Raw genomic sequence first — 72089 nt, 5'->3', positions numbered from 1 at the left:
TCAGAGACCAAGTTATTATCTTAATGGCGAGAAACTGGAAAGTACTGCAGTGCAAAGGGATCTGGGGGTCCTAGTGCAAGAAAATCAAAAAGTTAGTATGCAGTGCAGCAGGTGATCAAGAAGGCCAACGGAATGTTGGCTTTTATTGCTAGGGGGATAGAATATAAAAACAGGGAGGTATTGCTGCAGTTATATAAGGCATTGCTGAGACCGCACCTGGAATACTGCGTACAGTTTTCGTGTCCATACTGAAGAAAAGACATACTTGCTCTCGAGTTAGTACAAAGAAGGTTCACTCGGTTAATCCCGGGGATGAGGGGGTGGACATAGGAGGAGAGATTGAGTAGATTGGGACTCCACTCATTGGAGTTCAGAAGAATGAGAGGCAATCTTATTGAAACATTTAAGATTGTGAAGGGGCTTGATCGGGTGGATGCGGTAAGGATGTTCCCAAGGATGGGTGAAACGAGAACTAGGGGGCATAATCTTAGAATAAGGGGCTGCTCTTTCAATACTGATATGAGGAGAAACTTCTTCACTCAGAGGGTAGTAGGTCTGTGGAATTTGCTGCCCCAGGAAGCTGTGGAAGCTACATCATTAAATAAATTTAAAACAGAAATAGACAGTTTCCAAGAAGTAAAGGGAATTAGGGGTTACGGGGATCGGGCAGGAAATTGGACATGAATTTAGATTTGAGGTTAGGATCAGATCAGCCATGACCTTATTGAATGGCGGAGCAGGCTCGAGGGGCCGATTGGCCTACTCCTGCTCCTATTTCTTATGTTCTTATGTTCTTATCTGCATGGAGACTGACCAAAGCAAATTGGCAATAATACTGTGGCGGATAAATTCCCAGAGTGTGTCAGGGATGGTTTCTTTGACCAGTACGTTGTGGAGCCAAACAGGGAACAGGCTATCCTAGATTGGGTATTGTACAATGAGGAGGGGTTAATTAATTATCTTGCTGTGCGGGGTCCTTTCGGGAAGAGTGACCATAACATGATAAAACTCTTCATTAAGATTGCAAGTGTAGTCGTCAAATCCGAAACTCGGGTTCTAAATCTAAACAAAAGAAAATACGAAGGTATGAGGAGTGAGTTGGCTATAATAGATTGTGAAGCTTCATTAATAGGCATGAAGGTGGATAGGCAATGGCTAACATTTAATGAACGAATGCATGAATTGCAACAATTATACGTTCCGTTCTGGTGCAAAAACATAAATGGCAAAGCGACACAACCATGCCCAAGAAATAAATTCAGGATGGTATTTGATCCAAAGAGGAGTCATATGAAGTTACCCGTAAAAATACCAAGCCTGAGGATTGGCAGCTGTTCAGAATTCAGCAAAAAAACGACTAAGAGATTAATGAAGAGGAGAAAAATAAAATATTAAAATAAACTTGAAAGGAACATATAAGTGGACTTTAAAAGCTTCTACAAGTAGGTAAAAAGAAAATGCTTAGTGAAGACACATATCTGTCCCTTACTGTCAGAAACGGTAGAATTTATAATGGGAAACAAGGAAATGGCAGTGCAATTAACCAAATACTTTGCTTCTGTATTCACGGAAGAGGACACAAATAACTTCCCAGAAATGCTTGGTCACCAAGGGACGAGTGAGAAGGAGTTAAAGGAAATTAGTATTCGTAAAAAAATAGTGCTGGAGAAATTAATGGGACTGAAAATCGATAAATCCCGAGGGCCTGAAAATCTGCATCCTAGAGTACTGAAAGAGGTAACCATGGAAATAGTGGATGCATTAGTTGTCATCTTCCAAAATTCAATAGATTATGGAACGGTTCCTACAGATTGGAGGTGGCAAATGTAACCCCACTATTGAAAAAAAGGAGGGAGAGAGATAACAGGGAACTACAGACCAGTTAACCTAACATGAGTTGTAGGGAAAATGCTCAAATCTATTGTAACGAATATGATAACAGGACATTTAGAAAATATCAACGGGGTTTGACAAAGTTAACGTGGATTTATGAAAGGGATATCTTGTATGCAAACCTACTGGAGTTTTTTGAAGATGTAACTGGTAGAATATATAAGGGAGAACCAGTGGATGTGGTTTCCTTGGATTTTCAGAATGCCTTTGATAAATTCCCACATAAGACGTTAGTATGCAAAATTAGAGCACATGGGATTGGTGGTAATATACTGGCACGGATTGAAAATTGGTTAACAGACTGGAAACAGACAGTAGGAATTAATGGGTCTTTTTCGGGGTGGCAGGCAGTGACCAGTGTGGTACCGCAGGGATCAGTTTTTGGGCCCCATCTATTCACAATATTTATCAATAATTTGGATGAGGGAACCAAATGTATTAATTCCAAGTTTGCTGACGACACAAAGCTAGGTGGGATCGTGAATTGGGAGAAGGATGCGAAGATGCTTCAAGGCGAATTAGACAAGTTCAGTGAGTGGGCAAGTACATGGCAGATGCATTATATTGTGGATAAATGTGAAGTTATTCGTGTGGAAGGAAAAACAGAAAGGGAGAACACTATTTAAAGGGCGATAGTTTGGGGAATGTCGATGTACAAAAGGGCTTTGATATCCTTGTACACCAGTCACTGAAAGCAATCATGCAGGAGCAGCAAACAGTTAGGAAGGCAAATGGCGTGTTGGCCTTCTTTGCAAGAGGGTTTGAGTACAGGAGTAAGGATGTCTTACTGCAGTTACACAGGGCCTCGGTGTATTGAGTGCAGTTTTGTTCTCCTTACAGAGGAAAGGATATACTTGCCATAGAGGGAATTCAGCGAAGGTTCACCAGACTCATTCTTGGGATGGCAGGAATGTCGTTTGAGGAAAGATTGGGTCGACTCGGCCTTATTAACTCATGATTAAAAGACTGAGAGTGGATGTCACTGAAACATATTAAGTTCTGACAGGGCTAGAACGACTTGAGGCAGGGAGGATGTTTCCCCTGGCTGTGGGTGGGCATTCAGAACGATGGGTCACAGTCTCAGGATACGGGGTAAATCATTTAGGACTGAGATAAGGAGAAATTTCTTCACTCTCAGAGTGGTGAACCTATGGAATTCTCTGCCTTAGAAGGCTGAGGGGGCCAAGTCACTGAATATGTTTAAGAAGGAGCGAGGTAGATTTCTGGATACAGAAGGCATCAAGGGGTATGGGGAGAGATCTGGAGTATGGTATTGAGATAGAGAATCAGTCATGATCACATTGAATGGCGGAACAGGTTCGAAGGGCCGAATGGCCTACTCCTGCTCCTATTTTCTATGTTTCTATGTTTCTCCTCCAAGAGGAGAGATGAAAGCAGGAGGCAAGGAAGTCCGTTTATTACCTTGAAGTGGGGACACCTGGTGTGAGAATATTGATGTGGACAGAGAGCGAGTAACAGACACGCTGAGGTAGAAGGGGAGGCAGAGTTTTGAAAGAGACCTCAGAGCTACCGATTTCCCAGCGAGAGATGGCGGACCAGCGACACTCGAGTATGAGCTGGACGATATGGTTTTACAATAAGGAGAAGGGGTTAGGCTGTCGGAAGAGAAAAATCTCATTTGACACTTCATGTGAATCAAAGATTGTGGGAATCGGAAGGGATAGAGGTGTTGAGAAATGATGACAGTCACATACCCATCAGGGCAGTGATCATAGAATCATAGAATCTTACAGCTGTCTAATTCAATCCCACGCCCCAGCTTTTTCCCATAACGCTGCAAATTAGTCCGCTTCAAGTACATGTCCAATTCCCTCTTGAAAGTTCCTGTGGAATCTGCTTCCACCACTCCTTCAGGGAGTGCGTTCCAGATCTCAACAACCCTCCGTCTGAAAAAAATGTCTACCCACATACTCTAGAGTTCTGTGGCCAATTATTTTAAATCTTTGACCTTTGGTTACCAACCCATTTGTCAGAGGAAAGTTTCTTCCCATTTTCTCTACCAAAACCCCTCACAATTTTGAATATCTCAACTAGGACTCCACTCAACCTTCTCAGCTCTAAAGAGAACAATAATAGTTTCTCCAATCTATCCACATAACTGCAGTCCCTCATCCCTGCTATCATCCTGGTAAACCCCCTCTGTACCCTCTCCAAGGCGTTGACATCCTTCCTAAAGTTTAGTGCCCAGAAATGAACACAATACTCCAGCTGAGGCCTAACCTGTGCTTTTTAAAGGTTTAGCATGACTTCCTTGTTTTGTTATTCAATGCCTCTATTAACAAAGCCACCTTCAAAGATTTGTGAATAGGCATTCCCAGGTCCCTCTGCTCTTCCACTCACTCAATTATTGCCATTTAGATTATACTGTCATTCCATGTTGTTACTGTCAACGTTTATCACTTCACACTTATCCGTGTTGAATTGCATCTACTATGTGTCTGCCCATTTCAGCAATCTGTCCATGTCCTCCTGATGTCTGCGACTATCCTATTCTCTATTCACTACGTTGCCAAGTTTTGTATCATCCGCAAACGTCCAAATTGCACTCCCTGCAACCAAGATCACGCCGTTTATATGTAACAAGAAAGAAAATGATCATCATAACGACCCATGGGGGAACCCAACTGCATATTTCACTCCAGTCAAAAAAGCATCCGTTCACCATTACTCTCTGCCTCCTCTCCATTAGTCAATTGCTTACCCAATTTGTCGTCATCCCGTTAATCCAATGTGCTTCTATTTTCCGAATTAATTTGTAATGGGTTATTTTATCAAATATCTTTTGAAAATCCATATATACAATATCTACTGCACGAAATTCATCAACCACTTCTGATACTTTATCAAAGGACTCCGTCAGGTTAGTCACACAAGATTGGCCTTTAACAAATCCCTGCTGGCTGTCCCTTTTTAACCCACGCTTCTCCAAGTGAGAATTAGTTGTGTCCTTGTCAATGGTCCCTGGTAGTTTTCCAAACACGGACTGTTGGACTGTTTGGCCTGTAGTTAAAAGATTTATCCCTATCCCCCTTTTCGATTGGTGGTGTGACATTTTAATTCTTCAAGTCCTCTGGCACCACTCGCATAGCCAAGTGGATTGAAAGAATGTGGTCAAAGCTTCTCCTATCTCCAGCCTTGTTTCCCTCAGCAGCCGAGGAGGCATCCCATCTGGACTGGGGGACTTTTAACTTTGAGTGATGCCAACCTATTTAGCACCTCCTTTCTATCTATTGTTATCTCTACTCCCTCCTCCTCTACTGCGACATTAACCTCATCGTCTTCTTTTGGGAAGACAGATGAAAATTCCTCATTCAGTACATCAGTCACGCCATCTTCCTCCACAAGAACATTTCCTTCTTTGTCCTTAATCACAGGATCTAATTATCATAGTGTGATGCTGCACAGAAGGAGCCGATTGGGCCCATCGCGCCTGGATGAGCTCTTTGAAAGTGCTATCCAATTGGTCCTACTCACTTGTTCTTTCCTTATTGCCCTGCCATTTTTTTTACCTTTAAGTTTTTATCCAAATCACTTTTGAAAGTTCTAATTGAATCTACTTCCACCACCCTTTCAGGCAGTGCATTCCAGTTCATAACAACTCGCTGCGCTACAATAATATTTTGTCATGTCACCTGCGGCTCTTTTCCCAATCATCTAAAATCTGAGTCCTTCTGTTACCGACCCTTCTGTCATTGGAAAGAGTTTCTCCTCATTTACTCTATCAAACCCGTTCATGATATTGAACACCTCTATCAATCGACTCTTCACCTTCTCTGTTCTAAGGAGAACAATCCAAGCTGCTGCATTTTCTCCGCAAAACTGAAGTACCTCATTCCTGGTGCCATTCTCATAAACCTCTTCTGTACCCTTTCTAAATCCTTGGCATCCTTCCTAAAGTGTGGTGCCCAGAATTGGACACAATACTCCAAGCTGCGGCCGAACCAGTGTTCTTAAGGTTCAGCACAACTTCCTTGCTTCTGTACTCAATGCCTCTATTAATAAAACGCAAGATCCTATATGCTTCCTTAACAGCCTTCCCAATTTGTCCTGCCACCTTCAAAGATTTGACTACGTTCAACCCCAATTCGCTCTGTACCCACATTGCCTTTGAAATTGTAACGTTTGGCTTATATTGCCTCTTCTCCTTCTTCCTACAAAGATGCATCACTTCACACTTCTCTGCGTTAAATTTCATCTGCCATGTGTCGGCCCATTTCACCAGTCTGCCCATGTCCTCCTGAAGTCTCACACTATCCTCCACATTATTTACTGCATTTCCGAGATTCGTCTCATCTAAAACTTTGAAATTATTACCCTCCGTACCCATATCCAGGTCATTAATGTATATCAGAAAGCGCAGTGGTCCTAATACTGAGCCCTGGGAAACACCTCTGTAAACTTCCCTCCAATCTGAAAATCAACCATTCACCACTACTCTTTGCTTGCTGCCTCGTAGCCAATTTTGCATCCACGCTACCACTGACCCTTAAATCCCTTGGACTTAAATTGTGCTAACATGCCTACTGTCTGGCACTTTATCAAATGCCTTTTGCAAGTCCATATTCACAACATCAACCGCACTCCCCTCATCAACCCTCTTCACGCAGAAACCAAGACAAGAGAGTTATAGATTTCCACTATCCTTTGTTTGAAAACGAGCTTCCTGATTTAAATCCAAAATGTTCTAAAATAATTGGTCAGATTGCGGAGAAGTTTTCGGATTGGGGAGGAGAAGTGAGGTTGATGAGAAGGGAGCAGATTGATGAGAAGGGGTCACCTTGAGGAGAAGGGGTCAGTTAGGGAGGCCAGGTCAGATTGAAAATGGGTCAGATTGAGGATAAGATATCGGGTTGGGGAGAAGAGTTCGGATTGAGGAGAAGGCACAGATTGAGAAGAAGGCTCAGATTGAGGAGAAGGGATCAGGTTGAGGAGAAGCGGTATGATTGAGGAGAAGGGAAAGACTGAGGATAATGAATCAGACTAAGGGGAAGGCATTAGACTGAGGAGAAGGCATCAGGTTGGGAAGAAGGGATCAGGTTGAGGAGAAGTCACAGATTGAGGACAAGTCACAGATTGAGGAGAAGGCATCATTTGGGAGAAGGGGTCTGATTGTGGAGAAGACGCCCGATTGAGGCGGAGGGTGCAGTTGAGGAGAATGGTTCAGAATGGCGAGAAGGGATCAGATTCAGGAGAATGGGGTTAGAGTTTGGAGGAGTCAGATTGAGGAGAAGATGGCAGATTGAGAAAGGGTCTGATTGATGAGAAGGGGCCAGATTCAGGATAAGGTTCAGATTGGGATGAAGGGATCAGATTGAGTTTGGAGGAGACTCAGAGAGTTAGATGGCGGTTGGTGTGCGGTATGTTTGCGATGAAATGGCCTGTGAAGAAGTGTTGGATCTGAAGCAATTTTGTGACGTCACCTGTGTTGACAGGGCAGCTGTGAACGTGAAGTGAAGGGACTGTGAACCCTGGACAGCTCCGTCGGGACAGGAGCAGCCTTTTAAGCTGATGTTTCAAGTTCATGTTCGGGTGTTGCTTTTATCAATTACAATCACACAAAATTTGCATCTTAAATCACCGCAATTAAGCGCCATTCATTTCAAGACTGCCGCCCAAATATACAAAAGTGACTGAGCTGTATTAGTATTCAGTGCTAAACTGCTGCCCAGCGGAGTCAGGGAGAAGGGAACTGAACGTCATTCACTCAAAAATAACTTTTTACCAGTTTCAAAATGCTGGAAGTCTCTGCCGATGTCCGCTTCCCTCCCCTATTCTTCATCTTTCATTCTCTGCATTTCTCATTGCATCGGCGATTATTCATTATTTCTCAACAGAGCATGTTACCACTGGCCGTGTGGCAGTAAACCTTTGAATAGTAAAGGCAGATGATGAAGCGAGGGAACAGGAGTAGGCCATTCAGCCCCTAGAGCATATTCCACCATTCAATTTGATCGTGGCCCATCCGTACCTCAACTTCATTTACCCGCCTTTGTTCCAGGTACGTTACCCAAGAAAAAAACGATTGATCTCAATCCTCAAATTGAAATTGACCAACAACCTAATAGGGGAAGAGAGTTACAGATTTCCACTACCCTTCGTGAGAAAACGTGCTTCCTGATTTTGTTAGTAAATGTCCTATCTCTGAGTGATCAGACTGAGGAGAAAGGGTCAGATTAAGGAGAAGGGGTGAGATTGAGAAACATTGGTCAAATTACATAGAAGGTGTCAGATTTCGGAGAAGGGATCAGATTGTGCAGAACGGTTCAGATTGAGGAGAAGGGGTCTGATTGAGGAGAAGCATAGAGATTGAGGAGAAAGGGACAGATTTGGAATAGGGGCAGAATGAGGAGAAGGGGTCAGATTGGTGAGAAGAGAAATTGAGGAGAGGGGATCAATTTTGGTAGAGGGAAAGATTGAAGAGAGGGAATGAAAGTGGGGAGGAGGGGTCATAGTGAGGAGAAGCTGGCAGATTAAGAAAGGTTCTGATTGAGGAGATGTGGACATATTGAGAAGGAGTCCGATTGAGGGAAGAGGCCAGATTGAGGTGAAGGGTAAGATTGAGGAGAAGGGGCCAGATTGAGTGGAAGGTTCAGACTGGGGTGAAGGGTCAGGTTGAGTTTGGAGGAGACTCAGAGAGGTAGATGGCGCTTGGACTACGCTATGTTTGAGATGAAATGGCCTGAGAAGAGATGATGGATTTGAAGCAATTTTGTGACGGAACTTGTGTTGACAGGGCGGCTGTGCACTTGAAATGGATGTAATTCCCTATAACAGACAGTCAGCGTCGCTGTGTCGTTTGTGTTTCAAAGCTCGCAGAGCTCAGTCTGCAGACAAAAAGTGCAATGCGTGCAGGGTTCAAAGCCCTTTTCGGGTGTTGCTTTTGTCAATTGCAATCCCACTCAATTTACACCTTAAAGCACAGCCATTAAGGGCCAGTCAGTTAAAGCCTGCTGAGGATAAGGCAAAGGAGAATCCAAAGAGCTTCTACAAATATAATAAAGGGCGAAAGAGTAACGAGGGAGAGAGAAGGGCCTCTGAAGGATCAACAAGGTCATCGATGTGCGGAACCACAAGAGATGGGTGAGATCCTAAATTAATTATTTCACATCGGTATTTACGGTTGAGAAAGGCATGGATGTTAGGGAACTTGGGGAAATAAATCGTGATGTCTTGAGGAGTGTACATATTACAGTGAGGGAGGTGCTGGAAGTCTTAACGCGCATCAAGGTAGATAAATCTCCGGGACCTGATGAAATGTATCCCAGGACGTTATGGGAGGTTAGGGAGGAAATTGCGGGTCCCCTAGCAGAGATATTTGAATCATCGACAGCTACAGGTGAGGTGCCTGAAGATTGGAGGTTAGCAAATGTTGTGCCTTTGTTTAAGAAGGGCGGCAGGGAAAAGCCTGGGAACTACAGACCGGTGAGCCTGACATCTGTAGTGGGTAAGTTGTTGGAGGGTATTCTGACAGACAGGATCTACAGGCATTTGGAGAGGCAGAGAATTATTAGGAACAGTCAGCATGGTTTGTGAGTGGAAAATCATGTTTCACGAATTTAATTCAGTTTTTTGAAGGGGTAACCAAGAAGATAGATGAGGGCTGTGCAGTAGACGTGGTCTACATGGACTTTAGCAAAGCCTTTGACAAGGTACCGCATGGTAGGTTGTTACATAAGGTTAAATCTCACGGGATCCAAGGTGAGGTAGCCAATTGGATACAAAACTGGATTGACGACAGAAGACAGAGGGTAGTTGTCGAGGGTTGTTTTTCAAACTGGAAGCCTGTGTCCAGCGGTGTGCCTCAGGGATCGGTGCTGGGTCCGCTGTTATTTGTTATTTATATTAATGATTTGGATGATAATTTAGGAGGCATGGTTAGTAAGTTTGCAGATGACACCAAAATTGTTGGCATTGTGGACAGTGAAGAAGGTTATCTAGGATTGCAACGGGATCTTGATCAATTGGGCCAGTGGGCCGATGAATGGCAGATGGAGTTTAATTTAGATAAATGTGAGGTGATGCATTTTGGTAGATCGAATCGGGCCAGGACATACTACGTTAATGGAAGGGCGTTGGGGAGAGTTATTGAACAAAGAGATCTAGGAGTACAGGTTCATAGCTCCTTGAAAGTGGAGTCACAGGTGGATCGGGTGGTGAAGAAGGCATTCAGCATGCTTGGTTTTATTGGTCAGAATATTGAATACAGGAGTTACGATGTCTTGTTGAAGTTGTACAAGACATTATTTAGTCCACACTTGGAATACTGTGTACAGTTCTGGTCACCCTATTATAGAAAGGATATTACTAAACTAGAAAGAGTGCAGAAAAAGATTTACTAGGATGCTACCGGGACTTGATGGTTTGACTTATAGGGAGAGGTTGGATCGACTGAGACTTTTTTCCCTGGAGAGTAGAAGGTTTAGGGGTGATCTTATAGAAGTCTATAAAATAATGAGGGGCATAGATAAGGTAGATAGTCATAATCTTTTCCCAAAGGGAGGGGAGTCTATAACGAGGGGGCATAGATTTGAGGTGAGAGGGGAGTTATACAAAAGGGTCCACAGGGGCAATTTTTTCACTCAAAGTGTGGTGAGTGTCTGGAACGAGCTGCCAGAGGCAGTAGTAGAGGCGGGTACAACTTTGTCTTTTAAAAAGCATTTGGACAGTTACATGGGTAAGATGGGTATCGAGGGATATGGGCCAAGTGCAGGCAATTGGGACTAGCTTATTGTTATAAACTGAGCGACATGGACATGTTGGGCCGAAGGGCCTGTTTCCATGTTGTAAACTTCTATGATTCTATGATTCTATGATAAACATAAATGGGACTGAGCTGCATTATTATTCAGCGCAAAACTGTGCCCAGCGGTTTCAGGGAGGAGGGAACTGAACGATGGTCAAAGAGTCAAATTCACTCAAAGGGAACTTTAAATCCGGGAGGAGGTAACTGAACGTCCCTCACTCAAAAATCACTTTTTTCCCCAGTTTGAAGTGGTGGAAAATCTTTGCCCATGTCCGCTTCCTTCCCCGATTCCTTCATCATTCTTTCCCTGCATTTCTTATTGTATCATTGATTGTTCATTATTTCTCATGTAGATTAGAACAGATCAGATTAAAACTGGTCATCGGGCAGACAGTCTTTGAACAGAAAAGGCAGGTGATGAACCTGGGGAGTAGGAATAGGCCATTCAGCCCCTAGAGCCTATTCCACCATTCAATTAGATCGTGACTGATGCGGACACTCAACCTCATTTACCCGCTTTTTCTCAGTATCCCTTACCCAACAAAAATCTATCGACCTCAGTTCTGACATTTCAATTGAGCCACTGCCTATAAGGGAAGAGTTGCAGATTTCCACTACCTTTTGTGTGAAAAAGTGCTTCCTGATTTCTCTGAGTGGTCAGACTGACGAGAAGGTGTCAAAATGAGGATGATGGGTCAGATTCGGGAGGCGGGAACAAGTTGATGAGAAGGGGACAGATTGAGGAGAAGGGAACATATTGAAACGAAGGGTACACATGAGGCGAAAGGGTCAGAATGAGGAAAAAGACAGAGAAGGAGGAGAAGGTAACACATTGAAGAGAAGGTGTCCGATTGAGAAGGAAGGGTCAGAATGAGAAGAAAGGATCAGATTGAAGTGAAAGGGCCAGATTGAGGAGAAGGGTTCAGAATGAGGAGAAGAGGACAGATTGAGGAGAATGAGTCAGAATGAGTCGGGGACAAATTCATAGAATCATCGAATCATAGATGTTACAACACGGAAACAGGGCCTTCGGCCCAACATGTCAATGTCGCCCAGTTTATACCACTAAGCTAGTCCCAATTGCCTGCACTTGGCCCATATCCCTCTATACCCATCTTACCCATGTAACTGTCCAAATGCTTTTTAAAAGACAAAATTGTACCCGCCTCTATTACTGCCTCTGGCAGCTCGTTCCAGACACTCACCACCCTTTGAGTGAAAAAATTGCCCCTCTGGACCCATTTGTATCTCTCCCCTCTCACCTTAAATCTATGCCCCCTCGTTATAGACTCCCCTACCTTTGGGAAAAGATTTTGACGATCGACCTTATCTATGCCCCTCATTATTTTACAGACTTCGATAAGATCACCCCTTAACCTCCTGCTCTCCAGGGAAAAAAGTCCCAGTCTGTCTAACCTCTCCCTGTAAGTCAAACCATCAAGTCCCGGTAGCATCCTCGTAAATCTTTTCTGCACTCTTTCTAGTTTAATAATATCCTTTCTATAATAGGGTGACCAGAACAGTACACAGTACTCCAAGAGTGGCCTCACCAATGCCCTGTACAACTTCAACAAGACATCCCAACTCCTGCATTCAATGTTCTGACCAATCAAACCAAGCATGCTGAATGCCTTCTTCACTACCCTATCCACCTGTGACTCCACTTTCAAGGAGCTATGAATCTGTACTCCAGGATCTCTTTGTTCTATAACTCTCCCCAACGCCCGACCATTAACGGAGTAGGTCCTGGCCCGATTCGATCTCCCAAAATGCATCACCTCACATTTATTTAAATTAAACTCCATCTGCCATTCATCGGCCCACTGGCCCAATTGATCAAGATCCCGTTGCAATCCTTGATAACCTTCTTCACTGTCCACAATGCCACCAATCTTGGTGTCATCTGCAAACTTACTAACCATGCCTCCTAAATTCTCATCCAAATCATTAATATAAATAACAAATAACAGCGGACCCAGCACCGATCCCTGAGGCACACCGCTGGACACAGGCATCCAGTTTGAAAAACAACCCTCTACAACCACCTTCTGTCTTCTGTCGTCAAGCCAATTTTGTATCCAATTGGCTACCTCACCTTGGATCCCATGAGATTTAACCTTATGTAACAACCTACCATGCGGTACCTTGTCAAATGCTTTGCTGAAGTCCATGTAGACCACCTCTGTTGCACAGCCCTCATCTATCTTCTTGGTTACCCCTTCAAAAAACTCAATCAAATTCGTGAGACATGATTTTCCTCTCACAAAACCATGCTGACTGTTCCTAATTAGTCCCTGCCTCTCCAAATGCCTGTAGATCCTGTCCCTCAGAATACCCTCCAACAAATTACCCACTACAGATGTCAGGCTCACTGGTCTGTAGTTCCCAGGCTATTCCCTGCCGCCCTTCTTAAACAAAGGCACAACATTTGCTACCCTCCAATTTTCAGGCACCTCACCTGTAGCGGTGGATGATTCAAATATCTCTGCTAGGGGACCCGCAATTTCCTCCCTAACCTCCCATAACGTCCTGGGATACATTTCATCAGGTCCCGGAGATTTATCTACCTTGATGCGCGTTAAGACTTCCAGCACCTCCCTCTCTGTAATATGTACACTCCTCAAGACATCACTATTTATTTCCCCAAGTTCCCGAACATCCATGCCTTTCTCAACCGTAAATACCGATGTGAAATATTCATTCAGGATCTCACCCATCTCTTGTGGTTCCGCACATAGATGACCTTGTTGATCCTTAAGAGGCCCTACTCTCTCCCTAATTACCCTTTTGCCCTTTATGTATTTGTAGAAGCTCTTTGGATTCACCTTTGCCTGATCTGCCAAAGCAATCTCATATCCCCTTTTTGCCCTCCTGATTTCTCTCTTAACTCTACTCCGGCAATCTCGATACTCTTCAAGGGATCCACTTGATCCCAGCTGCCGATGCATGTCATATGCCTCCTTCTTCTTTTTTACTAGTGCCTCAATCTCCCGAGTCATCCAAGCTTCCCTACTTCTACCAGCCTTGCCCTTCACTTTATAAGGAATGTGCTAACCCTGAACCCTGGTTAACACACTTTTGAAAGCCTCCCACTTACCAGACGTCCCTTTGCCTGCCAACAGACTCTCCCAATCAACTTCTGAAAGTTCCTGTCTAATACCATCAAAATTGGCCTTTCCCCAATTTAGAATTTTAACTTTTGGGCCGGACCTATCCTTCTCCATAGCTATCTTAAAACTAATGGAATTATGATCACTGGTCCCAAAGTGATCCCTCACTAACACTTCTGTCACCTGCCCTTCCTTATTTCCCAAGAGGAGGTCAAGTTTTGCCCCCTCTCTAGTCGGGCCATCCACATACTGAATGAGAAATTCCTCCTGAATACACTCAACAAATTTATCTCCATCCAAGCCCCTAATGCTATGGCTGTCCCAGTCAATGTTTGGAAAGTTAATGTCCCCTACTATTACCACCCTATTTTTCTTGCAGCTGTCTGTAATCTCCTTACATATTTGCTCCTCAATTTCTCGTTGACTATTTGGGGGTCTGTAGTACAATCCTATCAAAGTGATCTCTCCCTTCTTATTTTTCAGTTCTACCCATATAGACTCAGTGGGCGAACCCTCGGATATATCCCCTCTCACTACTGCCGTGATGTTCTCCCTAATCAAGAACGCAACTCCCCCTCCTCTCTTACCTCCTGCTCTATCTTTCCTATAGCATCTGTACCCTGGAACATTGAGCTGCCAGTCCTGTCCCTCCCTTAGCCATGTTTCAGTAATAGCTATAACATCCCAGTCCCATGTACCAATCCATGCCCTGAGTTCATCTGCCTTGCCCATCAGACTTCTTGCATTGAAATAAATGCAGTTTAATCTAGACTACCCTTGGTCTTTGCCCTGCTTTCTCAGACCATCTGTCCGGTCATGTTCTGAACACTCTCCCTTACTGCCTTTTGTTTCTGTCACCACTTTATTTCCCACTGACTTCCTGCATCGGTTCCCATCCCCCTGCCACATTAGTTTAAACCCTCCCCAACAGCACTGGCAAACACTCCCCCTAGGACATTGGTTCCAGTCCAGCCCAGATGCAGACCGTCCAATTTGTACTGGTCCCACCTCCCCCAGAACCGATTCCAATGGCCCAGGAATTTGAATCCCTCCCTCTTGCACCATCTCTCAAGCCACGTATTCATCTTAGCTCTCCTGTCATTCCTACTCTGACTAACCCGTGGCACTGGTAGCAATCCTGAGATTACTACCTTTGAGGTCCTACTCTTTAGTTTAACTCCTAACTCCCTAAATTCAGCTTGTAGGACCTCATCCTGTTTTTTACCTATATCGTTGGTGCCTATATTCACCACGACAACTGGCTGTTCACCCTCCCCCTCCAGAATGTCCAGCAGCCGCTCCGAGACATCCTTGACCCTTGCACCAGGGAGGCAACATACCATCCTGGAGCCTCGGTTGCGTCCGCAGAAACGCCTGTCTATTCCCCTTACAATCGAGTCCCCTATCACTATAGCTCTGCCACTCTTTTTCCTGCCCTCCTGTGCAGCAGAGCCAGCCACGGTGCCATGAACCTGGCCACTGCCACCTTCCCCTGGTGAGCCATCTCCCCCAACAGTATCCAAAACGGTATACCTGTTTTGGAGGGAGATGACCGCAGGGGACCCCTGCACTGCCTTCCTACTCTTCCTCTGTCTGTTGGTCACCCATTCACTATCTCCCTCAGTAATTTTTATCTGCGGTGTGACCAACTCACTGAACGTGCTATCCACGACTTTCTCAGCATCGCGGATGCTCCAAAGTGAGTCCATCCGCAGCTCCAGAGCCGTCAAGCGGTCAAACAATAGCTGCAGCAGGACACACTTCCCGCAGGTGAAGGAATCAGGGATACAGGAAGGAACCCTGAATTCCCACATCCCACAAGAGGAACATGACACGGCCCTGGGATCTCCTGCCATGACTTAACCCTTAAATTAGCTTAAGAACAACTACAATGTCAAGAGAAAAAAAAAGGAAAGAAAAACTACTTACCACTCCCTTTAAGGAGTTTACTCCTTTAAATTGTTCTCAATTTAGAGAATGTTAACTACACTAGGGACCTTGATTCACTAAAAAATAAACGCTACTTCCTATAAGACCTGCAGACCTTCCCTTTCCTTTTACTTTAGTTACTGTAGATAAGTAGAAATACTCACCTGAACCTACTCACCAATCAGGTGCCTCCCCTGTGTCGCGTCCCGATCTGATTCCTGACGTCACTTCGAACTCGGTCGCAGCTCCGCTCGGCTCGGCTCGTCTCCCACAATGCCTCTCCACCGGAGAAGAAGGGCTACGACACTAACAATTCCAGCCAGTTATGCGTTTAATTACGATGTTTTTTAGTTGTAAATTGAGTTGGATTTTAATTGTTAAAAATAACTCCCAAACTGGGACTTGAATCCTGGACCCTCAGATTAAAAATGTGACGTTTTACCGACTGAGCTCGACGAGCAAAGAACACAATTGGGTCTGGAACATGAAAGACTCAGCAACCCTGACAGGCTGTGGCTCCCCTAACTCGACATTTACACACACCCTGTGAAGACAGGACTCCTCCAAGCTCAATCTGACCCCTTCTCCAAAATCTGATAATTTCTCCCCAATCTGACAACTTCTCCCAAATGTGACCCCGTCTCTCCAATCTGACCCCTTCTCCATAACTGACCCCTAAATCTAGGACATTTTGGATTGAAATCAGGAAGCACTTTTTCAAACAAACGCCAGTGGAAATCCGTAACTCTCTGTCCTAAAAGGCTGTGGATGATGGCGGTCAATTGGAATTTCAGGACAGAGATCGATAGATATTTGTTAGTTAAGGGTATTAAGGATATTGGAAAAAGGCGGGTAAATGCAGTTGAACTACAGATCAGCCACGATCGGACTGAATGTGGGAGCAAGCTCGAGGGCAGAATGGCCCACACCAGTTCCCCATTCTCATCACCTGCCTTTTCGATTCAAATGTTGACTGTCCTACGGCCAGTTTTAACATGCTCTGTTTTAATCTCCATGAGAAATAATCATGAAACTCCTGTAGAATAAGAAATGGTGAGAATGCCAGATGAAGGATCAGGGGCAGGGAAGCGGACTTGGGCAAATTTTACCCGCATTTTTAAACTGCCAAAAACGTTTTCTTTGACGGCACAGCGACCCTTTCTGGTTGTGGTCGGGAATTACATTTCCATCACTTCATTCTCAAAGCCACCCTGTCAACAGACGTCCCGTCACAGAATTGATTCAGCTTAACATTACTTCTCAGCCCATTTCCTTCCAAACACACTGCACCCCAACCGCCAACAATCTGCCCCAAGTCTCCTCCAACATCAGTGGACACCTTCTCCTCAATCTCACTCAACTCCGTAATCTGACACGTTCCCCTCAATATAAAGCCCTTCGAGTCATAGAATCAGAGAAAGGTAACAGCACGGAAGGAGACCATTCTCCCCATCGAGTCTGTGCCGGCTCTATGCAAGAGCAGTCCAGCTTGTCCCACTCCCCCGTCCCATCCCCATATCGCTGGATGTTTTTTTTTCCCTTTCAAGTACTTATCCAGTTCCCTTTTCAAGGCCATGATTGCATCTGCCTGCATGACCCTCTTCTTAATCTGACATCTTCTCGTTATCCCCACCATCACAAAAGCCAGTCTTCAAACAATTCGATTCACTCCACGTGACATCAAGGAACGGCTGAATGCATTGGACACAGCAAATGCTATGGACCCTGACAACATCCCGCCTGTCGTGTTCAAGTCTTGTACTCCAGAACGAGCCGCGCCTCCAGCCAAGTTGTTACAGAAGAGCTTTCATTTTTTTTTTTATTCGTTCACGAGATGTGGGCGTCGCTGGCGAGGCCAGCATTTATTGCCCATCCCTAATTGCCCTCGAGAAGGTGGTGGTGAGCCGCCTTCTTGAACCGCTGCAGTCCGTGTGGTGACGGTTCTCCCACAGTGCTGTTAGGAAGGGAGTTCCAGGATTTTGACCCAGCGACGATGAAGGAACGGCGATATATTTCCAAGTAGGGATGGTGTGTGACTTGGAGGGGAACGTGCAGGTGGTGTTGTTCCCATGTGCCTGCTGCTCTTGCCCTTCTAGGTGGTAGAGGTCGTGGGTTTGGGAGGTGCTGTCGAAGAAGCCTTGGCGAGTTGCTGCAGTGCATCCTGTGGATGGTGCACACTGCAGCCACAGTGCGCCTGTGGTGAAGGGAGTGAATGTTTAGGATGGTGGATGGGTTGCCAATCAAGCGGGCTACTTTATCTTGGATGGTGTCGAGCTTCTTGAGTGTTGTTGGAGCTGCACTCATCCAGGCAAGTGGAGAGTATTCCATCACACTCCTGACTTGTGCCTTGTAGATGGTGGAAAGGCTTTGGGGAGTCAGGAGGTGAGTCACTCGCCGCAGAATACCCAGCCTCTGACCTGCTCTCGTAGCCACAGTACTTATATGGCTGGTCCAGTTAAGTTTCTGGTCAATGGTGACCCCCAGGATGTTGATCTTGGGGGATTCGGCGATGGTAATGCCGTTGAATGTCAAGGGGAGGTGGTTAGACTCTCTCTTGTTGGAGATGTTCATTGCCTGGCACTTGTCTGGCGCAAATGTTACTTGCCACTTATGAGCCCAAGCCTGGATGTTGTCCAGGTCTTGCTGCATGCGGGCTCGGACAGCTTCATTATTTGTGGGGTTGCGAATGGAACTGAACACTGTGCAATCATCAGCGAACATCCCCATTTCTGACCTTATGATGGAGGGATGGTCATTGATGAAGCAGCTGAAGATGGTTGGGCCGAGGACAATGCCCTGAGGAACTCCTGCAGCAATGTCCTGGGGCTGAGATGATTAGCCTCCAACAACCACTACCATCTTCCTTTGTGCTAGGTATGACTCCAGCCACTGGAGAGTTTTCCCCCTGATTCCCATTGACTTCAATTTTACTAGGGCTCCTTGGTGCCACACTCGGTCAAATGCTGCCTTGATGTCAAGGGCAGTCACTCTCATCTCACCTCTGGAATTCAGCTCTTTTGTCCATGTTTGGACCAAGGCTGTAATGAGGTCTGGAGCCGAGTGGTCCTGGCGGAACCCAAACTGAGCATCGGTGAGCAGGTTATTGGTGAGTAAGTGCCGCTTGATAGCACTGTCGACAACACCTTCCATCACTTTGCTGATGATTGAGAGTAGACTGATGTGGCGGTAATTGGCCGGATTGGATTTGTCCTGCTTTTTGTGGACAGGACATACCTGGGCAATTTTCCACATTGTCGGGTAGATGCCAGTGTTGTAGCTGTACTGGAACAGCTTGGCTGGAGGCGCAGATAGTTCTGGAGCACAAGTCTTCAGCACTACAGCTGGGCTGTTGTCGGGGCCCATAGCCTTTGCTGTATCCAGTGCACTCAGCCGTTTCTTGATATCACGTGGAGTGAATCGAATTGGCCGAAGACTGGCTTCCGTGATGGTGGGGATATCGGGAGGAGGCTGAGATGGATTATCCACTCGGCACTTCTGGCTGAAGATGGTTGCAAACGCTTCAGCCTTGTCTTTTGCACTCACGTGCTGGACTCCGCCATCATTGAGAATGGGGATGTTTGCAGAGCCTCCTCCTCCCGTTAGTTGTTTAATTGTCCACCACCATTCACGACTGGATGTGGCAGGACTGCAGAGCTTTGATCTGATCCGTTGGTTGTGGAATCGCTTAGCTCTGTCTATAGCATGTTGCTTCCGCTGTTTAGCATGCATGTCGTCCTGAGTTGTCGTTTCACCAGGTTGGCAACTCATTTTTAGGTACGCCTGGTGCTGCTCCTGGCATGCTCTTCTACACTCCTAATTGAACCAGGGTTGATCTCCTGGCTTGTTGGTAATGGTGGAGTGAGGAATATGCCGGGCCATGAGGTTGCAGATTGTGCTGGAATACAATTCTGCTGCTGCTGGCCCACAGCGCCTCGTGGATGCCCAGTTTTGAGCTGCTCGATCTGTTCTGAATCCATCCCATTTAGCACGGTGGTAGTGCCACACAACACGTTGGACGGTGTCCTCAGTGCGAAGACGGGACTTCATCTCCACGAGGACTGTGGGGTGGTCACTCCTACCAATACTGTCATGGACAGATGCATTTGCTGCAGGTAGATTGGTGAGGACGAGGTCAACTAAGTTTTTCCCTCGTGTTGGTTCGCTCACCACCTGCCCCAGGCGCAGTCCAGCAGCTGTTTCATTCAGCACTCGGCCAGCTCGGTCAGTCGTGGTGCAACCGAGCCAGTCTTGGTGATGGACATTGAAGTCCACCACCCAGAGTACATTTTATGCCCTTGCTACCCTCAGTGCTTCCTCCAAGTGGTGCTCAACATGGAGGAGGACTGATTCATCAGCTGAGGGAGGACGGTAGGTGGTAATCAGCAGGAGGTTTCCTTGCCCATGTTTGACCTGATGCCATGAGATTTCATGGGGTCCAGAGTCATTGTTGAGGACTCCCAGGGCCACTCCCTCCTGACTGTATATCACTGTACCGCAACATCTGGTGGGTCTGTCCTGCCGGTGGGACAAGACATACCCAGGGATGGTGATGGAAGAGTCTGGGACATTGGCTGAAAGATATGATTCTGTAAGTGTGGCTATGTCAGGCTGTTGCTTGACTCGTCTGTGGGACAGCTCTCCCAATTTCGGCACAAGTCCCCAGATGTTAGTAAGGAGGACCTTGCAGGGTCGACTGGGCTTGGTGTTTTGCCGTTATCGTGTCCGGTGCTTCGTGGTCCGATGCCGGGTGGTCCGTCCGATTTTTCTCTTATTATGACTTTTCGTAGCGAGATTTTACAACTGAGTGGCTTGCTCGGCCATTTCAGAGGGCAATTAAGAATCAACCACATTGCTGTGGGTCTGGAGTCACATTTCGGCCAGACCGGGTAAGGACGGCTGGTTTCCTTCCCTAAAGGACATTAGTGAACCAGATGAGTTTTTACGACAATCCGGTAGTTTCATGGTCATCATTAATGATACTAGTATTTTAATTCCAGATTTTTATTTAATTAATTGAATTTAATTAATTAATTGAATGTAAATTCGCCAGCTGCCGTGGCGGAGATTTGAAGTCATGACTCTGGATTTTAGTACAGGCCTCTGGATTACTGGTCCAGTAACATAACCACTATGCTACCGTACCCATGACAGTGGCATCTACCCGATAATGTGGAAAAGTGCCCAGGTATATTCTGTCCACAAAAAGCAGGACAAATCCAATCCGGCCAATTAATGCACCATCAGTCCACTCTCAATCATCAGCAAAGTGATGGAAGTTGTCGTCGGCAGTGCTATCAAGCGGCACTTACTCACCAATAAACTGCTCACCGATGCTCAGTTTGGGTTCCGCCATGACCACACGGCTCGAGACCACATTGCAGCCTTGGTTCAAACTTGGACCAAAGAGCTGAATTCCAGAGGTGAGATGAGAGTGACTGCTCTTGACATCAAGGCAGCATTTGACCGATTGTGACACCAAGTAAAATTGAAGTCCATGGCAATCAGGTGGAACAACCTAGAATGGCTGGGGTCATACCTAACACAAAGGAAGATTGTAGTGGTTGATGGAGGCCAATCATCTCAGCCGCAGGACATTGCTGCAGGAGTTCCACAGGGCACCGTCCTCGGCCCAACCATCTGCAGCTGCTCCATCAATGAACGTGCCTCCATCATAATGTAAGAAATGGGGATGTTCACTGATGATTGCACAATGTTCAGTTCCATTCACAACCCCTCAGGTAATGAAGGGGCCCGAATGCAGCAAGACCTGGACAACACCCAGGATTGGGCTAATAAGTGGCAAGTAACATTCGGGCCTGACAAGTGCCAGGCAATGGCCATCTCCAACAAGAGAGAATCCAACAATCTCCCCTTGCATTCAACGGCATTACCATCGCCGAATCCCCCACCATCAACATGGAATGGTTACCACTGACCAGAAAATTAACTGGACCAGCTGCATAAATACTGTGGCTAAAAGAGCAGCTCAGAGGCTGGGTATTCTGCGGCGAGTAACTCACCTCCACACTCGCCATATCCTTTCCAAGGCACCTGTCAGGAGTGTGATGGAATATTCACCACTTGCCTGGATGAGTGCAGCTCCAACAACATTCAAGACGCTTGAAACTATCCAGGATCAATACGTTTCGAAACTTTGCAAGGACGCCTGATATATTTTTCTCATTCTTGAAAGCTCCAATTGTCCCCCAGCATCCAAAGTCTCTTGGGGGATTGGGTTCCAGATTTCGACTACCCTTTGTGTGAAAATGTGCTTCATGAGATCGATAATGAACGGCCGAGATGTAATTTGAAGATCATTGCCCCTTGTTCTTGATTCACCCACCAGATGATACATTCTTTCCCTACGATCCCTATAAAATCATTTAAACATTTTACATTCACCGATCAGATCACCACTCAATCTTTTACAATCAAGGGAGTACAAGCCATGTTCAAACAACCTTTCATCATAATTTAACCTACTAAATCCAAGTATCATTCTGGTGAATCTGCGCTGCACGTCCTCCAAGGCCAGGAAATACTTCCTGGGATTCGGTGCCCATAACGGATCGCAGTACTCCCGATGTGTTTGACCAAGGCTCGATATAACTGAAGCGCAAACTCCGCCCCTTTGTATTCCAGCTCCCTTGAGATAACGTGCAACATTCCAATCGGCATTTTGATTGCTATTTGTACCGATCAATTAGTTTTAATGATTGTGAACTTGGACTTCCACATCTCTGTGCTGCTCGACAGCTCTTGGCTTGTTACCATTTGGAAAATGCTCCGAATTTTCTACCTTGGTTGCGAAGTGGATGACGTCACCCTTGCCCACAGTGACCTCGATTTGCCATAGTTTTGCACCCTCACTTAATCTGCCGATGTCTCTTTGTAACGTTCCGCTCCCATTTGCACTACTTACTGTCCCTCTTCACGAAGTGTATTCTTCAAACTTGGATGTTCAACTCTCCATTGCTTCATCCAAGTTAAAAATAATCAAAGCGCCATCGCTAGCGAGAGAGTATAATTACAGCGTTATAGATTCACACCGGCAATCTCAGATATAAATGTGGGCAAGTAATTTAAAATGGGGGAAATAATCGACACAAATGTGTAAAAGAATCTTGAAAGCGGGAATTGAGGTTTTGTCCACAGTAAGTACACGTATCTATAAGATTTTCAATGGATTAATAGACAGATTGGGAAGGGATCTTTTAATATGAATAATTATCAGGTAATATGGATAAGGTGAGGTAACTGCAAAGATGTGCGTACAATATAAGGAGAAGGCCGATTAGCAAATTCTTCGGCGTCAGCACTTCAGCCCAGCCCCTCCTCTCACCTCATCCACAAGCAAACGGTGTAGATGTGGAAAAGGGGTCAGACTGGGGAAAAGGGCAGATTGGGGAGAAGGAAATTCGTGATTGACGGACTTGATTGAGTTCTTTCATGAAGTAATGGAAAGGGTTGATGAGGGTACTGCAGTTGCTGTTGTTTATATGAACTGCCTAAAGTATTTTGATAAAGTATCACATAATCGACGTGTTAATAAAATTGAAGCCAATTCGAATAAGGGGACAGTGGCGGCATGGATTCAAAATTGACTAAGGGACAGAAAGCAGAGCGAAAGTTGAACGGTTGTTTTTCAGACTGGAGGGAAGTACACAGTGGTGTTCCCCAGGGGTCAGTATTAGGACCACTGCTTTTTTGATATATATTAATGACCTTGGATATGGAAGTTATAATTTCTAAGTTTGCTGATGACACGATACTCGAAATGTAGTGAACTGGTGAATAGTAACAGACTTCAGGAGGACATAGACAGACTGGTGAAATGGGCAGACAAACAGCAGATGAAATTTAATGCAGAGAAGTGCGAAGTGATTCCTTTTGGTAGGAAGGAGAAGAGACAATATAAACTAAATCGTACAATTTGTAAGGGGTGCAGGAACAGAGAGATCTGCGGGTACATTAGACATTTTTGAAGGTTGCACGACAAGTTGAGAAGGACGTTACAAGAGCATATGGAATCCTGGGTTTTATTAATCGTGGCACAGAGTACAAAAGCAAGGAAGTTATGCTAAAGCTTTATGAAACGCTGGTTAGGTCCCAGCTGGAGTATTCAGTTTAATTCAGAGCACCATATGTTAGGAAGGATGTCAAGGCCTTAGAGACGGTGGAGAAGAGATTAACTGAAATGGTCCCAGGGACGAGGGACTTCAGTTACGTGTGAAGATTGGAGAAACTGTGGTTGTTCTCTTTAGAACAGGGAAGGTTAAGGGGAGATTTGATAGATGTGTTCAAAACCATTGACAGTTTTGAACGAGTAAATAAGGAGAAAGTGTTTCCAGTGGCAGAAGGGTTGGAAACCAGAGGTCACCAATTTAAAGTGACCGGAAAAAAGAGCTGGAGACGATATGATGAAATATTTTTTAACAGCGAGTTGTAATTGTCAGGAATGTACTGCCTGAAAGGGTAGTGGAAGCAGATTAAATAGTAACTTTCAAAAGGGTATTCGATTAAAAACGTGAAGGGAAAAAGTAACAGGGCTGTGCGGAAAGATCAGAAGAACGAAACTGATTGGATAGCTCTTTCAAAGCTGCAGGCACGCTAGGCCTAATGGACTCTTCCTGTGCTGTCAATACTATGATAATATGATTGGGAGAAGAGTTCAGATTGGGAGAAGGGATAAGATTGGGGATAAGGGTCAAATTGAGGAGAAGGGTGCAGATTGAGGAGAAGGGGTCAGATTGAGGAGATGAGTCAGATTGGGGAGATGCGACAGGTTGAGGAGAGTGGGTCAGATTGGGGAGAAAGAATAAGATTGGGGAGAAAGGTCAGATTGGGGAGAAGGGTCAGATTGAGGAGAAGATGTCAGATTGGGGAGAATGGATAAGAATGGGGAGAAGGGACAGATTGAAGAGAAGGGGACAGATTGGGGAGAATGGATAAGATTGGGGAGAAGGGGTCAGATGGGGAGAAGGGATCAGATTGGGAGGACGGGTCAGTTTGAGGAGAAGGGATAAGATTGGGGAGAAGGGTCAAATTGAGGAGGAAGGTTCAGAATTAGGAGAAGAGTCAGATTGCGGAGAAGGGACAGATTGAGGAGAAGGGACAGATTGAGGAAAAGGGATAAGATGGGGAGAAGTGGTCAGATTGGGAGAAGGAATAAGATTGAGGAGAAAGGGTCAGATTGGAGAGAAGGGATAAGATTGGGGAGAATTGTCAGATTGGGGAGAAGGGACAGATTGAGGAGAAGGGACAGATTGCGGAGAAGGGACAGATTGAGGAGAAGGGGTCAGATTGGGGAGAAAGGATAAGGGATGGATTTAGTCCCATTTCCCCTGCAGCTTTTTGGTTCCTAGAGCCCTTATAGGGGCTTTGCAGTGGTTGTTTTAAAGTAGAAAGTTATGTATATCTATACATTATACATACAAGTTGTTGTAATTGTTTTAGATAAGGAATTCAGGAGAAATGTTCTTACCCTATTGGGCCGAAAGGCCTGTTTCTGTGCGGTGCTGTAGTCTATGAAATATTTAAATATATTATTTTTTATATATACAAGCTGTTGTTGTAATATATACGTGCAAGTTGTTGTTGTCTATAAAGATTGTCTCTCAATATTTTACTCTTTAGATTCTTCTGCTTCTTAAACTGGACTTTGTTCCTGTGTAAATGAATGTTGCTGGGAGATTGTCCCTGTAAGTGAATGAAGGATCTTGCTGTGTATTTTTTGAAACTTCTTTGCTTTGGATCCTTTAAATGTCATGAATTTGTATGAACTCTTTCGCTAATTTGGGAAAGCCACGAACTATAAATTGACCACAAACTATAAGTTTTTATCCACCGCCAATTATAACAAGGGAAAGGAGCAAAGGGAAAGTTCGTTCACCTTTGCAAAGTGCAACAAGAGGTGAAGTGGCAAGAAATCCCTCGGCTATTTATCCCCTGCTCCAGGAACAGAAGGGAAAACGAACAAAGGGACACTTTGGACCCTGCAGCAAACACTGACCAGGACAGACAGAAAGACAGAAGCAGACCGGTACCTTTTAGTGGGAGGGAGGGAGTGGCAAAGCGGGAGAGAAATCCCTGCAAACTTCTATCAGAGAGAGAATCATTCTGTCCCGAGTGTCTCTCTCTCTCTCCCAACGTTCCTCTCTTCACTTCAGATTCTCGGCTTTGTAATTGGGGATTTTATTGTCAGTGGTGTTTCCTGAGAGATTGCCTGCGTAACAGAATGAGTGACTGAGTGAGTGACTGAGTGAGAGGGAATGTATGAGTGAGTGAGAGGGAGTTCTTGGCTATTGATATGCCCTTTTAATCTCTTGCTTTGTTTTGAATCAATTCCTTATTGCTCTCTCATCAGTGGATTATATTTGTGGAAATGCTGCAACACGAAGATGTGGAAAAATAAATTTTGGGAGGAGGAGGAATCCTTGGAAAGAAGCCTTCTCTCCAGAGGGGACTGACCGAGGCCCCCACCACAGGCTACACACAGTGGGGCTCATGTGAGTTGTGTCTGGGTTACTCTGGGATTACTGGAGCATTGTAGCATCACTGGATCACTGTGGGATCACTGGGACACTGGGATCACTGGGTCAACGTGAGATCACTGGGTCATTGTGGGATCACTGGGTCACTGTTCTGTCACCGGATTACTGTGTGGTCACTGGGATATTGTGGGATCGCTATGGGATCACTAGGTAACTGTGGGATTACGAGGACAGTGTGGGATCGGTTGTGTCACTGGGACACTGAAGGATCACTGGGACTCTGTGGGATCACTGGGATAATGATTGATAACTGAGACACTCTGGAATCACTGTGGGATCATTGGGACACTCTGGGATCAATGGGACACTCTGGGGTTAGTGTGGGATCACTTGGCACTTCGAGATTACTGGGGAACTGTGGAATCACTGGGATATACTGGGATCACTGGGACACACTAGGATCACTTGGACACTTTGGGATCACTGGGACACTGTGGGATCGCTGGAACACTCTGGGATCACTGGGACATGGTGGGATCACTGGGACAATCTGGGATCACTGGACACTGTGGGATCACTTGGACACTGTGGGATCACGGGTCATTGTGGACTCACTGGGACACTCTGGGATTACAGGGACACTGCGGGATCACTGTGACACTTTGGGATCAGACACTGTGGGATCACTGGGAAACTCTGGGATCACTGTGACATGCTGGGATCACTGGGACACTGTGGGATCACTGGGTCACTGTGGAATCACTGGGACACTCTGGGAGCACTGGAACACTGTGGGATCACGGGAACACTGGGGGATCACTGAGACACGGGATCACTTGGACACTCTGGGTCACTGGGTTCACTGTGGGACACTGGCGGCCATTTTGTTTCAAGTTTACGGCGTTACAGGATAAACAACTTTACCTATTCTATGTCACATTTAATATGATATGTTGTGTAAATTATAGCATGTACTCAAATTGTTGTATACAAAGATTATCTCTCAATCCTTCAAACAGGTGCGGTTTGGACACTGGCGTCAGTGGGTTCACTTTTAGATCATTGAGTGCATTGTGGATCACTGGGACACTGTGGGATCGCAGCGGGATCACTGGGTGTATTGTGGGATCACTGGAATCACTGGGAGCACTGTTGGATCACTATGGGATCACTGGGTGCACTGTGAATCACCGGCACACAGTGAGATCACTGGGATCCCTGGCAGCACTTTTGGATCACTGTGTGATCAATGAGTTCAGTGTAGATCACTGGGACACTGTGGGATCGCTGCGGGATCACTGGGTGCACTGTGGATTACTGGGACACACTGTGATAACTGGAATCACTGAGAGCATTGTTGTATCACTGTGAGATCACTGGGAGCACTATGGGATGAGTGGGACTCTCTGGGATCACTATGGGATACCCCTTTACCCAGTTGGGCCGAACTGCCACTGTTTCTCTGCTGTACATTCGATGTAATTCTATGTTGTAAACCAAAAATGTTCTGGTTGTTGTAGTAGAACAGGGAATCCCGGAGAAACGTCTTTACCAGATGAGCGGAACGGCCTGTTTCTGTGTTGCGTGTAAAATGTATTAGATTATATTATCTATACAAGAAGTTGTTCACAGTGTACTATAGACCCCAGACGGTCAGAGGGAGATCGAAGAATAAATATGCAGGTAAATTTCTGAGAAGTGCAAAAACAATAGGGCAGCAACAGTAGGGGATTTCAACTACCCTAATATTAACTGGGATACATACAGTGTGAATGGAATAGAGGGTGCAGAATTCTAAAATTGTATACAGGAGATTTTTTTTTAGCCAGTATATAACAGGACCAACGAGAGGGGGCAGATCTGGATTTAGTTCCAGGCAATGAAGAGGGGCAGGTGGAAGAAGTAGCAGTCGGAGAGCATTTTGGTCGTAGTGATCATAATACAGTTAGATTTAGCATATTTATGGAAAAGGACAAAGACAGAGCAGGAGTTAAAGTTTTCAATAGGGGAAAGGCCAATTTTACTAAACTGAGAAGTGATTTAGCAGAAATAACCTGGAAATAGCTGCTTGAAGATAAATCAGTGTCAGAGCAGTGGGAGACAACAAAGGGGTGATTCAAAAGGGTAAGAGTAAAAATGTTCCCACAAAGAAAAAGGGAGGGGCTGCCAAATGGATGTCAAGAAGCATTTAGGGTAAGATAAGGCAGAAAAAGAAAGCTTACGATAGACACCTGGAATTCAACACTACGGAAAGCATAGAGGCATATAAAGGTGTGAGGTTAAACAGGAAATTAAGGAAGCAAAGAGAGGGAAGGAAAAAATATTGGAAGTTAAAATTAAAAAAACTCTATGATTTTTCATAAATACATTAAGAGCACGAGGGTAGCTAAGGAAAGAGTAGGGCCCATTAGAGACCAAAAAGGTAAACTCTGTTTGGAGGCAGAAGATGCGGGTATGGTTCTTAATGAATAGAGTCATAGAGAGTTATACAGCACGGATAGAGGCCCTTCGGCCCATCGTGTCCGCGTCTGTCTTCACAAAGGAGGAGGATGATGCAGGGATTCAAGCTAAGGAGGAGGAGAGTCAAATATTGGATGGGATGAACATAGTGAGAGAGGAAGTATTAAGGGGATTAGCATCTTTGATCGTGGATAAATCACCAGGGCCGGATGAAATGTATCACAGGCTGTTAAAAGTAACCAGGGAGGAAATAGCGGAGGCTTTAACAATCATTTTCCAAACATTACTGGATACAGGCGTAGTGCCGGAGGATTGGAGGACTGCTAACGTTGCACCGCTGTTTAAAATGGGAGCAAAGGATAGACCAAGTAATTACAGGCCAGTCAGCCTAACATCGGTGGTTGGCAAATTATTGGAAACAATTCGGAGGGACGGGATAAACTGTAACTTCGAAAGGTGCGGACTTATAAAGGACAGTTAGCGTAGATTTTTTAACGGGAGGTCGTGTCTGACAAACTTGATTGAATTTTTCAAGGTGGTGACAAGGAGTATCGATGAGGGTAGCGTAACTGATGTAGTCTACATAGATTTTCCCAAGCCGTTTGTCAAGGTCCTACATGGCAGATTGGTCGAAAAACTAAAGGCCCATTTGATCCATGGGAATGTGGAAATTGGATCCAAAATTGACTCAGTGGCAGGAAGCAAAGGCTCATGATCGACGGGTGTTCTTGTGACTGGAAGGCTGATTCCAATGGAGGGCCGCAGGGCTCGGCACCAGGTCCTTTGCTTTTTGTGGTATACACAAACAATTTCATCTTAAACGTAAGGGGCATGATTGAGAAATTTGCAGATGACACAAAGATAGGCCGTGTGGTTGAAAGTGCGCAGGAAAGCTGTAGACTGCAGGAAGATATCAATGGACTGATCAGATGGGCAGAAAAGTGACAAAAGGAATTCAATCCTGAGAAGTGTAAGGTAATGCATTTTGGGAGAGCAAACAAGGCGAGGGAGTACACAATAAATGGGAGGATACTGAGAGGTGTAGAGGAAGTGAGGGACGTTGGCATGAATGTCCACAGATCCCTGAAGGTTGCAGGACAGGTAGATAACAAAGTGGTTAAGAAGGCATATGGAATGCTTTCCTTTATTAGCTGAGGCTTAGAATATAAAAGCAGGGATGTTATGCTGGAAGTGCATAAAACACTAGTTGGGCTGCAGCTTGAATACTGCGAACAGTTCAGGTCACCACATTACAGGAAGGATGTAATTGCACTAGAGAGGGTGCAGAGGAGATTTATGAGGATGTGACCAGGACTGGAGAATTTTAGCTATGATGACAAATTGGATAGGCTGATATTGTTTTCCTTGGAACAGAGGAGGCTGAGGAGTGATTTGATTAAGTTGTACAAAATTATGAGGGGCCGAGATAGGATGGATAGGAAGGACCTATTTCCCTTTGTGGAGTGGTCAGTAACCAGGAGGCATAGATTTAAAGTGATTGGGAGAAGGATTAGAGTGGAAAAGAGGACTTTGTTTTCACCCAGAGTGTGGTGGGGGTTTGGAACTCGTTGCCTGAGAGGGTGTTAAATGCAGAAACCCTCAACTCATTTAAAATACCTGGATGTGCACCTGAAGAGCCGTGACCTGCAGGGCTGAGGACCAAATGCGGGAAAGTGGGATGAGGCTGGGTGGCTCGATTCTCAGCCGGCACAGACACAATGGGACGAGTGACCTCCTTCTGTGCCATTAATTTTCTATGATTCTATGATTCTATATTATGAAAATCAGTTAAGGAGAATTCAGACAGTGGAGATGAAGCAAAGCTGGAGAATATGGAAATGAAAATCAGGTTACGAGGAATCAGAGAGTGGGGAATAAGAAAAGTTGGGTAATTAGAGATTGAAAGTCAGTTAATGAGGAATCAGACAGTGAGAAATGATAACAACTGGGTAATTAGAGAATAAAAATCAGGAACTGAGGAATCAGACATTGGGGAAAAAGAACATTTGGAGAATTAGAGAATGAAAATTAGAGGATGAAATCAGAACAATAGTGAGAAAGGATATTGGCTCAGGAAATCGAGATGTAGAATTAGTCTGGGTGAAGTTAAGAAGCGCCAAGGGTCAGAAAACACTGGTGGGAGTTGTCTATAGGCCTCCAAACAGTAGTGGTAATGTAGGGGATTGGATCAAACAGGAAAATAAAGATGAAAGTAGCAAGGGTACCACAATAATCATGGGTGACTTTAATCTACATATAGACTGGTCAAACCAAATTAATAATAATACTGTGGAGCATGAATTCCTGAAGTGTGTACGAGATTTTTTTAGACCAGTACGAGGAGCCAACTCGGGAATAGGCTATCCTAGATTGGGTATTGTGCAATGAGTAGGTGTTAATTAATAATCTTGTTATGCGGGGTCCTTTACGGAAGAGTGACAATAACATGACAGAATTCTTTATTCAGACTGAAAGTGAAGTATTCCAATCCGAAACTAGGGACCTAAATCTAAACAAAGGAAACTACGAAGGTGGGAGGAGTGAGTTGGCTGTGATAGATTGGGAAACTTCATTAAAAGGCATGACGGTGGATATTCAATGACTAACATTTAAGAAACGAATGCATGAATTGCACCAATGCAGGTAGACAGAGTTAAAGTGCACTCAGGCACGATCTAAGTCAATGACGGAACAGGCTCCATGGACTGAATGGCCTACTCCAATTCCTATTTCATTTGTTGCTCATTTTGACCCGTTCTCCGCAATCTGACCCATTTCCCGCAATCTGATCCACCTCCCCAGTGTGTCCCTCATCGCCACAATCTTTCCACTTCTCAATCTAACCACTTCTCCCCAATCTGGCCACTTCTCCTCAATCTGACGCATCATCCTCAACCTGACACGTTCTCCCCATTCTCTGTCAAAGAGCTGGCACAGTCAAGACGGAACGAATTGCCTCCTTCCGTGCCATAAGTTTCTATGATTTGGCAAGGCCTCGGCAGCTTTTCCCCTCAACCTCGAGGACTGTAACTTGTGAATTCTCCGGTCTTGTATTGTACGTGTGACTTTCTGTATACTTCGGATTGGTATTAATAATAGTTATCATTATAGTTGTGTAATTATTGGTAATGACAGTTATCATTGTATAAATATTTCCTATGAAGGCTAATACATGCCTTTGAAGCCGATTATGTTGTGTAGCTTCCCAGTTGCTGTAGATTTTTCAATATGACTATGAATAATAAGAAATAAATTCTGGTTCGTTCTTTGGCCTTGTTCAACTTTTGACATGAGAGATTATTAAAGTTAATGCTTTTTCCCAACATTTCTCTTCTTCCCCGAGATCACACTTTGCCGAAGCAGATTGAATTGTTTCTCAAAGGAACCTTGAGCCTTTATTGTCCGCTGTGTTTTGGATTGTGCCGTTGTTAAAGTGCTTGAAGTTGTTGGGAGGAAGAGGATTTTTGAAGTGAGGCCTGTGGCAGGCAGGGAGTGTGGGGAGTGGGTGAGAAATGAACTGCACAGGCGGAATTACTGCAAAAGGAAATTAAGAATGGGAAAGGGAATGTTCCATGTCAGCCAGTGAAGGTCGCTGTCCGAAACAGAACGAGAGCTCAGTCGGAAAAGCTTCATACTTTTAATCTGAGGGTCCAGAATTTAAATGCTTGTCCGAGATCTGCTTTCAAATCAAGTTTCTCAATTTTTACGAATTCTTGCAGCCGCATGAAACACAAACAATTTACATTGATCTTGCCAGCCGTCTCAATACAATGCATCAATATATTTTAAACATTTGCCACAAAACCTGATGTTTTTTTTAAAATAGAAGTTATTTTCTAATACTGGCACATTAAGGTGTAAAATGATTGGTGTTTTCATTGATAAAAGCAACGCCTAAAAAGGGACTTAAACTCTGGAGGGTCAGATTAAAAGTCTAACACACTACGGACTGAATAATCGGGGATCTGGAACGTGAGCAGGACAGCGACCCTATTCTTCAACATACACTTACAGCCGCCCTGTGAACACACGCCCTGTCAGAAAATTGCTTCAGATCAACACCCCCTCTCAATTCAGATCAGCCACGATCTCATTGAATGACGAAGCAGTTTCGAGGGGAGAAATGATCGACTACTGTTCAGATGTTCCTGTGAAACTCAAACCGCACTGCAACCGGCGTCAATCCGCCCAAGTCGACTCCAACCTGACCCGTTCTCCTCAATCTGACCCGTTCTCCTCAATCTGATCCCTTCTCCTCGATCTCACCCATTCTCCTCAAGCTCACCACTTCTCTTAATCTGAACCCATTCTTCACAATCTGACCCTTTTGATGCATGGGATCACAGAATCTTAGAATCTTACTGTACAGAAGGAGAACATTTGGCCCGTTGTGCCTGTGCCGGCTCTTTGAAAGAGCTGTCCAAATTAGTTCCCTTCTCCACAATCTGACCCCTGATCCTCATTCTGACACCATCACCTTAATCTCACCGCCTCTTATTCCAGGAGGAGGCCATTCAACCATTCAACCCTGTGCCGCCATTCAATTAGATCACGGCTGATCTTCAGCATGACTCCATTTACCAGCCTTGTTTCCGTGACGTTTAATGTCCTGGCTGAACAAAAATCTCTCAAGGCCAGTTTTGAAATTTGCAATTGACCCCCAGCCTCAATAGCATTTTGGGGAAGAGAGTTCCAGCTTTCCACTGCCCTTTGTGTGAAGAAGTGTTTCGTGACATCAGCCCTGAATGGCCTTGTTCTAATTGTAAGTCTCTGCTCCCTTGTTCTGGACTCCCCCACCGTAGGAAATAGTTTCTCTCCATCCACCCTACAGAATCCTTTAATCATCTGAAACACCGGGATTGGATCAGCCCTTCATCTCCCATACTCGAGAGAATACAAGCCTTACTCTGTGCAAACTGTCCTTGTAATTTAACCCTTTTACCCCCGGTATCATTCTGGTGAATCAGCTCTGTGCCCCCTTCAACGCCAATATGTCCTTCCTGAGGTCCGGTGCTCAGAGCTGAACACAGTTACTCCAGATGGGGGTCTAACCAGAGCCCTGTACAGCTGCAACAAAACTTCCATCCTTTTATATTCCAGCCCACTTCAGATAAAGGTCGTCATTCCATGAGCCTTTTTGAATTACTTTTTGTACATGTCCACTAGCTTCTAGTAATTTCTGTACTTTATTCCCTAAATCTCTCTGCTCCTCCACAGTTCCTAGCTTCTCGTCACATAGAAAATACTCTGATCTATCTTTCTTAGATCCAAAGTCAATGAATGTACACTTCCCAACATTGAACTCCCTCATCGAGTTTTTTCAATGAGGTAATAGAGAGATTAGATGAGGGCAATTCAGTTGATGTGGTGTATATGGACTTTCAAAAGGCATTTCATAAAGTGCCGCGCGGTACGCTTATCATCAGATTTGCGGCCCGTGGAACAAAGGTGGCAGCAGCAACATGAATACAGAATTGGCGAAGGGACCGGAAACATATAGCAGTGGTGAACGGTTGTTTTTCGGACTGGAGGGTGGTGTACAGTGCGGTTCCCCAGAGGTCACCATGAAACCCCACTATTTAAAAAATGGAGGGAGAGGGAAAAGAGTGAACGACAGACTGGTTAGCCTGACATCAGTAGCAGGGAAAATGCTGGAATCTATTATAAAGGACGTGGTAACAGGACACTGAGAAAGTATCAACGGGATTAGACAAAGTCAACATGGATTCATGAACGGGAAATCATTTTTTACGAACCTACTAGAGTTTTTTGAGGATGTATCTGGTAGAATAAATAAGGGAGAAGCAGTGTATATGGTTTATTGGGATTTTCAGAAGGCCTTTGATAAACTCCCACAAAAGAGGTTAGTGTAAAAATTAACGAACATGGGATTGGAGGTAATATACTGGCATGGATTGAAAATTGGTTAACAGACAGGAAACAGAGAGTAGGAATAAATGGGTCTTTTTCGGGATGGCAGGCAGTGACTAGTGGCGTAACGCAGGAATCAGCGCTTGGGCCTCAGCTATTCACAATATATATCAATGATTTGGATGAGGGAACCAAATGTAATATTTCCAAGTTTGCTGACGACACAAAACTAGGTGGGATCGTGAGATCTCAAGAGGATGCAAAGTGTCTTCAAGGCGATTTAGATAAGTTGAGTGAACGGGCAAATACATGTCAGATGCTGTATAATGTGGATAAATGTGAATTTATCGACTTCTGAAGGAAAAACAGAAAGGCAGAGTATTATTTAAATGGTGATAGATTAGGAAATGTTGATGTACAAAGGGACTGGGTGTCCTTGTGAACCAGTCACTGAAAGCAAACATGCAGGTGCAGCAAGCAGTCAGGAAGGCAAACGGCATGTTGGCCTTCATTGCAAGAGGATTTGAGTTCAGGAGCAAGGATGTCTTACTGCAGTTTTTTTATTATTATTATTCGTTCATGGGATGTGGGCGTCACTGGCGAGGACGCCATTTATTGCCCATCCCTAATTGCCCTTGAGAAGGTGGTGGTGAGCTGCCTTCTTGAACCGCTGCAGTCCGTATGGTGACGGTTCTCCCACAGTGCTGTTAGGAAGGGAGTCGCAGGATTTTGACCCAGCGACGATGAAGGAACGGCGATATATTTCCAAGTCGGGATGGTGTGTGACTTGGAGGGGAACCTACAGGTGGTGTTGTTCCCATGTGCCTGCTGTTTTGCCTTCTAGGTGGTCGAGATCGCAGGTTTGAGTGGTGCTGTCGAAGAAGCCTTGGCGAGTTGCTGCAGTGCAGCCTGTGGATGGTACACACTGCAGCCACTCTGCACCGGTGGTGAAGGGAGTGAATGTTTATTGTGTTGGATGGGGAGCCAATCAAGCGGGCTGCTTTATCTTGGATGGTGTCGAGCTTCTTGAGTGTTGTTGGAGCGGCACTCATCCAAGCAAGTGGAGAGCATTCCATCACACTCCATACAAGGTCTTGGTGAGACCACACCTGCAGTATTGTGTGCCATTTTGTTCTCCTAACCTAAGAAAGGATATACTTGCCGCAGATTGAGTACAGCGAAGAATCACCAGACTGATGCCTGAGATTGCAGGACTGTCGTATGAGGAGAGATTGGGTCGGCTTGGCCTGCATTCACTCGAGTTTAGAAGAATGAGAGGGGATCTCATTGAAATGTATCACATTCTGACAGGGCTAGACAGACTGGATGCAGGGAGGGTGTTTTCACTGGCTGAGAGGTTCAGAACGAGAGGTCACAGTCTCTGGACACGGCGCAGGATATTTAGGACTGAGATAAGGAGAAATTTCTTCACTCAGAGGATGGTGAACCTGTTAAATTCTTTTCCACAGAAGGCTGTGAATGGCAATTCACTGAATATATTTGAGAAGGAGTAAGATGGATTTCTCGATACAAAAGGCATCAAGGGGCATGAGGAGAGAACGGGAATATGGTATTGAGATAAAGCTTCAGCCATGATCGTATTGAATAGCGGAGCAGCCTCGAAGGGCCAAATTGCCTACTCCACAACGTACTTTCTATGTTTCCATGCTTCCATCTCAGTTTTGGTACCACTGCTTTTCTTGATATATACTGATGACTTGGGCCTGAGTGTACAGGGCACAATTTCAAAATTTGCAGATGACTCAAAACTTGGAAGGGCAACAAACAGTGAGGAGAGCGATCGACTTCAAAAGGATATGGACAGGCTGGTGGACTGGGCGTACTCGTGGCATGGGAAATTTAACGCCGAAAAATGCGAAGTAATACATTTTGGTAGGAAGAACAAGCAGAGGCAATTTTCCACGCTCAAGGAACGGTTGCTGAATTGACAGAAGTTTGAAAGATTATAGTTAGGGCTTTACAACCCTGGGATGGACATCATCTGGTCCTGGGGATGGTCATGCTTTCGTGCCATTATTTTCTACATTACTGTTAATTTGCTTAATTTAATTACGGTGATTCCCCGTCCGTCATTCAATTTTTTTTTCCGTCTTGCTGTCCTCTTCCTCTACTTTAAATACAGATTCTGTATTATTCCCAATAATCAGTCACAACTTTATCTATCTGCCGCTATTGGTGTCTCTCTGTGTCACTGTACTCAGTCTCATCTTTATCCATCTCCCTCTGCTGTTGTCATTCTGTATCGTAGTACACAGTCACACTTTCATCTCTCTCCCACTGTTGGTGTCTCTCTGTTTCACGGAATGTACCAAGTTTCATATTTAAGCATCTCCCTCTGTTGGTGTCTCTCTGTCACTGTACTCAGTCTCACCTTCATCTGTCTCCCTTTGTTGTTGTCTCTCTGTATCACTCACTATCCTCAGTCTCACCTTATTCTATCTCCCTTTGTTTGTGTCTGTCTGTATAAACTGTACTCAGTCACATATTTATCTGTCTGCTTCTGCAGGTGTATCTCGGTCTCACTGTACTCAGACAAACTTTCATCTATCTCTCACTGTTGGTTTCTCTCTGTATCACACACTTTACTTTTTCACACCTTTACCTATCTCCCTCTGGAGAAGAGAAATGATAGCGTAAACGTAGAGAGGATGTTTCAACTTGTTGACGAATCCAAAACTTGAGGTCATAAATAAAATCAATAATAGATCCAATGAGGAATTTAGGAGAAACTTCTTTACCCAGAGAGTAGTGAAAATGTGGAACTTGCGACCACATGCAATAGTTGAGATGAATGAAATAGATGCATTCATGAGAAGCCAGATAACTACATGAAGAAGAAAGGAATAGAGGGCTATTTCGTAAGGGTGAGATTAAGTGAGTTGGGAGGAGGCTTGAATGGAATATAAGTACCAGCGTAGATCAGTTGAGTCGAATGGCCTGTTTCTGTGCTGTAAATTCTATCTAATTCTGTGTCATTTTTTTAGAATCTCTCTCTCTATCACTGTACTCAGTCACATCTTTACCTATCGCCCTTTGTTGTTGTCCCTCTATCTCTGTACTCATTTACACCTTTATCTTAGAATCACAGAATGATACAGCACCGCAGGCCATTCGGACCATCGTGTCTGTGCCGGCTCTTTGAAAGAACGATCCAATTAGTCCCGCTCACCTACCCTTTCCCCAAACCCTGCAATTTTTCCCTTTCAATTGTTTTTTCCAATTCCCTTTTGAGAGTTATAATTGAATCTGCTTCCACCGCCGTTTCAGACAGTGAATTCCGGATCATAACAACTCGTTGTATAGCCAGTGGAAACAGTTTCTCATCATTTACTCTGTCAAAACCCCTCATAATTTTAACCTTATTTGTTCTAAAGAAACCAACCCCAGCTTCTCTAGTTTTTCCACGTAACTGAAGTCCCCCCTTCGTGGTGTCATTCCAGTACATCTCCTGTGCACGCTGTCCAAGGCCTAGAACTCCTTCCTTGCATGTTAGGAAAGCACATCCACTGGATCTCCCCTATCTACTCTACCAGGTACCTCCTAAAAAAAAACAGTGAATTTGTTAAGCATGGTTTCCCTTTCATAAACCCATGCTGACATTGTCCAATCCAATTCATGCCTTCCAAGTGCTCTGTTATCTCATCCTTTACAATAGACTCTAACATTTTGCCCACTACTGATGTTAGGCTAACTGGTCTGCAATTTCCTGTTTTTTCTCTCCCTCCTTTTTTAAATAGTGGCGTTACATTTGCCACCCGGCAGTCTTTAGGAACTGTTCCAGATTCTATGGAATTTTGGAAGATGACCACCAATGCATCCATTATTTCCAGGGCACTTCCTTTTGTGCACTGGGATGTAAATTATCAGGCTCTGTGGATTTGTCAGCCTATAGCCACATTAATTTCCCGAACACTATTTTTTTTACTAACACTGATTTCCTTTAGTTCCTCCTTCTCTCTGGACCCTTGGTTCCCTAATATGTCCGGGAGGTTATTTGTCCTCCTTTGTGAAGACAAAACCAAAGTAAGTGTTCAATTGTTCTACCATTTCTTTGTTCCCCATTAAAATTTTCCCATTTCTGACTTTTTTCTTCACTAATCAGGACCCCAGTTTCGGATTCAACGACTTCACTCTCCATCATAATGAGCAATTACATCATGTCATGGGCGCTCTTCCGTAAGGGACCCCGCACAACAAGATTGTTAATTAATTCTTTCTCATTGCACAATACCCAGTCGAGGATCGCCTGTTCTCGAATTGGTTCCTCAACATATTGGTCTTGAAATCCATCACGTACACACTCCAGGAATTCCTCCCCCAGAGCATTATTGCACATTTGGTTTGACCAATCTACATGAAAATTAAAGTCACCTATGATTATAATTGTACCCTTCTTGCATGCGTCTCTAATTCCTAGTTTAATGCCCTCCCCTACATCTCCACTTCTGTTTGGTGGCCTATTGAAAACCCCCACCAACGTTATCTGCCGCTTGGTGTTTCTTAGATCCACCCATACAGATTCCACATTGTGATTTTCCGAGCCAATATCCTTCCTCACTGTTGCATTGATTTCCTCCTTTATGAGCAACGCTACCCCACATCCTTTCCATTTTTGCCTGTCCTTCATAAATATTGAATACCCCTGGATGATCAGTTACCATCCTTGGTCACCCTGCAGCCATGTGTCCGTAATCGAAACTATATCATACCCATTAGTATCTATCTGCGTTTTTAATTCATCTACTTTATTGTGAATGCTCTGCGCATTAAGACACAATGCCTTTAGACTTGTCATTTTAAGATTGCTATTCATCTTAGTGTTGTTTTGCACCATGGGCCTATTTGTTCATCGTCCTTGTTTTCTCTGTCTTCCACTATTGCTTCTTTCCACTCTGTCTTTTGTTTCCTTCAATTGTTCCCCATCCGCCGTCTCCCTGCTCAAGTTCCCAACCCCCTGCCATTCGAGTTTAAACCTTCCCGAACATCATGAGCAAACACACCCCGCGAGAACATCAGTCGCGGTCCTGCTCGGGTGTAAACCGTCCCGCTTATACAGGTCCCACCTTCCCCAGAACCGGTCCCAATATCCCAGGAATTTAAATCCCTCCCTCTTACACCATCCCTGCAGCCACGCATTCATCTGGTCTATTGTCCTGTTCTATACTCACTAGCACGTGGCACTGGTAGTAATCCTGAGATCACGACTTTTGAGGTCCTGCTTTTTAATTTATCTCCTAACACCTTAAGTTCACATTGCATTGATTTCTCCCAATCCACAGTGGTTCCCAATCCATTGGTACGTCCCAGTCCATTGTGTTTCCCAATCCATTGATACATACCAGTCCATTGACTTTCCCGTTCCATTGATATATCCCAGTCCACTGACTTTGACAAAGCATTGATATATCCCAGTCCATTGTGTTTCCCAATCCATTGATATATCCCAGTGCCCTCTGTTTCCCATTCCATTGATATATCCCAGTCCATTAACTTTCCCAATCCATTAATATATTCCAGCAAATGCTGTTTCCCAATCCATTGATACATCCCTGTCTAAAGTGTTTCCCAATCCATTGATATATTCCAGTCTCCTCTGTTTCCCAACCCATTGATATATCCCAGTCAATTCTTTTTCCCAAACCATTGATATATCCCTGTCTACAATGTTTCCAAATCCATTTACATATCCCAGTCCACAGTGATTCCCATATCCATTGATATATTTCAGTCCATTAACTTTCCCAATCTATTGATATATCCCAATCCATTGCCTTTCCCAATTCATTGATATATACCAGCCCATTGTGTTTCCCAATCCGTTGATATATCCCAGTCCATTGACTTTCCCAATGCATTGATATATCCCAGTCCATTCTGTTTCCAAATCCATTGATATATCCCAGTCTACTGAGTTTCCCAATCTATTGATGTATCCCAATCCATTGACTTTCTCAATCCATTGACATGTCCCAGTCCAATGACTTTCCTAGTGCAGTGAACTTTCAAAAGGACTTTGATAAGTTACCACTTAGAATACTCGTGACTAAGGTCAGAGCATTTGGAGTCAGGGGACAAGCAGCAGATTGAATAGCAAACTGGCTACAAAACAGAAAACAGAGTGTAGGGATCAAAGGTCGTTGCTCAAACTGGTGGAAGGTGGAAAGTGGTGTTACACAATGATCCGTGCTGGTAACACAGTTGTTCACCATTTTCACAAATTATTTGGACTTGATAATCGTTGGAACAGAATTAAAATGTGCGGCTGACACCACGTTGGGCGATAGATTGGGAGATAGTTAATACTGAGGAAGACTGCAACAAAATACAAGAAGTGGTTAAGAAACTTGCAGAAGGGAAACGTAAATGGCCAATGAATTTCAACATATTGTGCGGTGTTGTGTTTTGGTAGGATTACTAACGAGACCACCGACTCCTCCAGAGAAATTACGTTAAATTTGTATAGAACCTTAGTTAGACCACACTTAATGTATTGTGCACAGTTGTGGTCTCCATATTGCAAAAAGGATAGAGAGACACTGGCTGTGGTGCAAAAAAATATTTAGGAGGATGATACCAGGACTGAGAGATTATAACTAGCAGGAAGGACTGAAGAGGCTGCGGTTCTCTTCTCCAGAAAAGAGAAGGCTGAGGGGTGACCTAATAGTGGTCTTCAGGAAAGCGAATGAGTTTGAGCGGGTCGACATAGAGAAAATGGTTCCGTTTTTCGGGGCATCCAAAACAAGGGGCCGTAAACTTAAGATAGTCACTAATAAATCCAATATGGAATTTAGGAGAAACTTCTTTGGAAGTACAAATGTAGAACTTGCTACCACATGGAGTAGTTGAGGCAAATAGCATAGATGCATTTAAGGAGACGCTAGGAAAGTACCGACGAGCCGTCAGGACCCCGGCTCCGTGAGGGGGAGGTCAATTCAGATATTAACATTGAAAAATGTTTGACATCTGAGGCCATGTCTGGAGTAACCAAAAGTACGTGGAGACAGAGCAGTGTCCAAGCGGTACATCCTCAACATTGAAAAGTTAAGAGCGTGGGTTCACCCCTGATTTGGGCCTCTGTTCGTCTTTGAATATTTGAAGCGATGTTTACGCTACACCCTTTCCATGTATATTTTTCTTGAGGTGCAGTTCCCAAACCGAATGAAGTGCTCCTGATGGGGTCTGACCAAGGCTCTATACAACTGAAGCATGAATTGTTCCCCATTGTGTTCCAGACCGCTTGAGATAAAGGTCAACATTCCATTAGCCTTTTATTTAACAAACATTAAATCGAATGTGTTCCGACAGGCCACTCGCAGCGTTTATTTTTAGCGATTTGTCGAGAAGTAGAGTGTGCCAGTATTTGAGATTTCCATGGTGAGATTTCATTAACAGGACAAATCTGCTTTTAATTATATGCAGGGCTAAGATCGCAACTGATAGATTCTGAATTAAAATATCATCTAAACTACTGAAACTGTTGAATTGTAGCTGACCTTAGCACCAGTAGTTTAATTACCCTTTTCATGTTAATAATCTTCTGACAAACATACAGAGGCCCCAGGAACACACAGGACCTGAGTTTGATCGAGACATGACGGTTACTCCATTAAATAATGTAAAAAAATGACAAGCTGTTTCAGAGGACACAGGCTGCGCTTGAAGCGGGTAAATTCTCAACTCATCTGCGGAAACATTATTTCAGTGAGCGAGTGGCCGATCGATGGAACAGGCTCTTTTCCCAATCGATATAATTAACAATAGATGATAGTGGGATTTAGAGGAACACAGTAACTGCTTGATCAGAAATAGACGCAGAGTAATTTAGGGGAAAACGAGCTGCTTAATTAGAAATACAATGAATGGCAATTTAGGAGGTTGAGTAAAGGTTTTGCAAGAAATACAGAACAGGGGAATTTAACGGAACACAGTAACTGATTAATAAGAAATGGACAACAGGTGAAATTAGGGGAACACAGCAATAATTTAATTGGTAATAGAGGTTAGCGGAATATAAATGAATATGACAAATTTTGATTTTGAAATAGAGGAAAGAGGAATATGGAGGAACGCAGCAACTGTTCAAAGAGAAACAGAATAAAGTGGAATATAGGGCAAACACAATAAATGTTCAATTTAGGATTGAGAACGGGGAAAATTGGGAGAATACAGCAAATCTTAAATTAGTAATGGTGACCACCTGAACACAACAGCCATTTTTTTAGAACGAGGCGACCCGGGAACATATTAACTGTTCAATTATGTATAGAAGAGACAGGAATGTCAGGGAAATACAATAACTGTTCAATTCGAAATCGAGCAACTCAAGCGAAAAGAACAGCAGTTTGATTCGGAACAGGGGGCCGGGAATCACCACCTTATGTGATTGAATTTGACACGGTAATGCAATGGTTTCCTTGATCATGACTTTGCTTATATATTACCTGTTGATTTTGGATGATGTTTTTGAATGCACATCGGCTTGTTCTGATTGCGACTGAGTGCAGATACGTCGCTGACTGATGGAATTAAAACCTCTGCCTGCTGCTGGACTCGTGCCTTAATTACTGTTGGCCGTCTGTATCCGGTTGAATGGAAAGGTGCCTATTACACTAAAATGCCCATAAGACACCGCCATTTCCCCACGACATCGATGCCAGTCTGATAGGCACAGACTGGGATCCAAGGGGACCTGCAACCATGTGGAGTTTGGATTTTGGACAAGCTCAGGATCAACTGGAACGTTAAGAATTGAAGTGTAAAGGGGGCACTGATTAATAATTAATAAATGAAGTCCGTTAACAATGAAAGTACTAAGGCTATTGTAAGGGAAATGTTAAAAATAAGGTTCTTGAACATTGAAGGGAGTTGTCATTGGTTTATTAAGCACACGGTGCATGCGATGGCATTTAAACATACACTTAAAAAGTTGCACTAACATCCACACCTGATGATAGTTAGTTGGGGATTCAACCGTTTTCCTGTTCTGAGCTCAGTATCTTAGAATTTACCAATCCGAATACTCATTGCAAACAGACAGTTTTTATACATTTTCTCACTGCCTGCAACTGGAAATACACACAATTACGGATCACATAATTATATGGGACTCCCGGCGGATAAATCCCCTGGACCTGATGGCTTACATCCTAGTGTCTTGAGGGAAGTGGCAGTAGGGATTGTGGATGCTTTGGTAATAATTTTCCAAAATTCTCTGGACTCGGCAAAGGTCCCGGCAGATTGGAAAACTGCTAATGTAACACCCTTATTTAAAAAGGGTAGTAGGCAGAAGGCTGGAAATTATAGACCAGTTAGCCTAACATCTGTGGTGGGTAAAATTTTGGAGTCGATTATTAAGGAGACAGTATCGGAACATTTCGACAAAAATAATTTAATAGGACAAAGTCAGCATGGCATTATGAAGCGGAAGTCATGTCTGACAAATTTGCTTGAGTTCTTTGAGGACATAACGTACAGGGTGGATAAAGGCGAACCAGTGGACGTAGTGTATTTAGACTTCCAGAAGGCATTCGACAAGGTGCCACATAAAAGATTATTGCTCAAGATAAAGAATCACTGGATTGGGGGTAATATTCTGGCATGGGTGGAGGATTGGTTATCTAACAGGAAGCAGAGAGTTGGGATAAATGGTTCATTCTCGGACTGGCACCCAATAGCCAGTGGTGTTCCGCAGGGATCGTTGCTGGTTCCCCAACTCTTTACAATCTATATTAACGATTTGGAGGAGGGGACCAAGTGTAACATATCTAAGTTTGCAGATGATACAAAGATGGGAGGGAAAGTAGAGTGTGAGGAGGACATAAACAACCTGCAAGGGGCGATAGACAGGCTGGGTGAGTGGGCGGAGATTTGGCAGATGCAATACAATATTGGAAAATGTGAGGTTATGCACTTTGGCGGGAAAAAGCAGAGAGCAAGTTTTTATCTTAATGGCGAGAAAATGGAAAGTACTGCAGTACAAAGGGACCTGGGGGTCCGAGTGCAAGAAAATCAAAAAAGTTAGTGTGCAGGTGCAGCAGGTGATCAAGAAGGCCAAAGGAATGTTGGCTTTTATTGCTCGGGGGATAGAATATAAAAACAGGGAGGTATTGCTGCAGTTATATAAGGTATTGATGAGACCGCAACTGGAATACTGCATACAGTTTTAGTGCCCATATTTAAGAAAATACAAACTTGCTCTCGAGGCAGTACAAAGAAGGTTCACTCGGTTAATCCCGGTGATGAGGGGGTGGACATATGAGGAGAGGTTGAGCAGATTGGGACTCTACTTATTGTAGTAAAGAAGAATGAGAGGCGATCTTATTGAAACATATAAGATTGTAAAGGGGCTTGATTGGGTGGATGCGGTAAGGATGTTCCCAAGGATGGGTGAAACTAGAACTAGGGGGCATAATCTTCAAATAAGGGGCTGCTCTTTCAAAACTGAGATGAGGAGAAAATTCTTCACTCAGAGGCCAGCGGGTCTGTGGAATTTGCTGCCACAGGAAGCTGTGGAAGCTACATCATTAAACAAATTTAAAACAGAAATAGACAGTTTCCTCGAAGTAAAGGGAATTAGGGGTTACTGGGAGTGGGCAGGAAATTGGACATGAATTTAGATTTGAGGTTCGGATCAGATCAGCCATGATCTTATTGAATGGCGGAGCAGGCTCGAGAGGCCGATTGGCCGACTCCTGCTAATTTTTCTTATGTTCTTATGTTCTTCTAATCTAACTCCACATAATGAGAATGGAATTGTCTTATCCTTTATCAATAACGATAGTTATATTTACAAACCGAGCTCTTTTTCTTTTCGGCTAACAAGTTTAATTCCCTTACTTCGTTATATCATCGATAGTTTCTCCCTTCATCCATAAACATGTAATTCTGCCTCTATTAATAAGTCCATTCTTGGTTCTGTATCACTCACACCAATTCAATTAGTTATGTATGCCTCGATGTTATTGTTGAAGAACTAACTGCTTTCCCACACTGTTATCAAATGATTAAAAATCTCTGAAATTATGAATCAGTCTGTAATGATCACTCCTTAATGAAGTCTCTTATTATTTCATCCTGAAACTGTCCATTGTTGCAGGGTCAGTGAGACTTTAAATTGACGTACACTTCCCTGCTTCAGAAGCAGAGGCTAAAAGTTAACATTACTACAACAGAAGGAGAAACCAATACAGTATGACATTAGTACACTTGAGGACAGTGTGAATTACCATTTCCTTGCAGTGACCCCTTTGTTGGCGTTACCGTATTTGAGGCCAACACTGAACAATATCTCATCAGCATTATGTATCTGTCTCGATCTATTCTATTGCACAGATCTCTACCCATTGGTTTTACATACCATCCAGTGCCACATTAACCATTTCATGTCGTGGTGTTGTCAGCGTGACTGACCATGTCTTGGGCCCGTTCTTCAGTGCAGCTTCATCACAGAATTACATGGAATTATATCGAAAGTACTGCACAGAAACAGGCCATTCAGCTCAACTGGCAGATACCGGTCTTTATGCCTTACACGATCCTCATAGAGTCGTAGAGTTACACAGCACGGATCGAGGCCCTTCGGCCCATCGTGTCCGCGCCGGCCATCAAGCCCAGTCTAATCTAACCCCATATTCCAGCATTTGGTCCGTAGCCTTGTATGTTATGGCATTTCAAGTGCTCATCCAAATGCTTCTTGAATGTTGTGAGGGTTCCTGCCTCCACAACCCTCTCAGGCAGTGAGTTCCAGACTCCAACCACCCGCTGGGTGAAAAAGTTCTTTCTCAAATCCCCTCTCAACCTCCCGCCTTTTACCTTGAATCTATGCCCCCTTGTTATAGAACCGTCAACGAAGGGAAAAAGCTACTTAGTATCCATCCTATCTATACCGCTCATAATTTTGTAAACCTCAATCATGTCCCCCCTCAGCCTCCTCTGCTCCAAGGAAAACAAACCCAATCTTCCCAGTCTCTCTTCATAGCTGAAGCGCTCCAGCCCTGGTAACATCCTGGTGAATCTCCTCTGCACCCTCTCCAAAGCGATCACATCCTTCCTGTAGTGCGGCGACCAGAACTGCACACAGTACTCCAGCTGTGGCCTAATCAGTGTTTTATACAGCTCCATCATAACCTCCTTGCTCTTATATTCTATGCCTCGGCAAATAAAGGCAAGTATCCCATATGCCTTCAGCCCTCTTCATCTAACCCTCTCAGCATAACCTTCTATTCTTTTCCCCCTCATGTGTTTATCCAGCTTCCCCTTCCATGCATCGCATGCTGGTTGCTTCACGGCCAACACGTCACTTCTGTAAACGCAGCGATATTCCAAGATCAGGCAGCAGGAGGAATCCGAGACAAGCCATTCCTGCCCTTTCCAGCTCTCTCTCTCTCAACAGATCAGGGCGTCCGGAGGCGTTTGATTGGAATCTCTCCCTGCACGATCCCAATGTTTCGGGCAGTGGCGAAGCTATCAAATACATTCTTCTCATTGTTCAGTTTAAGCAAGGACACCACCATCTCCAAGAGAAATATGTCAATTAACTGTCTTAACTACACGTTCTGAATTTTCACCAGATTGTGTATTGATACCAGATTGATCTCTTGTGGCGAGTCGTTTCCAGGTGATTTAAGATAAGAATGGACGGGACAGGATATATAGAAGAAGAAAGCTTCCATCAGTTGAGGGATCAAGAAATAACGGCTATGGATTACAAAATAAATATAAGAGATTTCGGACTGAGGGTGGGAGAAACCTCTTTACATGGAGAGATGCGAAGATGCAGACATTTTAGAAGCAGAAATCATGTCCATTTTCAAGATTGAATTGTACAGATGTGTGAAAAAAATAGGTTGAAGGGATTTTGATGCTGGGCGGATAAAGTGGTTGGAACTATTTTCTCGAGTGGACGGAAAACGCCGACAACGACTGGTTGGGCCAAATGGTTTGTTATAACATTCCAACATTTTGATGATCAATTGAAATTTTAATAAATATCTGTTAACAGAGATGCCTAACGTCACATTGACGCGTCAATTTCCTGAATCACTTATCAGGATACAGGGGTCACATTCCATTGGGCCAGGAGAAAATGGGGAGCGGTGTCTGATGGGGGACCAGCGCCTGCAACATTCACACCAAGATTACAGATTAATTACAAATAACCATGATTCTAACACCCTTCATTGTTTCTACACTAACAAAAACTTTAACTGTTAATTAAACTGGCGCGTCCTATTCCAGTACCAAGACTGTAAGCCAGTTAACGCTGCCGCCCACATGCTCCACCCAACTGCTGAAGCCCAATCATGACTGCTCTCTTTGAATCTTGAGCAGGAACTGCGGTTTATTATAAGGAAACTATTCTGATCACCCTAATGAAGCAACAGATGTCAAACTCAGGGCATAAAATATAATTGTTTTTTCTGATCCATGATCATTTTCACAGCAAAGAAAGACGGCCTCTCTAAAGTGGAACACGGACTGTAATTGAGCTGGAGTTAGGACAGGAAGCTTTGGTTTGACTTTTCATTGCTTCTACCAAAATCAGAATAAATGTCCAAGGAGATTTCACCACCTTCTTCAGCTCTTCCCTGAATTTCGTTTGGGTAGCTGCATAAATGCACGTGTTTGTACATGAACTCAAATACATGAGCATGTACCCGGTTTCAGTGGCGATAAAGGCAGGCGCTGTATAATCGGGTCGGAACTGCTTGACCAGACCGATCGCTAAAGAATTCACCGCAGCTGTCAGCCACAACAGTAGAAAACTACCAGATACAGTGAACAGTAAAATAATAGATTTCCTTCGGTTCGCCACCTCTGGATCGCTCTTATTCTCACTGCTGTGACTCCGGAGGCCCCTGCGGGCTCTGCTGGCCACTAAAATACGTCTGACTGTCAAACAATGAAACAGAAACATTAAAGCAAAAGGAATCCATGGAATTAAAATACTTTCTAACCATGTGTACATCACACCTCCAGGAGATGTAAAAAAGGCCAAACTGGGGCGGAGACCCCACTGAACATTGTTAATTATTTGTGCATGTTGATATGAAAACCAATATGGGATGTTCTCTAAACAGATCAGGAAAGAGAGCGTTGTTAAAACCGCAGCCGCAGTTCTCACTGTGCAATATTTTGTTTGAAACTTTTGACAACATATAGATACAAATCGTTCAAATGTGAACGAGACTGTGAACCACACCGACAGATCCAGGTTGGTACAATTCATGTAGACCATGAACTTACGAATGACAGTGTAGGACAGGAATGGAAGTGGAAAGATTATAGTGAACATTTGATACTCTATTGCATTGAAGATGATGACCAGTAGATCTGCTGTTGCCATGGCCACCATATAGATAGAGATACATTTGGAAAGACCGCAATTTCCTCTGGAGAGAATCACGATTGTCACTAGGTTCGCTGTAAGAAAGAGGGACAAGAGGTAAGTAACGGGGATGCTCATAAATCTCACAGCATATTGGGGGGAAATGTTCCTTTGTTTTCCTACTCAGCGTAATGCACGTGGATTTTTTTTAATATCGGCGAGCGATGACGACACTTTATTGAAAAGAAAGAAAATATGAAACACTCAATATCGAGGGACTGACAATCCGCCGTCCTTCCAGCTTATTTCAGTCAGACTTTGTCAAGGCAGCGGGGAGAGTGTCTCTCGGAATCAGTCTGGGGATTGGTAACGGAGAGCGTCCCCACTACTACCGACACCCAGGCACTGAAGAGTCAACGGGGGTATTTGGACTTTGGGCGATAGTGTAAAACAGGCGACATCGGATCATCCGTCCGTCATACATCTGTCCCGAATTTTATTTCCATCGCTGTCGCCACTAACACTAGATTGAGGTTCCACTCACACTTTTACTGTGCGGTCCAGGCTAAACTGGAGCACCTCGCAGGGACGGGACAGGTGTAAAAAAAGCGCCCAGAAGGGAAACATTGGATGGTTCTGTAAGTTGTTAATTTTCGGCAGCCAATAAGTAAACGGATTTCCTTACATACGTCCAAACACATAATTCAATGCAGTGTTGAGCGCTAAAAGCATTCCGCCATGAGGTTTATACCCAAGTGATGTACCGACCCGATTTTATAATTTACTGCTGCGGCCCCATGGGACAATAGATCGAAATTTACATTTAGTTCCTTCAGTTTCATTGGCGAGCGGGGTCTCGGGAGATGCCAGCAGTTTTCAACAGTTTTCAATATAATTTCACAGCGATTACTGGAAAGATATGAATTCAAGTAAAACATTCAGCAGAGAGAAAAGCTTCAATTTCTGTCGAAACTCTGGGCTTTTTCTATTTATATTCGCCCCGAGGGAGCTGCTCGGTACAAAGCAGGAGCTGGTGGAACCGTGAAGGATCTTTGTAGCCGAGAGAAGGGGAACATTTCCCGGAGCGGCAATTAGTTCTCAAATTATTTTTCAAAGTTTCCATTGGGTGGAGGTGGCTGCAGACCGAGGAATTTACAACTTAAAGTATACAGGAACCACGGTACAAATAAAATGATTATCAGGGGCACGAGGCAACACATTCTTTAATGATCTTTGTACTGTTAGTGGGGCAGGGGAATCACCCTGGTCCTCCCTCGCATAGGGAAGAAAGTTGATCGCCCGGTGCCCACGATCTACCGATCAGAGCAGCGCCTCTTCGGCGTCGCGGACTGCTCGGATTCCCACTGATATTCACCAAATTATCCCGGTGGATAAGTGACTCTGAAGTGAGGACATTGTCGGAATTTTTTACATCATCATTAACAGTGAAATAGTGAACAGCTTTGAAACAACAGGTTATATTGACTTACCGGGAATACCAAAGGATGCGAGAATCGGGTAGTAAATCTCCTTTATTTGAAGAAGTGTTGGATTTTCCATTTTCTAGAAGAATGTGTGAATTCTGTCCATCTTTACTCTTCCGATTGGAGTGTAAGTGAGATCCGTAAATACTCCCCCTTTATAGAACAATCGGTGCCCCGGTGAGTAAATCAGGTTGCACAATAATTGGTATTAGTTACAGTCACTTAACAAACAAGGTGCGATTTTCCTCTCCTGGGCGCCCGGGACGTCAGTGGGGAAATTGTGCATCTCAGTCCATGAAACTCATTCCGTTAACATCAATGAACGGAAAGTAATCCCTGACGAAATGCGAACCGTGATGGAACATCCCTCCTGGAAACTGCACTCGCTTCTTGATGCCTCAAGAATTCATTAAAATCTTCAAATCCATTACATAATTAAACGTGTTTTATGCTGTGATGATCATTGGCGATGCCTTGGCTCAAACATCAGGTGACCCTACTCTAACATTACTGGGGGTGGAAACTATAATCTAACATTATTGATAGTGACCCGAGTGTCACATTACTGATGGTGACCCTACTCTAACATTACTGGTGGTGACGCCATCATAACATTACTGGTGGTGACGCCATCCTAACATTACTGGTGGTGACGCCATCATAACATTACTGGTGGTGACACTGCTCTAACATTACTGGTGGTGACACTGCTCTAACATTACTGGTGGTGACACTGCTCTAACATTACTGGTGGTGACACTGCTCTAACATTACTGGTGGTGACACTGCTCTAACATTACTGGTGGTGACGCCATCCTAACATTACTGGTGGTGACACTGCTCTAACATTACTGGTGGTGACACTGCTCTAACATTACTGGTGGTGTCCCAATTCTAACATTATTGTGGTGACCCCATTCTAACATTACTGGTGGTGACACTGCTCTAAAATTACTGGTGGTGAACCTACTCTGACCGTGCTCCTTCTCTACTTTTGGTGTCCCGACAATTAGACTGGAGGTGTCCGTTCTCCTTCGGTACTAATGGAACGCTACACTTAAACTACGGGTGACCTTGCTCCTTCTCTACTAGTGGTGCCCCGACAGTTAAACTATTGGTGATCGTGCTGCTCCGGTTCTAGTGTTACCTCTACACGGAAACTAGAGGTGACCGGTCTCCTCCGCTACTACACTAGTGGTGACCTTGTTCCTCCGGCACTGCTGCTACCCTTACACTTATACTAGATGTGACCGCACTCCTCCGGTACTCGTGGAACTTCTACACTTCGATTACCCGTGACTTGTTCGTCCGATATTCGTGGCACCATGAACTTACACGAGAGGTGACTGAGTTCTTTCGGTGTTATTGATACCTTACACTTATACTAGATGTGACCGCACTCCTCCTGTTCTTGTGGTACCCTACATTTCCAGTAGAGCTGACCGTTCTCCTCCAGTACGAGATTAGAGGTGCCCCTACATTTAAACCAGTGGAGACCTTGTTCCTGCGGTACTGGTGTTACCCCTACACTTACACGAGAGGTTACATTCCTCCTCCGGTACAAGTTGCACCCGACACTTACACCAGATGGAAACCCTACATATACACTAGAAGTGACTTTGCTCCTCAGGTACAATTGATACACTACACTTACACTGCAGGTGTCGATCCTCCTCTGGGACTAATGGTACACGCAGAATTATACTAGAGGTGACTGTGCTGCTCCGGTAGAAGAGGAACCCTCCAGTTACACTGCAGTTGACTGCTCTTCTGGTACTATGGGTAAACCTGCACTTTCACTGGAGGTGACGGTTCTCCTCCGGTACTAGTGGTACCGTAAACTTGCACCAGAGGTGACAGTGTTCCTTGGTTCCTGGAGGTTATCACATTCCTCCAGTACTAATGGCATACCTACACGTAAACTAGAGACGACCGTGCTACTCAGGTACATTCGTTAGCCCTGCTCTTACACTAATCGGGACTGTGCTCCTTCTCTGCTAGTGATGACTCGAAACTTACATTAGAGCTAACAATTCTGCTCCGGTACTTGTGGTACACTGCGCTTACACGAGGGGTGACCGTGTTCCTCTGCCATTAGTGGTATATACTACACTTACACCAATGTTGACCCTGGTCATCCGGTCGTAGTGTTAACTCTACACTTACATATAGCGGTGACCTTATAGCTGCAGTGAAATTGGTACCCCTTCGCTGAAATAAGAATTGATCGTGCTCCTCCAGTATTAAAGGTACCCCTACACTTGCACTAGTTGTGAACATGTTCACCTGGCAGTGGTGATGCACTTACCGGACGGACCACCCGGCATCGGACCACGAGGCACCGGACACAACAACGTCACAACAAGCCCACTCGACCCTGCAAGGTACTCCTTACTAACATCTGGGGACTTGTGCCAAAATTGGGAGAGCTGTCCCACAGACTAGTCAAGCAACAGCCTGACATAGCCATACTCACAGAATCATAACTTTCAGCCAACGTCCCAGACCCTTCCATCACCATCCCTGGGTATGTCCTGTCCCACCGGCAGGACAGACCCACCAGAGGTGGCGGTACAGTGATATACAGTCAGGAGGGAGTGGCCCTGGGAGTCCTCAACATTGACTCCGGACCCCATGAAATCTCATGGCATCAGTTCAAACATGGACAAGGAAACGTCCTGCTGATTACCACCTACCGCTCTCCCTCAGCTGATGAATCAGTCCTCCTCCATGTTGAGCACCACTTGGAGGAAGCAATGAGGGTAGCAAGGGCACAGAATGTACTCTGGGTGGGGGACTTCAATGTCCATCACAAAGAGTGGCTCGGTAGCGCCACTACTGACCGAGCTGGCCGAGTCATGAAGGACATAGCTGCCAGACTGGGCCTGCGGGAGGTGGTGAGCGAACCAACAAGAGGGAAAAACTTAATTGACCTCGTCCTCACCAATCTACCTGTCGCAAATGCATCTGTCCATGACAGTTATTGGTAGGAGTGACCAACGCACAGTCCTCGTGAAGATGAAGTCCCGTCTTCGCACTGAGGACATCATCCAACGTGTTGTGTGGCACTATCACCATGCTAAATGGGATAGATTCAGAACAGATCTAGCAGCTCAAAACTGGGCATCCATGAGGCGCTGTGGGCCATCAGCAGCAGCAGAATTGTATTCCAGCACAATCTGTAACCTCATGGCCCGGCATATTCCTCACTTTACCATTACCAACAAGCCAGGGGATCAACCCTGGTTCAATGAGGAGTGGAGAAGAGCATGCCAGGAGCAGCACCAGGCGTACCTAAAAATGAGGTGCCAACCTGGTGAAGCTACACCTCAGGACTACATGCATGCTAAACAGCGGAAGCAACATGCTATAGACAGAGCTAAGCGATTCCACAACCAACGGATCAGATCAAAGCTCTGCAGTCCTGCCACATCCAGTCGTGAATGGTGGTGGACAATTAAACAACTAACGGGAGGAGGAGGCTCTGCAAACATCCCCATTCTCAATGATGGCAGAGTCCAGCACGTGAGTGCAAAAGACAAGGCTGAAGCATTTGCAACCATCTTCAGCCAGAAGTGCCGAGTGGATGATGCATCTCAGCCTCCTCCCGATATCCCCACCATCACGGAAGCCAGTCGTGGGCCAATTCGATTCACTCCACGTGATATCAAGAAACGGCTGAGTGCACTGGATACAGCAAAGGCTATGGGCCCCGACAACATCCCAGCTGTAGTACTGAAGGCTTGTGCTCCAGAACTAGCTGCGCCTCTAGCCAAGCTGTTCCAGTACAGCTACAACACTGGCATCCACCCGACAATGTGGAAAATTGCCCAGGTATGTCCTGTCCACAAAAAGTAGGACAAATCCAATCCGGCCAATTACCGCCCCATCAGTCTGCTCTCAATCATCAGCAAAGTGATGGAAGGTGTCGTCGACAGTGCTATCAAGCAGCACTTACTCACCAATAAACTGCTCACCGATGCTCAGTTTGGGTTCCGCCAGGACCACTCGGCTCCAGACCTCATTACAGCCTTGGTCCAAACATGGACAAAAGAGCTGAATTCCAGAGGTGAGGTGAGAGTGACTGCCCTTGACATCAAGGCAGCATTTGACCGAGTGTGGCACCAAGGAGCCCTAGTAAAATTGAAGTCAATGGGAATCAGGGGGAAAACTCTCCAGTGGTTGGAGTCATACCTAGCACAAAGGAAGATGATAGTGGTTGTTGGAGGCCAAGCATCTCAGCCCCAGGGCATTGCTGCAGGAGTTCCTCAGGGCAGTGTCCTAGGCTCAACCATCTTCAGCTGCTTCATCAATGACCTTCCCTCCATCATAAGTTCAGAAATGGGGATGTTCGCTGATGACTGCACAGTGTTGAGTTCCATTCGCAACCCCTCAGATAATGAAGCAGTCCGAGCCCGCATGCAGCAAGACCTGGACAACATCCAGGCTTGGGCTCATAAGTGGCAAGTAACATTCGCGCCAGATAAGTGCCAGGCAATGACCATCTCCAACAAGAGAGAGTCTAACCACCTCCCCTTGACATTCAACGGCATTACCATCGCCGAATCCCCCAACATCAACATCCTGGGGGTCACCATTGACCAGAAACTTAACTGGACCAGCCATATAAATACTGTGGCTACGAGAGCAGGTCAGAGGCTGGGTATTCTGCGGCGAGTGACACACCTCCTGACTCCCCAAAGCCTTTCCACCATCTAGAAGGCACAAGTCAGGAGTGTGATGGAATACTCTCCACTTGCCTGGATGACTGCAGCTCCAACAACACTCAAGAAGCTCGACACCATCCAAGATAAAGCAGCCCGCTTGATTGGCACCCCATCCACCACCCTAAACATTCACTACCTTCACCACCGGCGCACTGTGGCTGCAGTGTGCACCATCCACAGGATGCACTGCAGCAACTCGCCAAGGCTTCTTCGACAGCACCTCCCAAACCCGCTACCTCTACCACCTAGAAGGACAAGGGCAGCAGGCGCATGGGAACAACACCACCTGCACGTTCCCCTCCAAGTCACACACCATCCCGACTTGGAAATATATCGCCGTTCCTTCATTGTCGCTGGGTCAAAATCCTGGAACTCCCTTCCTAACAGCACTGTGGGAGAACCGTCACCACACGGACTGCAGCGGTTCAAGAAGGCGGCTCACCACCACCTTCTCAAGGGCAATTAGGGATGGGCAATAAATGCCGGTCTTGCCAGCGAAGCCCACATCCCGTGAACGAATAAAAAAAATTAAAAAAAAATTACTGGTGGAGACCCGACGTTAACATTACTGATTGTGAACCGACTTTAACATTTCTGTTGGAGACGCTGCTCAAACCTTCCAGGTGGTAAGAACATAAGAACATAAGAACATAAGAAATTGGAGCAGGAGTAGGCCAATCGGCCCCTCGAGCCTGCTCCGCCATTCAATAAGATCATGGCTGATCTGATCCCAACCACAAATCTAAAGAACACAAGAAGTCGGAGCAGGACCCGGCAACATAGCCCCTGGGCCCTCTCCGCCACCCACAGGGCATTGACCGATCCGAACTCAGCTTCATGTCCAATTTCCTGCCCGCTCCCCATAACCCCTAATTCCCTTTACTTCTAGGAAACTGTCTATTTCTGTTTTAAATTTATCTAATGATGTTGCTTCCACAGCTTCCTGGGGCAGCAAATTCCACAGACCGACCACCCTCTGAGTGAAGAAGTTTCTCCTCATCTCAGTTTTGAAAGAGCAGCCCCTTATTCTAAGATTATGCCCCCTAGTTCTCGTTTCACCCATCTTTGGGAACATCCTTACTGCATCCACCCGATCAAGACCCTTCACAATCTTATATGTTTCAATAAGATCGCCTCTCATTCTTCTGAACTCCAATGAGTAGAGTCCCAATCTACTCAACCTCTCCTCATATGTCCGCCCCCTCATCCCCGGGATTAACCGAGTGAACCTTCTTTGTACTGCCTCGAGAGCAAGTATGTCTTTTCTTAAGTATGGAGACCAAAACTGTATGCAGTATTCCAGGTGCGGTCTCACCAACTCTAAAATTATTGGTGGAGACAGTACTCTAACACTACTGATGGTGACCCAACTCTAACATTACTGATGTTGACACTATAACATTATTGGTGGCAACCCTGATTTAATATTACTGGACATATCCATATGTTAAAATTGATGATGGTGACGTTACTATAAGATTTTTGGTGTTGTTGATGAACTAACATTATTAGTGGTGACCCTACTCTAACATTACTATTGATGACCCGACTGCAACATTTCTGGTGGTGAGCCTACTCTAACATTACTGGTGGTGACACCATCCGAACATTACACTGATGGTGACCCTACTCTAAGATTAGAGCTGATGACACTCGTCTAACATTACTGGTGATGAACCTACTCTGACCGCGCTCCTTCTCTACTCGCGGTGCCCCTACAGTTACACTCGTGGTGATCGTGCTCCTCCAGTGTTCGTGGTAGCTCTACACTTAAACTAGAGGTGACCGTTCTCCTCCAGTGTTAGTGGTAGCTCTACACTTAAACTAGAGGTGACCGTTCTCCTCCACTATTTCACTGGTGGTGACCTTGTTCCTCCGGTACTGCTGCTTCCCCTACACTTACAATAGATGTGACTGCACTCCTCCGGTACTAGTGGAACATCCACACTTAGATAAGAGATGACTTGCTCGTCCGTTACTCGTGGCGCGCTGAACTTACACTAGAGGTGACTGTGTTCCATCTCTGCTTGTAATGCCTCTGAACTTACAATCGGGCTAACAATTCTGGTCCGGTACTTGTGGTACACTGCACTCATCTCGGGGTGACCGTGTTCCTCTGATGTTAGTGGTGCACGCTGCACTTACACAAATGGTGATCCTGGTCATTCGGTAGTAGTGATAAATCTAAACATACAAAGAGTGATCACTTTGCTGCTGCGGTATTTTGGTACCCCTGCTCTTACACGTGTATTGATCTGACTCCTCCAGTATTAAAGGTACCCCTACACTTGCACTAGTTGTGACCATGTTCCTCTGATAGTAGTGATACACCTAATTACACTCGAGGTGAGAGTCCTTCACCAGTGCCAATAATACAGCCACACTAAAACTAGAGATATCCCATCTCCTCCGATTCAAGTTGCACCATCCAATTACACCAGAGGTAACCGTTCTCCGCTGGTACTAGCGGTACGCCTTGAATTACACAAGAGGTGACCGTTCTCCTCCGGTAGTAGATCTATCCTACAGTTACATTAAAGGTGACAGTTCTCATCCAATACCTTTGGTCCTCGTACAATAAAGTTGAACTGACAGTGTCCCTCCAGTACTAGTGGTGCCCCTACACTTACGCTAGAGGTGACTTGCTCATACGCTGCTCGTGGTATCATGTACTTACCAAAGGGTTGACCGTGCTCCTTGGATAGCCGTGTACCCTAAACTTGCACAAACTTATCCGTCCATTCTCTTTCCCAATCCATTAATGGTTCCCGTCCATTCACTGCCCCAATTCATTAATTGTACCCGTCCATTCACTTTCATATTCTATTGATGGTATCGGTCCATTCACTTTCCAATTCATTAATGATATCTGTTCATTCACCCTCCCAATCCATTGAAGTTTCCCGTTCATTCACTATCCCAAGAAGAGCCACAAAAATACACATTTAAATGGAACACTACTGTTACTGCATATATTACAGTTTCGGGGACAAAAATAAGAACTTTATTATTTCACATTATTTTGATCAATTGTATATTTATTACAGGAAAGATGTGATTGTACTCGAGAGGGTACAGAGGAAGTTTACGATGATGATGCCAGGACTGAAGAATTTTAGCTATGAGAAATGATTGGATAGTATGGGATGGTTTTCTTCGGAAGAACTGAGGCTGACGGAAGATTTACTTGAGGTGCATAAAATTATGACGGCACTCGATAAAGTGTATAGGAAGGATCTATTTCCATTATCGGATAGATCAATAAACAGAGGGTATAGATCTGAAGTAATTGTTCGAAGGATGAGAGGGGAGCTGAGGAGATTTTTTTCCCCCCAAAGTGTGATGGGGGTCTGAAACTCGCTGCCTGAAAGGGTGGTCGAGGCAGAAACCATCATCGCACTTTAAAACTACTTCGATATTCACTTGGCTTGCCGTAACTTACAAGACGAGGGAACAAGTGCTGGCAAGTGGGATTAGGCATGATAGCTCTTTTTCGGCCGGCACAGACACGATGGGCCTTCTGCGCCGTAAATTTCGATGATTCCATAATTTATCCTCGCAGTTATTCGATTTGCTTCGTCTGCGGTGCCTGTCCCTATTTTAACAAATCAAAAGCTGGCCATCCAGTTAGATGCACTCTATTGAAGTGCAAACAGAGGACTTCTCATTGTGTTGTGTTGGACCGGCCCGGACACAGCAACAGTCGCACATAATCTCCTGTGCTGTGAATTCATGTATTTTCCAAAGTCGTGGAGGTCCTGTTCTGGGAAAGCCGGATTTGATATCCTGACAGATATATGCCGAGGAACCAGGCGAGTCCTTGGTTTTCTCCTTTGCCCGCTCACTGAGGAATTGTCTGGGCTTTTCCCTCCCAGTTATCTGGAGGGGTGAATGTTACCTGATTCGGTTTCTGAACTGCACGACATTTAACCCAGATCGGATCAAAGCGAATTTAATTTACTCTCCCTCGATTAGGTTATCCTAAAATTCTTTCCTGCCAAACTATCAAGGAAGAAGCCAAGTCAAAGTCATGCACGAAATACAATTTAACGGTTACAAATCACAACTTACATAAAATTTGTGCACCCGGACGTTTGATAGACATGAACACATGTCACCAGAGTTATGCAGCAACTTAATAGCAAATAACTACGTGCAGACTTACATAACAAGGTTAAGTAGCAACGGTTGCACAGGCAAATCCACGGACCGTTTCAGCTCTAGCAACGTGTGACAAGAGTATGCTGAATGTATTGAGTAAAACCGATTGGATAAATCCGAGTCATGGAGCGGTTCACATACCAGCATCGCATAATCAACCACAATCTTTTGGTAACACAAGCATAGAGTTCGACCACAGATATTCTACCAAGAGAGATTATTTCAGGGAGTTATAACATTTGCACATGGCGACACCACAGATATTCGACTAAGAGAAATGATTTCAGTGAATTACAATAATTGCACATGGCCAGACCACAGATATCCTATTAAGAGAGATGATTTCACGGAGTTATAATAATTGCACATGGCTGCACCACAGATATTCTACCAAGAGAGATGATTTAAGGGAGTTATAATGCTTGCACATGGCTAGACCACAGATATTCTACGACGAGAGATAATTTCATGGAGTGAAAATAATTGCACTTGGCAACACCACAGATATTTTACTAAGTGAGATGATTTCAGATATTTATAATAATTGCTCCGTACTGTTATCTGGGAAGGAGAGGGAAGTATTTTTACGAATACGAAGTGTATTTTCCGGTAGGACTGGAATCAAAAATCGGCAGCAAAACAATAACTGAACAATGGGAGGCTTTCAACGAGGAGATGGATCGGGTACAGTGTAGAAACATTCCCACGAGGGGGAAAGACAGGACATCCAAAGTTGGAGCTCCCTGGATGACTAAAGATATAGAGATTACAATGGAACAGAAAAAAGGAGGCTTATGACAAATTTAAGGTACATAATACAGTAGAAAACCAGGCCAAATACAGAAAGTTCAGAAGAGATTTTTAAAAGAGTGCAAGAGGTGCAAAGAGAGAGCATGAGAATAGATTGGTGGCAAACATAAAATGGAACCCAAAATTAATTTATAAACATATGAATTCTAAAGGAGTAGTCAATGGAAGGGTGTGACCGATTGCGGACAAAAAGGAGATCAACTTGTGAAGGCAGTGGGACTGGCTGGGGTAGGAAATGAATATTGCACATTGGCCTCAAATAAAGAAGACGATGCTGCCATTGTAGCATTAAAGGAGGAGCTGGGAGCGATATTGGATAGCATAAAAATAGATAAAATAGGTGGTTCTTAAAAGAGTGGGAGTTTTCAAAGTATGAAAGTCACCCGAATGGAATGCATCCTTGGTTACTGAGGGAAGTGAGGGTGGAAATTGCAGAGGCTCTGGCCACAATCCTCCAATTCTCCTGAGATATGGGACTTGTGCCAGAGGATTGGAGGGCTGCAAATGTCACACCCCTGTTCAAAAAAGATCTGAATGATGAACCCGGCAATTACAGGCCAATCGGCCAAACGTTGGTGTTGGGGTAACTTTTTGAGACAATAATCAGGGACAAAATTAATTGGCATTCGGAAAGATATTGGATAATAAATTAAAGTCAGCACGGATATGTTAAAGGAAAATCGTGTTTGACTAACCTGATTGAGTTCTTTGATGAAGTAATGGAAAGGGTTAATGAGGGTAGCGCGGTTGATGTTGTGTATATGGACTATCAAAAGACATTTTATAAAGTACCGCATAATAGACTTCTTACAAAATTAAACCCCAGGGGATTAAAGGGACAGTCGGAGCGTGGATAAAAAATCAGCTCATGGACAAAAACCGGAGGGTAGTGGTGAACGGTTGGGTTTCAGACTGGAAGGAAGTAAACACTGGTGTTCTCAAGTGGTCAGTATTAGGACCACTGCTCATATTAATGATCTGGATTCGGGTATGCAGAGTGCAATTTCAAAGTTTGCTTTATTAATGGTGGCATAAAGTACAAATGCAAGGAAGTAATGCAAAACCTTTATAAACGATTGGTTCGACCTCAGCTGAACACCGCAGTTTCGGAAAAATGGCAAGGTCTCAGAGGCTGTCCAGAAAAGATGAATCAGAATGTTACCAGGGATGAGTGTTATGTGGAGAGACTGCTGCATTACTAAATTGATAGTCAAACGTAATGAATTGTACTGAGACACTGCTGCATTCCAGGAGTTGTGTTGCACCCGTGAGAGAGACTCAAAGTGAACTGGTGCATTCTGGTAGTCTGCTACTTGGCTGAGGATCTTGATTACAAAATTGCTCCGGAATATCAGGACCCGACTCCAGAGAGAGAAGCAAGATTAGCATTAAGGTTACCGGAGAAATTGTTCACAGACAATTGCTCAAGTTCTGGGGATGTTTCTTCTCCATTCCATCATTATTTTAATAGCACGGATTATTGGGCCGTATCAATGAAGGGCAGCAATGGAACCCACTATTGCACTGGGCCTTTTACAGGTGGCGATGAGACTGAATATGGAACCGTTCCCCTAACGGGGAGTGATGGGACTGAATGTTGGACCCTTCCTTCAACAGGGGGTGATGGGACTGAATATGGGAACTTGCCTTTAACAGGGGGTGAAGGTACTGAATATGGGACCGTGGCCATAACAGGCGGCGATGGAACTGAATATTGGCCCTTTTCTATAACAGACGGACTTGGGACTGAATATTTCCCCGTGCCTACAACACGCGGCGTTGGAACTGAATATTGGGACGTGCCTGTAACGGGCAGCGATGGGACTCACTATTGGACCGTGCCTATAACAAGCGGCGATTTGACTGAATATTGGGCCATGCCGATAACAGGCGGCGATGGGAGTGAATATTGGGCCATGCCTATAAATAGTGGCAATGGGACTGACTATTGGGCCGTGCATGTAACAGGCGGCGATGGGACTTAATATTGGGCCACGCCTATTATGATGCGAGTTACACATGGGAAGGGCCAGAACTTAAACGTGCAAAACATAACCAAAAAGAGCAACGCAGTTTGAATGCTGAACATCCAACAGAAGAGCAGGATGCTGGAGAGAAGGAGACAAAAGGATCAATTTAAAAAGTGACATTTATCGACAGCACCTGGAATCAAACTAACACAAGAATTACTGATGGACGTCTTCAACAATTACTTCATGTCGAACTGAGAACACCAATGGAAAACCAGCCGCATATCTCGCAACAAGTGAGGCAATTTACTACTTTCTAGTTGACTTTCATAGACTGCTTTTAATTGAAAACTATAAAGTGGAATATGACGACCTGTTCTGGCCTACTCCTGCTCTTATTTCGTATGTTCACAGGTATGTATTAATGAAAAACTCGGTAGATTTGTTCAGAAACTCTTATATTCTGCCAGATTCTCTTTGCCGTCTTCTTCAGTAATCTTTACCAAGCAGATGCAGACGGTACATTAACGAGTGCCAGAGTACATCCAGGACAGAGAATACGGGGCTATTTCAGATTCGAAGGCTTTACCAGCGAGTTAGAGGTGTCACTTAAACGTGCAGGTTGCCTGAGGTGAAGGAAGGTGAGAGCTAAGCGAGTTAGCTCAGTTGCAGTTACCAGCGCCTATTGTGGATTCAGTCTGCAGCAGAGGACATGAGTCGAACGGTAACGTTTCACTGAAGCAGAGTCGTGAACCAACGTTCTTGAAGTTAACATCACCATCCCAGGGGATGAAGTAGGTCAGCTCAACGATGCCTCTCAAAAACATGAGGTCGTCTAATTTTTGGAGACAGCAGGTGGATTACAACAGAAATTCGTTTTTGACGGTGGCTCAAAACAAGCGATAGTGTTTCGGCCGCCCGTCTTACAGAACCTACTGGTTCAGAAGCGATTTTGTTGCCCCAGAGGCCCAGCTAACACGAGTATGGAAAGAAACATTAATCCATCTGTCTGAATGAGCTATGCTACAGATGTCAAGATATGAATAGGATTGGAGGAACAATGTACATAAAGATCTCAGAGTGAGAGTGTCTGGTCTCGGGCATACCCCAGTTTCAGCACTGAGAACCAAGACAGCGTGGGACTCTACTCCACCATGACTGGTAGTGATCCAACTCCAATATTACCGGTGGTGACCCTAATCTACCATTACTGGAGGTGATCCTACTCGAACATTACTGGTGGTGATCCTTCTCTAACATTAATTTTGGTGACCATATTCGAACATTAATTGTGGTGACCCAATTGTAACATTTCTGTTGGTGTCATATTGTAATATTACTTTTGGAGACCCTACTCTACCATTAGTGATTGTGATCCCACTCTAAAATTACCAATGGGGATCCGATTCTAACATGGCTGGTGTTATCGCAACTATTGCATTACTGGAGGTGACTCTACCCTAACATTAACGGTGCGATAACATTATTTTTTGTTGACCATGCTATAGCATTACTGATGGTGACCCCACTTTAACATTACTGGTGGTGACACAACTGTAACATCACTGGTGGTGATCCTGCTGTAACATTAATGGTGGTGACGTTATTTTAACATTACTGGTGTTGAAACTCCTCCAACATTAATGGTGAAGACACTTCCCTAATATTACTGGTGTTGATCCTACTCTAACATCACTGGTTGTGAACCCACTGTAACATTATTGATGGTGTCCCCACTCTATCATCGCGGATGGTCACCCTACTCTCATATTACTGGAGGTGACGCTTCTCTAACATTAATCTTGGTGGCCCCAGCCTATCATTTCTGGTGCTGATCCTACTTTTTCATTACTGCTGGTGACCCTTCTCTCACATTAAATTGTGATGAACCTATTATAACAGTATTGTTGGTAATCCTACTCTAACATTACTGGTGATGATGCCACTCCAACATTTCAGGTGGTGACACCAATCAAAAAGCACTGGTGATGACCCTACTCTCATATTTCTAGTCAGACATTTTTGTTGATAACACTAATGTCACGTTACTTCTGTTGAACACATTCTAACATTACTGGTGGTGACGCAACTCTAAATTCTGTTGATGACTCGACTCTAACATTACTCGTGGTGACCCGACTCCATCACTATTGATGGTGACCCGACTCTAACGTTGCCAGTAGTGTCGCTACTCTAACACTACTGGTGGTGACCCGACTCTAACATTACTGGTGGTGACCCGAATAGAACATTACTGGTGGTGACCCTAATCTCATATTTCAGGTTGTCACACTGCTCTCATATTACTGGTGGTGACTCTACTCTAAATTCTGGTGGTGACTCTACTCTAACATTAATCGTGGTAAGGCTACTTTAACATTAATTGTGGTTACCCTACTATAACATTACTGGTGCTAATCCTACATTAACATCACTGGTGGTGACTCAATCCGAAGATTACATGTGAAGATCCTATTCTAACATTACGGGTGATGATCATACTGATTCCTTACTGGTGGTGGCCCAACTCTATCATTACTGGTGTTAATCCTGCTCAACATGACCAGTGGTGATCATACTCTAGAATTTCCGTTGTTCCATTACTGGTGGTGACCCGACTCTAACGTTATTGGTGGTGATCCTAGTCTAACATTATTGGTGCTAATGCTACTCCAACATTACTTGTGGTGATCCAACTCTAACATTGCTGCTGGTGATCCTACCGTGATCTTATTGCTGCTGACCCTACTCTCACATTAATTCTGGTTATCCTATTGTAACGGTACTGGTGGTGACTCTACTCTAACATTACTTCCAGTTCTCCTACTCTAATATGACTGGTGGTGATCCCTCTCTAACATTACTTTCGGTGACCTTATTCTAATAATAATTGCGGTGACCCAATCGTTACATTTCTGCTGGTGTCCCATTATATTATCACTGTTGGACACCCTACTCTTCCATTACTGGTGGTGATCCTACTCTAACATTATTGATGGTGATCCTAATCTAATATTACTGGTGGTGATCCTACTCTAACATTACTGGTGGTGATCCTAATCTAATATTACTGGTGGTGATCCTACTCTAACATTACTGGTGGTGATACTAATCTAATATTACTGGTGGTGATCCTACTCTAACATAACTGGTGGTGACTGTACTCTAACATTACTGGTGATGCACTTACTCTTATGTTAATGATGGTGACCTTACTCTTATTACAGGTGGTGATCCTACTCTAACATTACTGGTGGTGATCCTTGCTCGAAAATTACTGGTGTTGACCCAACTCTAACATTACTGGTGGTGATCCTACTCTAACATTACTGGTGGTGATCCTACTCTCACATTACTGGTGGTGATCCTACTCCAACATTAATGGTTTTGACCCCACTCGAACATGAATGATGTTGACCCTACTCTATCATTATTGATGGTGATGCAACTCTAACATTATTGATGGTGATACTAATCTAATATTACTGATGGTGCCCCTACTCTAACATTACTCGTGGAGACCCTACTCTAACATTAATATTGGTGATCCTATTCTAAAATTACAGTTGGTGATCCTACTCTAACATTACTGGAGGTGAACCTACTCTAACATTATTGGTGGTGATCCTATTCTAGCATTACAGGTGGTGACCCTATTCTAACATTAGTGGTGGTGTTCCTACTCTAACATTACTGGTGGAGATTCTACTCTAACATTACTTGTGTTGACCCTACTCAAACATAACTCCTCTACTCAAATCCTCTTGCAACGAAGGCCAAAATACCATTTGCCTTTCGAACTGCTTCCCCGAGACCACACTTTACCGAAGCAGTTTGAATAGTTTCTAAATGGAAACTTGAGCCTTCATTGCCCGCTGTGTTTTGGATTGTGCCGTTGTTAAAGAGCTTGGAGTTGGTGGGAGGAAGTGTATTTTTGAAGTGAGGCCTGTGGCAGGCAGGGAGTGTGGGGAGTGGGAGAGATATGAACTGCACAGGCGGAATTACTGCAGAAGGAAATGAAGAATGGGAAAGAGGTAATGCTCCATGTCAGCCAGTGAAGGTCGCTGTCAGAAGTTGACCGAGAGCTCAGTCGGAAAAGCGACAAACATTCATTCTGAGGGTCCAGAATATAAATGCTTGTCCGAGAGCTGCTTTCAAATTAAGATTCTCAATTTTTACGAATTTTTGCAGCACCATGAAACACAAACAATTTACATTGATCTTGCCTGCCGTCTGAATAAAATGCATCAATATATTTTAAACATTTGCCACAAAACCTGAGTTTTTTTCAAATATAAGTTATTTTCTAATACTGGTACATTGAGGCGTAAAAGCAGCAATTGAAGAGTGACTAGAACCCTGGACCGTCAGATTCAAAGTCTAGCATACTACGGACTGAATTATCGGGGCTCTGGAACGCTAGCGATACAGCGACCTCATCTCTCGAAAGGAATTGCATTCCCTTCACTATAAACACACAGCCGCCCTGTGAACACACGCCCTGTCAGAAAATTCCTTCAGCTCAACACCCTTTCTCAATCCAGATCAGCCGTGATCTCATTGAATGACGAAACAGTTTCGAGGGGAGAAATGACCTACTCCTGTTCCGATATTCTGGCGAAACTTCAACCGCACTCCCAACGCCGTCAATCTGCCCAAGTCTCCTCCAACCTCATTATGATCCGTTCTGCTCAATCTGACCCGTTCTCCACAATCTAATCCCTTATCCTGTATCTCACACATTCTCCTCAAGCTCACCACTTCTCTTCATGTGAACCAATTCTTCTCAATCTGACCCTTTTGATTCATGGGATCATAGAATCTTTGAATCTTACTGCACAGAAGGAGAACATTTTGCCCGTCGTGCCTGTGCCGGCTCTTTGAAAGAGCTGTCTAATTTAGTTCCCTTCTGCACAATCTGACCCCTGATCCCCATTCTGACACCATCACCTTAATCTCACCCCCTCTTCTTATTCTAGGAATACAGGAACAGGAGGAGGCCATTCAACAATTCATCCCTGTGCTGCCATTCACTTAGATCACGGCTGATCTTCAGCTTGACTACATTTACCAGCTTTGTTTCCGTGACATTTAATGTCCTGGCTCAACAAAAATCTATGAAGCCCATTTTTGAAATTTTCAATGGACCCCCAGCCTCAATCGCATTTTGGGGGAGAGATTTCCAGTTTTCCACTGCCCTTTGTGTGAAGAATAGCTTCGTGACATCAGCCCTGAATGGCCTTGTTCTAATTTTAAGTTTATGCCCCCTTGTTCTCGACTCCTCCACCTCAGGAAATAGTTTCTCTCGATCGACCCTATGGAATCCTTTAATCATCTTAAACCCCTCGGTTAGATCAGCCCTTAATCTTCTATACTCGAGAGAACACAAACATTCGTCTGTGCAAACTGTCCTTGTAATTTAACCCTTTTATCCCCAGTGTCATTCTGGTGAATCAGCTCTGTGCCCCCTTCAAGGCCAATATGTCCTTCCTGAAGTGCGGTGCCCAGAAATGAACAAATTTACTCCAGATGGAGGTCCAGTCAGAGCCGGGTACAGCTGTAACATAACTTCCATCCTTTTATCTTCCAACCCGCTTCAGATAAAGGTCATCATCCCATTCGCCTTTTGAATTACTTTTTGGACATGGAGATGAGGGCATGTCAGTTGGTGGAAGTGGACTTTCAAAAGGAGTTTCATAAAGTGCCGCACGGTGGGCTTATCATCAAGATTGCGGCCCATGGAACATAGGTGGCAGCAGCAACATGAATACAGAAATCACTAATGGACCGGAAACAGATAGCATTCGTGAACGGTTGTTTATCGGACTGGAGGGAATTGTACAGTGCTGTTCGCCAGAGGTCTAATGAAACGACACTATTTTAAAAAAGGAGGGAGAGGGAAAATATCGAACTACAGGCCGGTTAGCCTGACATCAGCAGTATGTAAAATGCTGGAATCTATTATGAAGGACGTGGTAACAGGAGACTTGGACAGTATCAACGGGATTAGACAAAGTAAATATGGATTCATGAAAGGAAAATCATTTTTTCCAAACCTACTGGAGTATTTTGAGGATGTAACTGGTAGAATCGATAAGGGAGAACAAATGGACATGGTTTATTGGGATTTTCAGAAGGCCTTTGATAAAGTCCCACATAAGAGGTTAGTGTAAAAATTAAAGAACATGGGATTGAGGGTAATATACTGGCATTGATTAAAATTGGTTAACAGACCGGAAACAGAGAGTAGGAATAAATGTTTTTTTTTTCGGGGTGGCAGGCAGTGACTAGTGGCGTAACGCAGTGATCAGTGGTTAGGCCCCAGCTATTCTCAATATTTATCAATGATTTGGATGAGGGAACCAAATGTAATATTTCCAAGTTTACTGACGACACAAAACTAGGTGGGATCGTGAGATATGAGGAGGATGCAAAGAGGCTTCAAGGCGATTTAGACAATTTGAGTGAGTGGGCAAATACATGTCAGATGCTGTATAATGTGGATAAATATGAATTTATCTACTACTGAAAGAAAAACAGAAAGGCAAATTATTATTTAAATGGCGATAGATTCAGAAATGTTGATGTACAAATGGACTGGGTCACTGAAATCAAACGTGCAGGTGCAGCAAGCAGTCATGCTTGCAAATGGCATGTTGGCATTCATTGCAAGAGGATTTGAGTACAGGAGCAAGGATGTCGTACTGCTGTTGTTTTATTATTATTATTCGTTCACGGGATGTCGGCGTCGCTGGCGAGGACGGCATTTATTGCCCATCCCTAATTGCCCTTGAGAAAGGTGGTGGAGAGCCGCCTTCTTGAACCGCTGCGGTCCGTGTGGTGAAGGTTCTCCCACAGTGCTGTTAGGAAGGGTGTTCCAGGATTTTGAACCAGTGACGAAGAAGGAACGGCCAATATATTTCCAAGTCGGGATGGTTTGTGGCTTGGAGGGAAACGTGTATGTGGTGTTGTTCCTGTGTGCCTGCTGCTCTTGTCCTTCTGGGTGGTGGAGGTCGCGGGTTTGGGAGGTGCTGTCGAAGAAGCGTTGGCGAGTTGCTGCAGTGCATCCTGTGGATGGTACACACTGCAGCCACTGTGCGCCAGTGGTGAAGGGAGTGAATGTTTTGGGTGGTGGATGGGGGGCCAATCAAGCGGGCTGCTTTATCTTGGATGGTGTCGAGCTTCTTGAGTGTTGTTGGAGCTGCACACAGTCAAGCAAGTTGAGAGGATTCCATGACACTCCATGCAAGGCCTTGGTGAGACCACACCTGGAGTATTGTGTGCCATTTTGGTCGCCTTACCGAAGAAAGGATATATTTGTCATAGAATTAGTGCAGGGAAGAATAACCAGACTGATGCCTGGGTTGGCAGGACTGACGTATAAATAGAGATTGTGTCGACTCAGCCTGTATTCACTCGAGTTCAGAAGAATGGGAGGGGATCTCACTGAAACGTATCACATTCTGACAGGGCTCGACAGACTGGATGCAGGGAGGATGTTTTCACCGGCTGTGAGGTCCAGAACGAGAGCTCGCAGTCTCTGTTTTCGGCGAATGACATTTAGGACTGAGATAAGGAGAAATTTCTTCACTCACAGGATGGTGAACCTGTGGAATCATCTACTTCACAAGGCTGTGAATGGCAATTCACTCAATATATTCAACAAGGAGCAAGATGGATTTCTAGAAACAAAAGGTATCAAGGGGCATGGGGAGAGAACGGGAATATGGTATTGAGATAATGTATCAGCCATGATCGTATTGAATAGCGGAGCAGCCTCAAAGGGCCGAATAGCCAACTCCTGCCCATATTTTCTAAGTTTCCACGTATCTATGTCAGTTCTGGGGCACTGCTTTTCTTGATAGATACTAATGACTTGGACTTGGGTGTACAGGGCACAAGGTCAACATTTGCAGATGACTCAACATATTAAAGGGCACCAAATGGTGAGCAGAGAGATAGACTTGAAGAGGATATTGACAGGCTGGTGGCATGGGCGGATTCGTGGCAGGGCAAATTTAACGCGGAAAAATGCAAAGTGATACATTTTGGTAGGAAGAACAAGGGGAGTCAATTTTCCACGCTAAAGGAACAGTTCCTGAATTGAGAGAAGTTTGAGAGATTATAGTTCGGGCATCTGCAATGTTCTCACCTACGGAATTTACAACCCTGGGATGGAAATCATCTGGTCCTGGGGATTTGTCACTCATTAGTGCCATTTTTTTCTACATTACTGTTAATTTGCTTACGTTAATTAGGGTGAGACCCCTTCCCTCATTCATTGTTTTTCCCCTTGGGGTGTCCGGCTTTCTATCCTCTTCCTCTGCTGTAAATACAGATTCTGTATTATTCACCATAATCAGTCACAACTTTATCTATCTCCCGCTATTGGTGTCTCTCTGTGTCACTATACTCAGTCTCATCTTTATCCATCTCCCTCTGCTGTTCTCATTCTGTATCATAGTACACGTTCATACTTTCATCTATCTCCCACTGTTGGTATATCTCTGCATCACTCACTGTACTCAGTCTCATATTTATGCATCTCCCTCTGTTGGTGTCTCTTTCTATCACTGCACTCAATCTCACATTCATCTATCTCCCTCTGTTGGTGTCTCTCTGTATCACTTACTATACTCAGACACAGCTTCATCTTTCTCCCTGTGTTGTTGTCTCTCTGTATCACTCACTATCCTCGGTCTCGCCTTAATACAGCTACCTTTGTCTGTGTCTGTCTGTTTAAACTTTACTCAGTCACATGTTTATCTGTCTCCTCTGCAGGTGGATCTCTGTCTCACTGTACTCAGTCACACTTTCATCGATATCCCACTCTTGGTTTCTCTCTGTATCACACACTTTACTTGGTCACACCTTTACCTATCTCCCTCTGGAGGAGCTATATGATAGCGTAAACGTAGAGATGATGTTTCCACTTGTTGACGAATCCAAAACTTGAGACCATAAATAAAATCACTCATAGATCCAATAAGGAATTTAGCAGAAACTTCTTTACCCAGAGAGTGGTGAGAATGTGGAACTTGCTACCACATGGAATAGTTGAGACGATTAAATTGATGCATTTAAGGGAAGTTAGATAACTACATGAAGAAGAAAGGAATAGAGGGCGATATCGTTAGGGGGAGATTAAGTGAGTTGGGAGGAGGCTCGAGTGGAATATAAATACCAGCATAGACCAGTTGAGTCGAATGGCCTGTTTCTGTGCTGTAAATTCTATGTAATTCTGTGTAATTTTTTTTGTATCTCTCTCTCTATCACTGCACTCAGTCACATCTTTACCTATTGCCCTTTGTTGTTGTCCCTCTATCGCTGTACTTCGTTGCACCTTTATCAGAGAATCATAAAATGAAACAGCACAAGAGGCCATTCGGCTCATTGTGCCTGTGCCGGCTCTTTGTGAGAACTATCCAATTAGTCCCGCTGAACTACCCTTTCCACAAATCCTGCATTTTTTTTTCCCTTTCAATTGTTATTCCAATTTCCTTTTGAAAGTTATTATTGAATCTGCTTCGACCGCCGTTTCAGGCAGTGAATTCCGGATCATAACAACTCGTTGTATAAAAAAAACTCCTCATCTCACCTGTGGTTCTTTTGCCAATTGTCTTAAATCTGTGTCCTCTGGTTACAGACACTGTCGCCAGTGGAAACAGTTTCTCCTTATTTACTCTATCAAAACCCCTCATCATTTTAACCGTCTTTGTTCTAAAGAAACCAACCCCAGCTTCTCTAGTTTCTCCATCTTACTGAAGTTCCACATCCCTGATGTCATTCCAGTAAATCTCCTCTGCACGCTCTCCAAGGCCCAGAACTCCTTCCTAATATGTTAGGAATCCACATCCACTGGTTCGCCCCGATCTGCTCTACAGGTGACCTCCTAAACTAACTCCAGTGAATTTGTTAAGCATGGTTTCCCTTTCATAAACCCATGCTGACTTTGTCCAAACCAATTCATGCGTTCCAAGTGTTCTGTTATCACATCCTTTATAATAACCTCTCGCATTTCGCCCACTACTGATGTTAGGCTAACTGGTCTGTAATTCCCTGTTTTTTCT

This window comes from Heptranchias perlo, unplaced genomic scaffold, assembly GCF_035084215.1.
Source record: "Heptranchias perlo isolate sHepPer1 unplaced genomic scaffold, sHepPer1.hap1 HAP1_SCAFFOLD_53, whole genome shotgun sequence".
NCBI classification, from domain to species: Eukaryota; Metazoa; Chordata; class Chondrichthyes; order Hexanchiformes; family Hexanchidae; genus Heptranchias; species Heptranchias perlo.
Note: the sequence above shows the minus strand (reverse complement) of the source record.